Source organism: Primulina eburnea, chromosome 11 (genome assembly GCF_022965805.1).
Source record: "Primulina eburnea isolate SZY01 chromosome 11, ASM2296580v1, whole genome shotgun sequence".
Classification (NCBI taxonomy): Eukaryota; Viridiplantae; Streptophyta; class Magnoliopsida; order Lamiales; family Gesneriaceae; genus Primulina; species Primulina eburnea.
This window is the reverse complement of record NC_133111.1, coordinates 1,492,799-1,551,866: the sequence shown is the minus strand read 5'-3', so window position 1 is coordinate 1,551,866 and position 59,068 is coordinate 1,492,799. Positions and strand designations below refer to the sequence as shown.

At 34.8% G+C, this 59,068-nt stretch overlaps 7 protein-coding genes across 9 annotated transcripts; 2 read left to right on the top strand and 5 right to left on the bottom strand.

Moving 5' to 3' along the window:
• Positions 1–8,259: 8,259 nt before the first annotated feature.
• LOC140804886 (protein CNGC15a-like) lies at positions 8,260–10,351 on the bottom strand. Its single transcript, XM_073161043.1, has 5 exons — positions 10,147–10,351; positions 9,724–10,016; positions 9,523–9,634; positions 9,205–9,441; positions 8,260–9,094 (listed from the first exon to the last, which is right to left on the bottom strand). Exons 1-5 carry the CDS (start codon positions 10,315–10,317, stop codon positions 8,396–8,398), a joined length of 1,512 nt encoding a protein of 503 aa, XP_073017144.1. The 5' UTR covers positions 10,318–10,351; the 3' UTR covers positions 8,260–8,395.
• Positions 10,352–10,391: 40 nt separating this feature from the next.
• On the bottom strand, positions 10,392–11,119 carry LOC140804482 (putative cyclic nucleotide-gated ion channel 15). The gene is made up of 2 exons (XM_073160518.1): positions 11,091–11,119; positions 10,392–11,001 (listed from the first exon to the last, which is right to left on the bottom strand). Exons 1-2 carry the CDS (start codon positions 11,117–11,119, stop codon positions 10,392–10,394), a joined length of 639 nt encoding a protein of 212 aa, XP_073016619.1.
• A 2,547-nt stretch (positions 11,120–13,666) lies between these two features.
• LOC140804367 (30 kDa ribonucleoprotein, chloroplastic-like) lies at positions 13,667–16,415 on the bottom strand. Its single transcript, XM_073160343.1, has 5 exons — positions 15,955–16,415; positions 15,201–15,302; positions 14,715–15,095; positions 14,102–14,218; positions 13,667–13,959 (listed from the first exon to the last, which is right to left on the bottom strand). The coding sequence occupies exons 1-4, from the start codon at positions 16,321–16,323 to the stop codon at positions 14,147–14,149; spliced, it is 924 nt and encodes a 307-aa protein (XP_073016444.1). The 5' UTR covers positions 16,324–16,415; the 3' UTR covers positions 13,667–13,959; positions 14,102–14,146.
• Positions 16,416–21,958: 5,543 nt separating this feature from the next.
• On the top strand, positions 21,959–29,124 carry LOC140804547 (ethylene-insensitive protein 2.2-like). 2 transcript variants are annotated; one of them, XM_073160593.1, is made up of 8 exons: positions 21,959–22,108; positions 23,020–23,723; positions 24,249–24,335; positions 24,425–24,535; positions 24,619–24,831; positions 25,254–25,439; positions 25,531–28,140; positions 28,510–29,124. In XM_073160593.1, exons 2-8 carry the CDS (start codon positions 23,466–23,468, stop codon positions 28,864–28,866), a joined length of 3,822 nt encoding a protein of 1,273 aa, XP_073016694.1. In that variant the 5' UTR covers positions 21,959–22,108; positions 23,020–23,465; the 3' UTR covers positions 28,867–29,124. The 2 variants fall into 2 exon arrangements, with proteins under 2 accessions (XP_073016694.1, XP_073016693.1); XM_073160592.1 differs by having other exon boundaries at positions 23,010–23,723.
• A 5,818-nt stretch (positions 29,125–34,942) lies between these two features.
• On the top strand, positions 34,943–38,061 carry LOC140804257 (phenylalanine ammonia-lyase). The gene is made up of 2 exons (XM_073160151.1): positions 34,943–35,595; positions 36,123–38,061. The coding sequence occupies exons 1-2, from the start codon at positions 35,207–35,209 to the stop codon at positions 37,870–37,872; spliced, it is 2,139 nt and encodes a 712-aa protein (XP_073016252.1). The 5' UTR covers positions 34,943–35,206; the 3' UTR covers positions 37,873–38,061.
• Positions 38,062–42,841: 4,780 nt separating this feature from the next.
• On the bottom strand, positions 42,842–46,345 carry LOC140804481 (uncharacterized). The gene is made up of 2 exons (XM_073160517.1): positions 44,281–46,345; positions 42,842–44,112 (listed from the first exon to the last, which is right to left on the bottom strand). Exons 1-2 carry the CDS (start codon positions 46,343–46,345, stop codon positions 42,842–42,844), a joined length of 3,336 nt encoding a protein of 1,111 aa, XP_073016618.1.
• Positions 46,346–51,213: 4,868 nt separating this feature from the next.
• Positions 51,214–58,537, bottom strand: LOC140805750 (putative white-brown complex homolog protein 30). Of its 2 annotated transcripts, none has more exons than XM_073162042.1 (14): positions 57,653–58,537; positions 57,499–57,575; positions 57,123–57,395; positions 56,773–56,836; positions 56,537–56,683; positions 56,376–56,410; positions 55,931–56,004; positions 54,776–55,680; positions 53,118–53,414; positions 52,527–52,976; positions 52,179–52,327; positions 51,782–52,071; positions 51,540–51,689; positions 51,214–51,460 (listed from the first exon to the last, which is right to left on the bottom strand). In XM_073162042.1, exons 1-14 carry the CDS (start codon positions 57,886–57,888, stop codon positions 51,416–51,418), a joined length of 3,192 nt encoding a protein of 1,063 aa, XP_073018143.1. In that variant the 5' UTR covers positions 57,889–58,537; the 3' UTR covers positions 51,214–51,415. The 2 variants fall into 2 exon arrangements, with proteins under 2 accessions (XP_073018143.1, XP_073018142.1); XM_073162041.1 differs by having other exon boundaries at positions 51,556–51,689; positions 57,653–58,382.
• Between the last annotated feature and the right edge of the window lie 531 nt (positions 58,538–59,068).

Genomic DNA, 59,068 nt, shown 5'->3' with positions numbered 1-59,068 from the left:
ATTACTAAAAGATACATCAATCAAGTCACGTGTTGCAGAATACAAACATAGATTTGAGACAAAATAAAACATATCAGAACAACCTGATTTTAAAGATAAATCAAATAAGATTTTAAAACTAATTTTTTCGAACAACATAGAAGCGATGAAATAAAATTGTTCTCGTAATGACTTGAGTTCGAGCTCGAATTCGAATACTCCGCCCCCTTAATTGGGATAACAGAAAAAAGATTTTGAAAGTAGTTTGTCCATAAAATCAATGGGTGGCAATATTTTTGGTCTTTTTTTCTATATAGTTTTCTTCAAACCCAGGGAAAAAACAAATAAAATAGAGCAATTTATGTGCAGTCGACACGCATACCTAGGAAGTGACCATTGGGTAGGGAAGTATTCGATGCCTATCCGCAAGAATTGTCGTCTCGGGACACCTATTTAGGGAAAGGAAGCTAGCTTTCTAATCGGGTCGGGTGTGCCTCACCTCATCTTCAGACAACACTCCCAACAAATCCAATTAATAAATATTCATTCAAAATACACACAATTTATTCGGCGAGCATCGGGATTGTCCTAAACTTATTCATATATATATATATATGCACACTTCATTAACGACGACTTTAAACTTTAAAAGATTATGGGCTCGTCGTCTGCTGTAATATACTAAAAATCTTGTTGTTTTCTTTGGAAACATTTTGTGTGTTTCATTCCCCTTACAATCTGCTGTCCCCTTAACCCGGCCTAGCTTCTCTCATTTCTCCCCATCGCCATTGGAGGATCGTTAGCTTGATATATCCTGAAAATAATGCAGCAAATCCTGCTATTAAAGCAAAAAGTGGAGACCGTCTCGCAGATCTTAATATGTGAAACGGGTCAACCTTATTCATATTCATAACAGAAAGTAATACTTCTAGCATAAAAAGTAATATTTTTTCATAGATGACCCAAATAAAATATCTGTATCACAAATACGACTCGTGAGATCGTCTCACACAAATTTTTACATGAAGCAAAACAAGATTTTCAAATCTCATCCATAATTTTCACTAAATGTCTAAAATGAACCCCTTTTAAAAAGCTTGTGGATTTGCACATATTTAAATAATATATTGAATACGGATGAGATGATAGACAATTATTGGGTTAATTAGCTAGGTGACCTGGAATGTGGGAACTGAGTCATTTAAATTCCACATCCCAATGGAGTCTGTCTGCTTACGCCAACATTCAGTTCTTTTTTAGCACATAAATAATAATAAAACATGTACTTAAAACTATTGCTTAGTAAGGAGTGATCCAGCATTTTCTACTAATCTGTGTGCATTCCCGCACGCCTTTAGCGCATGGTTTCATGCGCTAGCATGGGCTATATATGTTAGTTTCAGAGGATCCCTTGGACTTAATTTCAGCTCATTATTATTTCTTTTTAAGATCGCTTTTCACAATATTTAGCTTATACATGTATGTTTTTTATTTTTATTTTTATTTTGAAACTATATATCGGTATAAAATTCGGGATTTTTCGGTGTGTCTGTATTATCTATGTAGATGTTAGAATAATGTAGTCACATACTGATGTGATCCGGGTAAATCGGGTAAGTTGGATTGTGACAATCCACCTGATCTGATAAGAGTTTTTTGTGTTTAAGAAAAATGAGCAAGGGAAGATATATCTATGTATAATAGGGTTGTTGCGACTGTAACCTGCAAGAAGATGAACTAGTGAATGGACGCTGAAGGGTGTCCGGCGTGACCATTCTGATGTTAAGTCAACAAGTTGACGATGAAGAACAAGGGCAATATTTGTGAGAATATATGTGAATACTCGAAGATACCAAAAATACCAGAATCCGTAAATGAGATGTATACCTATTATTTATAGGAGGAAATCATATGATTACCTAGTTTTCAGTGTCCACCTGTTAAATATGGTAAGGTGGCGGCATATACCATGTTCTTGATGACTTCCTTGACACATCAAACCCATGTAGTTCTGACTGTAATGATTGTCAAGCATGAGATAGCTCATACTGATACACTTGAGCGTGGTGCTCTTCTCGATGTAGCCTCGGTAAAAGTTCCCGGGAGCTTGCACGAGAGCCCGGGCTCCCGATTGCCCGGGGAAAACATAACCTGATTAATCTCATGCCCGACTGCTAAAAAAATAGTTTGCATATTGACTCTAATTTAAGCTATCCATTTAATTTCACGGTTCATCTATGACTCGAGCTGTTATGGTATATCACCGAATACCTTGGCCAAAGGGAAATTAATGTATAGTCGATGGGATTGGGAGTGATGACACACACTTAAGTACTACGAATATTGACAGTGGAAAACCTACGTATAGATCAGTAGGAGCTAAGAGTTTCGTGCAGCCGCAACTCTTCGAGAGCATAAACCAACATGGATTTGAATTTGAGTAATATATTTAATCCCCAAAAATGTATATAGATAAATATTTAATATATATTTATTTTATTTAAAACAATTCCACTCCTTGATCAGACAAGCCCCAAAATAAAGTAAACAATTTTCAAGAAGAAGTTACGAATAAAATACCAGAATTTATTTGGTGGAAACCCTACATAGTACCCTAAATGCTTGTTTTTTTCCAATTTTTTTTGGTCTTCCCTCCGATTGTTAGTAGGGGGCGGCCACGTCGTGTCACCCAATTAGATGCACTAGATAAAATATTAATTAATTTATACATAAAAAAGAAGATATTAGACTGTTGTAGAAGGTATCTTTATTATATTAATAAACTTTAAATTATTAGAATAACTTTAATTTCATAATTATCATTTATATCTTAATAAAAATCTCATCAATTCACTCTATATTTTATATAAAAAAATCTAAATACAACTTTCCTTTTAAATCGAATAACTCTTTTAAATTGAAAATAATTTTTTGTTAATTTTTTAGTGATCAAATTAAAAATAATTATAATAACACATACAACACGTGTACATCTTTTATTAATATAGAGAATATAACGTGTTTTCAAAAAAAAAATCTTTGTGATTGTACTCTTAAATTTTGTATGTTTATGCTGTAAATGGATTCCATTCATCAACGTAATAAAATAATAAAATAAGGAGTGAGTATCATGTGAGACCGTCTCACGGATACTAATCTGTGAGACGGGTCAACCCTACCATATTCACAATAAAAAGTAATACTTTTAGCATAAAAAATTATGACAAAAACTTGCGTGAGACGATTTCACGGATCGTATTTGTGAGACGGATATTTTATTTGGGTTATCCATGAAAAAATATTATTTTTTATGTTAAGAGTATTACTTTCTATTGTGAATAAGGTAAGGTTGATCCGTCTCACAGATTAGGATCCGTGAGACGGTCTCACATGAGACTCACTCAAAAATTATACTTTTTCATGGATGATTCAAATAAGAGATCCGTCTCACAAATTCGATCTCTGAGACTGTCTCACACATATTTTTTTTCTAAAAGAAGATGTTGATTTATTTTTCTTATTGACCGTTGAATAGGACAGGATATGGAAATCATATTATTTTGTCAAGAAATCAGCGCAAATCTGAGGCCATGAATACTTTGTGTCCTCAAATTTCAGTACCTGAGATTTTTCTCAAACATTGCCTATTCATTTCCATGGAAATTACGTAAAAGACAACGATTGAAATATGTGGTTTTAATATATATATATATATATATATATATATATATATATATATATATATATATATATATATTTATTTATTTGTTCACTAACCATGTCAATCCCTGTATCAACTAATAATGTGATATTCTTCTATTGGTAATAATGAAATATATAAAAAATTCTATTCAATAGATGGTTGTCGTCCCGAAATTGGAAACAGATATCAACATATTTGGTGAGCAGAATATGAACAAAATAAATGGCGATTTGAGAGGTTCTAATCTTATCCTTATTTTTATATGAAAAAAAAATACACAAATGAAAATGAAATGTAATTTTTATATTTGAGATGAAGACAGAAATAGTGTAAAATGTTTTTGCCGGAGTAAATTAATACTAATTATGTCTCCTTGAGAAGTACGAAAATGGTGAAAATCGAGAGGTCATTCATAATTGTTGCCTTTGTGATTATTAGTAATTATTTCGTTAAAGAAAATTTACATGGTGACAGCCAATCCTCGAGAGGTTTAAACTTTTTAGTATCCAAGTAGCTATTATTGTATATATATGGGGATATTAATTAAATATATTTATTTTATTTTATTTTATTTTACCGACCAAGCAGTAATGGAAAAGTGACGACGCTTTTTGACTTCAAAATTGGACAAATTCTGAGAATCATTCTCAGTGGAATTATCGAGAATGATTTAAATAATAGAATAAAATCCATAGTATAATAAATTTTGAAATGTTAAAACTATCTTAAACTAATCAAATACTAAATTAAAATTCTAAAAATTAAAATATGCGACTGTCTCTAAGTTTTTGTACTTAAATACTTAAAATTAGGACTATATAAGTTTTCTAGTGTGCACCCACAGACATCGTTAATAAATTTGATTTATTACTTTAGGTAAGGATTAATTAGTTTTGACTAATCAAAGTGTAAAATCAAATGATTTGTGGGGCTTCTCTTTTCAATTATTTAGATTAAATTTTCTTGCCTTGAGGTTAAAGACGATATTAATAATGTTGACGTTAAACAATGGCTTTTTTTTTTGTTTGCATTCTGTATTTAATGAATTTGATATTTAATTTTAGGCAAAAACTTGTGTGAGACGGTCTCACGGGTCGTATTTGTGATACGGAACTCTTATTTGGGTTATCCATGAAAAAGTATTACTTTTTATGCTAAAAGTATTATTTTTATTGTGAATATGAGTAGGGTTGACCCGTCTCACAGATTAAGATCCGTGAGACGGTCTCACATGAGACCCACTCTTAATTTTATTGAATGTTATAATTTTTACACTAAATAAGAAAAAGAACTGTCAAATACAAATATGCGAATACAAAAAACTTGTCAAAGCAACCTATAATAAATATATGTATCTACAAAACCATATAATATTTTTAATAGTAAATCTTTTAAAAAATATGGGACGGTCTCACATGTCGTATTTTATGAGACATATCTTTTATTTGGATTATCTATGAAAAAATATCACTTTTTATTGTTAATATCGGTAGGGTTGACATGTCTCATAGATAAAGATTCGAGAGATCTCTTAAGAATAAATTCAAATCATCATAAATCTCCATTGATGGAGATAATCAATTGATTGAAGATAATATCTCAAGGAGAGTTTCCTTACAGAAGAGAACAAAAATGAATGAGGAAGAATATGAACTTCCGTGTGTGGAACTTATTAAGTCTAACAAGAATTTTAACTGTTATTATACAGCTGTCATTTAGCTCAAGCTATATATCTAACAAGCTCGTCCAACAAAATATTACCAAATTCGAAAAAAAAAAAGAATACTTCCATTCATTCCTTTTCAGGATCAGTCGGGGTCTTCCAAACTTTACCAATGGTATGGACGAATTCTTCACTTCATCCGAATGTGTAAAAGATTCTAGCCACACTTAGAAGCCGAGTACTCTACCGTTGAATTAGTAACCCGAAGAAAATATATATTAAACATTCAATTCTAAAACATTTAACTAATGGGGAATCTTGTTGGTGGTTATTATCGTTACGCTAAAAAAAGTCAAAATACCATTTTTAATGTTCCAAATATTTATAGGTTGAGGAAAATCATCAATTCTTACAAGGAAAATGACATAAATGTCAGTCTGGAAATCGCAAAATATATTCAAATTAAATACTCTCAAATTTTAGAGGACCTTACAACGATAATTATACGTACTATGCAAGCAAAAAAAAAAAAAAACAAGACATAAAATTTTAATTCAAAAACACAAAGATTATCCAATGGTCCATCTTACGTATTCGAAATCATAAATATCGCCTTCAAATAGATATCCGATTGATAGTCAAAAGTTCGATTTCTCCAACCAACAACTTCTTGGTCAAGACTGTCACACAAAATTGACAAGTATTGTTTACCAGACTAATATTATATGCAAGCTATTGTGTTAGTCGTTGAATTTTATATTCCCAGTAAAATCATCAATATCCAGTCTTCCAACCCACTACAATGCTTTTGCATCTAAAAAGAAAAATGCATGAAATTAGTGTGATCATTAGGTTGTAATGAAGTCCAAAATGGAGGCCATCATGCATGCGTAACAAACTTTGGATATTTCATCTAATTTTAAATCATTATTTACATCCAACTTCTGTTTGACTTAAATAAAATATATGGCATGCCATATGATCTTTGAATTCTTTCCAGCGTCATATATATATATATATATATATATATATATATATATATATATATATATATATTATTTATTAAGATTGAGACACTTATAATAATTAATTTTGGTGTCATGGTCTATTTTAATAATTATATATATTAATAAAATGTTAAAATTTTAATGCAAGTTATACCTAGTTCAGCGGATATAATCATCGTTTCTTGGATTTAGATTATATTATAGGTTTAATTCACACTTAGGTAATTTATTTTATTCTTTTATTTTTCAATTTATTTTTAAATTTATATATCAAAATTACAGTGTAGTCTCTCACTATTTCTTATAATTATATTTTGATTCTCATTTAAATATAAATCAATTGAATTATAAAAAATATTATACAAGCACGCAACACGTATATCAGTGCACTAGTATATATATAATGAGTTAGTGTATAAAACATTGAAAATATTATTTTTTTTTTATTTTAATATCATTATATCACGGGAATTCTCATATTTTTATTCAAATTGACATATATATTAATGATTTAAAAATTAACATTGGACCACATCACAGAATAAGAGATACTCGATATGTAGCATATAATAATCAAATCATTAACATACTCACTTTTTATACTGATTTACAAGTCAGCAATTCAAAGAGTCAAAAAGTAAGCAAAAAGTTTGACTATTTGACACAGATTCATTCCCCACCGAAAGGGATTATAAAAAGAAACTTTATATATACTAATATTATACCTTTTGAAATATAATCGAATGGAACCAAAAAAAAAAAAAAAAAACCTCACCCTTTCGAATTACATATAAATATATATTTTTAAGTTAAAATAAAACAATAAACTATTAATTATATTTTTTTTGAGTCATGTAATAAAAAGTAAAAAATGGGGATATTTTGCTGTGCAGTTGGGTGTAAGATAATGCAGGGTGGGGCATCCTGGTTTTGGAGTCCGCTGATATTGTTTCTCTTTTTGAAGAAAATCATGTCCGTCTCATCCATAGTTTGTCTACCATTCCAATTTCTGTCATACGCACATTCTGTTATCGTTGGAATTGTTAAAGTCTATTGCTTTTTGAGTCAATATGGTTATAGAAAATAGAATCATTTGATTTTTTTTAAAAAAATATTAGATATAATATCAAAGTAATTTTTTAAAAATTTTATGAAACAAATTCGAGTATCATTCCGATTTTAAATTTTAAACAAAGTGAAATTGCATCTGATTAAATCCGGGTATTGTAGACATTGTCTGATTTCCATCTCCCTTCCCCTTCAGCAACTGAAGACTCGTTGTATCTGCGACAGATGTCTTATTTGCATTGCATTGAAGTAAAAGATGCGTTTCTTTGATACAATCAAAGTGTATGTTTCCTAGATGGGTTAAAATATTTGGGTCAAAAGTAGGGCTTGAGGTAAACTCATTAGTTTACCAAAAGTAAGGAACCAAATAGGAAATGGTTTATTTATTTTGTCAAAAAGACACGGAGGAATTGGTTTATGGCGAGACAAAGCATGTTACTTGGTTTTATTGGAGGGAAAGACACAAAATTGTGTTTGTGTGACGTGTTAGAATATATTATTGTTATCTCTCAAGGATAGATTAGTCATTTTACTCCTTGTTTGTTTACCCTAGCTATATCTATGTATTTTTTATACAGTTTGATAATATTGTGACTTGAGTTTTTCGCCCACTCTCTATTTCTTTATGACGAACTATGAATTACCCATTTATCTTTTTTTTTTCCTACAGCATTAATTTAATAACATAGAATGATGTAAATTCATATTTCACTTTTTTGAATAGACCAAATTTTTATTAATAAAATCATTATTATTTCGGATAAATAGAGTGTGAAAGACAATAATTGGAGACAAACTAATCCGACATCGAATCGGGTTACTTTTTCTGAGAATTATAAAGTGGAAAATGTTATCCTAATATTTATCTCTAGGGTCACAACTTGGGTTTCTAAAGGAATTATTGGAACGTAGGCCCATAAATAAGTACATAAGCCCATTACACAAAATGTGAAGCCCAAAACCGTCTATGATCCACTAATTTTGAACTGAGAAATCTGGTTCCACGGGCTTCTCCAACACATTGAGCATGTCCATTTGCAAGCTATTCCTCAGGTTTCTGCCCGTGCAACTACTACTACGAGCCACCTTTGCAGCACACATAGCAAACTCCGACGCTCTCGCCGGCAGAGAACTGCCACATCTCACAAGCCATTGCGGCGACGCTGCCACAGCCCTCTCCCGAGCCTTAAGCAATGCGGCCTCCCGCCTCCTCTTGAACCTAAACCAAGCTGCTTGTATAAAACAGGAGGCCCACATCCTCCACTGGTGTGAATGAAACCGGAACTTATGTTTCAGTTGCTTGCAGTGCAGTTTTCGAAACTGCGATGCGACGAACTTCACGTCCTCTGCCGCAAGGGCGAAAGCCTCGACTTCGGTTATGGCCTTTACAGTTCGAGTTGATGAAGGTAGGAGAATGCTCGGGCGAGGATATAGAGCCCAAGAGAGGAGTTCTTCCCCACAAAAGTCTCCGGATCCAAGGCGACACAAGTTGAAAAACCCGGTTCGACCTCCATTGGTCGTGTAGGATTCAAGATGGCCTCGTAAGATGAAGAGCATTTCTATCACGGGGTCACCCTCTCTCACTATGCAAGTACCCTGAGTGCATAGAACAGGCCTCAGTCTTTCACATATTGCATCAAGTGCGCAAGAATCCATCTCATCAAACAGAGGAACCTACAATGATACAGTTAACAAATTGTGAAAATTATAACTAAACTCCTTTTGTTCTCACAGACATAATCTCCTTTTCTTGCTATGGTAAAATGAATAAAGTTGAAACTTACTCTTCGAACAAGGTCTAGACAAATGTGGTGCTTGATGTCTCTTCGGAGATCCAAAGGAAGACTTCCGAGGATAGATTCCTCATCGACTCCTCTTGCTGCAACCCATCTAAACAGATCGTATTTTCGTACTCTCTCCTTTAACTCGTGGGGAAGTTGCCGATGATGCATCCATTGCTCAGTGTCATTTCTTCGGACCCTCCATTCCTCTAGTCTTGCAGTACAAGATTGTAGATACGCCTATTTAAGATGCTCACATGTTCAAACAAATCAACGTTGACTTGTATCGAGATGGAATGTATGATAATTTATGAGACTCACTTGCATGTTCCCTATCAGCAGCGCAAAAAGCACCAAGCCAAGAATTGCAATGGTCACAGAGAAATTAATTTCCCCAATATAGGTAGTTGTCATCAGATTCTGTCCGACAGAGCTGCAGATGAGCGTCATTGTTGCTGGTTACTAGTCGAAATCAAATCAGAATATTATCGACCTGATAATACAAATTAATATTCGACATACCTCAGATTTCTTAGTCCCCACCAGAAACAATACGAGTATTTGCTGAGGAAACTAGACGTCGTCACACTATAAGTCAGTGCATCACTGTAAATTCCAAAGTTATAGAAATCGCTATCAGGACCACAGAGCACTGAAATGTTGCTTGATTCAAACCAAGCCCTCCTACTATAATCGTCCTTCGTTCGACAGTCGAAGTATAAGTATTGACAGTTTGGTTGTTGAAGATCACAGATTTTTTTCCAGCACTCTTCTTGCCTCTGCACCGCCAGAAGGTACCAGCAAGAACCTATGACCTTCGCAAACAAATGTCCATAAGATATATAAGACAAGTCTACGAATCAGTATAATTTTCTAGGTACGATCACGCTACTTCTACCAAATATTTTGACACAGCAAGAATCATGTTACGAGTGAGAAACTTACATGACTTGCCAGCATGAAGAGCATAAGATTAAAAGCTGCACCAGCCCATGCAGCTTCCACCACCACACCGGCAGTCTTGATGATTTTAGATGAAAGAGGAAAAATAAGATACAGTCTCAAAATGAATTGAAATATTATTGTGATCCTAAAGCCATGTTTTGCGCTGATCATAGTCGAGCCCCGCAGTGATGGTAACACAGCCCAAATTAACACCTATATATGAATAATAATAATAATAATCATCATCACCAGCTGTTTGATTCACATAATAGTAAACAGTGGATGTCGTTTAACCGGTAAAACGTTACCTGCGGAAGCGGTAGAGCACCCAATAAGTCGATCCAGAAATCTCTACGAAGATATCTCGAAGCTATCTTTGAAGAACTGATAACAAGCTCACCTCGCCCAAATACGCGAGAAGAAGGTGCCGTGTAAGCTGTTCTAAACTGAACAAAAATCCGAATCATGTAAATTGCATCTACCAGTGACCGAACAACAGTTAGAACTATCTCAAAAGTGACACTTGCTTGCATACACGAGTGCTCCTTAACACTTGGAAGGTAAAAGAATAAAGGGTCAACAAAAAGAGAGATGAGACATGACAGGAGAAAAATTTTATTCCATCTGCTTAAAACGTGCCCTCTTGGATCTAATATGTTGTTGTTCACCGTCTCATAATCTTCCGAGAAAACTCTGGATAGCTTCTTGTCCTGAAACAGTCTGCTAGCCGCCTGAATATCGGGGTTCCTGAGGTGATATGTGGCTGTTTCTTTACCCTTCTCCATTGAGATGAAGGCCACCGAGTCATCACATTTTGGTGGAGAACACTTTGCACCTTCAGGATCATCTTGAAATCTAGCAACATGATAAATGTAGTGCCAATCATTATTGCAACTCGAACACAGCATATATGAAAAAAAAAAGATAAGGATTTTTCAGGCAACCTTACTGATTTTGAATTGGCAAAACCCATGTCGCTAATGTAGGTTGTTTATGCTTTCAATCCCACGTTAGCATGTTAAATTTTTTGGCCAGCTTAGTGCTACTTCATGGAGAAAAAGAAAATCACTTATAAACAAAAACTTGCACTATTCGTGTGTATTAAATGATAGAGAACAAGCATCTAGGGATATATAATATGTGTTTATGGGGTGAAACAGAGTTCTCAAATTCTTGTTTTTGTAATATTTTTCATGCTCTTTGGTTGGGATTCAGTTGTATGAACTTCCGAAATCTCGAGTTTGATTATTATTTTGGTAGTATATGCGATTGAAATCGATCAGCTGCAAATGAAAACAAAATATATCCTTTCCATGTACAAACTGAGACAGAACTTGGAATTCTTGACATAATTGTCTGTTTGGACAACCACACTTTTGCCCATATTTTGTCTGATTAGTTCATGATTTAGCCCAATTATTATTATTTTCAACTAAAATGGTAAAAAAAGTGTTAGGACCAATGGAATCCGGATATCTCCACACTGATATGATATTGTCCACTTTGGGTTTTAACCCTCATGGTTTTGCTTTTGGAACCACCCAAAAGGCCTCATACCAATGGAGATATCATTCCATCTTAAAAACTCATGATCTTTCTCTAGATCTTCCAATGTGGGACTTTGGTTGCATCCCAACAATCCTCCCCTCAAACGAAGTTCCACTATTATTCTCATAGTCCGAGCCTCCCCTCAAGCCTTATTCGCCCTCCAATCGAGGTTACTTCACTTCACTGCGTTGTAGCGCACGCCTTACATGAATATCGGGAGCATCAACCACCTCGAGAGTTTTAATCAAGGATTTTTACCGGGAGCTCTCATCATCTCTTCGTTTAGGTATCAAGGATTCCACCCACATGGCTCGATCTAGACCATGGCTCTGATACCACTTGTTAGGACCAATGGAATCCGGATATCTCCACACTGGTATGATATTGTCCACTTTGGGTTTTAACCCTCATGGTTTTGCTTTTGGAACCACCCAAAAGGCCTCATACCAATGGAGATAACATTCCATCTTATAAACCCATGATCTTTCTCTAGATCTTCCAATGTGGGACTTTGGTTGCATCTCAACAGAAACTTGAATGACAACATTGTTTGCCATCAACGGCGCTCGCTTGACAGATAAACTTGACGGACATCGTCATGTGCGGTACTCGATACTTTCTTTTTGTCAGTCGTATCTCTTGTAAAAATATGGCTTCTTCAGGATCAAGATTTAGTTTTAGTTGACTCAGTTACTTTTAACAGTTTCGGGAGTCGATACGCCTATTTCAGACACTAGCCATGTTCACATAAATCAACGCTACGCTTGCTTGTATCGAGATGGAATGCATGCTAATTTTTATGTGACTAACGTGAATGTTCATGGAATGCATGCTAATTTTTATGTGACTAACGTGAATGTTCCCTATCCGCAGCGCAAAAAGCACCGAGCCAAGAATTGTAACGGACACAGCGAAATTAATTTTCCCGATATAGGTGGTTGTCATCAGATTCTGTCTGATTGAGCCGTAGACGAGCTTTATTACATCTGGCAGGTAACTCGTCGATATCTAACCAGAATATTATTATTTTTCTTAATGAAATTACTTCCATTATGTGTAAAAAATGTTACAATACAAATACAACAAACATCCTCATCCCCAAAAATAAAGAAGTTTGAAACACATCAATACAAAATCAAATACAACACGAAATCAATAAATCTATGTCAATACACGAAACACTTCAGTCGAAGTCGGAATACTCCTGAAGACGTAAATCTGAATCTTCCTAATTACTGCAACAACATTATGCTTCTCATTTTCAAATATAAGATTGTTCCTTGCATTCCATATATAATATATTGTAGCTACAAGCGTTGTACAACGCATCTTAGCTAATGCTGAGTTGCTCCTATAAACACTTCGAAACGTCCCTAACACTGCTACCGATTGTGCCATATTTATCTTCATTCCTAGTCATTCTCTGATCGCATTTCATTTGATACTGGAGGTAGAACACCCGAAGAACAAGTGCTGGACAAATTCACCCCATCATTACATAGTACACCAGAATATTATTGAACAGACACAAGTTTGCCCTTATTTTGTCCCAGTGGTTCATGATTTAGCCCAATTATTATTAGCATTCTAGAGAAAACGAGCCGTACCTCAAATGCATGGCTTAATCAAACTTCCCTGGCGATTATAATTTTTAAATTTAAAAAAACAAATAATAATCAGTAGCTATTTTGAGGGATTATAAAAACTTCAAATATCATATTGCATAAAATCTAAAATTTTGTTTAAGCTCCCCCTACTCCAAGTCTCCAACCATACTGGCTCGACAAAAATTAAGGTTTATGTTCTCCACCTGAGAGCAAATCCAATCCTAGTCAAGACTCATATGAGTGTTGCTTTTTCAAGCAATGGGTCATCTTTCCGTTTGCTACCCATAGCAGATCCATCATATCCTTCCCTCCAAGGGCGAAGTTAGTCGACGGCGCCAAATGAGATTTGGATTTTTTAGCAATAATGGAAAAAAGCTTTACCTGCATATTGATTTCACAATCACAAAATCCTTGATAATGGTACACCATAAAGACAAAATCTTATCCAAAATTGCAATTCAGCATGAAATGGTACCCAGTAGACCAAATAGTCACACGCATACATTGGAAAAAACTTAATACACTTCAGGATCCTGTTAGACAGGAGACCCAAAATTTCAAGTTGCAACTTGAGTGCATACATAAAGTTCTTGGGATTTATCGGCCATCAGCTCCAACAGGAAAGTAGCTGCAACCCTTGAGATTCCTCTACTGAGACCTGTTATCCAATGAGAACTTATAGTTAGTTAAGATGGATTAATAAATTTTGCATAAGAGTACAGACTACAAGTGTGATGGAAAAATATGATAAAATGTGATGGTTATGCTGGAAGATAGTTAAAAATATCTTAGGTACATACCCAAATTTTACGTTTCCATAACAAGGACCATGAATGACTCCCTCCCTAAAATTGACGCCTTGGACGGGATTCACGGGATTCAGCGGCGCTAACTCGAATAGGCCTGCCATTAAGGTCCTGTGCCAATAATTTTCAAATAAGATAGTTAGTGTAGAAGAAATTGCTACACTTGCACCACATGATTAGCCCTAGCAAAAGGCCAAACCAGATTTCGAACCACTTTTGTGCACACACAAATATACCACAGGAAATTGAATGAAAAATTGATGAAAACCAGATATGGGAGAAAAATTGGGTAAATAATATATAATTTAATTATGTCAAGATGATAAAATATTAAAGGTATTCACCATGGACAATGTCTCAGTACTCGGATTTCTGTTGAATCAAATGTTTATCAAAATAATTGCTGGAAAAAGTTTGTTCCTGAAATAGAACCTAAGGTTGTTGAAAATGTTCAGTATCAAGCATGAGCGGATCAAATCTTGAAGTACATATAGTTAGCACATATAAAAAACACACAGGTGCAACCACCATGTGCTTTAGGTGACATGTGTTGAAGGAGCTTTACACCAATGGCTGAGCCTTATCATTCTCAGAACATAGTACTTACAGTTCCATCCAATGACTCGATGGCATTGTTGACCTCATCAGGAGAACTGAGAGTTACAAACCCAAAGCCCTTAGATCTACCACTATCTCTGTCGTACACCACCCTGGCTTCCTTGACCTTTCCTTGCTCGCTAAACAGCCTCTCAAGTGCAAGATCATCTACTCCCCATGAAAGGTTACCCACATAAACTCTGTTTGCATCACCAGAACTCGTCCTTCCCCTAGGTCCTCCAGCTCCTCTAAAAGAGGGATTTTCCCTAAAAGAGGAATTTTCACGAAACGAGGAATTTTCCCGAAAAGAGGAATTTTCACGAAACGAGGAATTTTCCCTTTTAGCTGGTGGCGGCCCAGAATTTACCCTCAATGGTCTTCCCTGCCATTCCTGTGATATTATTTACTATGTCGCATTAACTTCAATGGCTTGAAATATAATTTTAGTTCAAGACTGTCATAAAGATTAAGTACAGTGCACTTTACGGAAGCTTACATATCCATTAAATTGTTGAACAGCAGCTTCAGCTTCTTCGATCCTAGACATGGTCACAAAGCCAAAGCCCCTACTTCTTCCCGAGAGCCTGTCGTAGATAACCTGCAAATTTCACAGCTTAAATGAGTAAAATCTCAAGTATCGGTGTATTAAAAAATTCTTCAGTATCCAATTCGTCTAATGAACTAAGGCATAGTTTACAGTAGCAAAGGGAAATGCAGATGTGTGAATTCTTGAGCCTAATCCACGTGTTGTGCTTACATAGGCATGTCAAATTAAATAAACATAAATTACGAGTCACGAAAAAATAAGCTCGTCAAAGTAAAGCTGGCATACAAAAAATAGTTTATAAGCACAAACAGGAGAAGGGTCGGGATTCAGCAAAAGTAGGCAACTAATGCATTTTGAGTGTTTGTGAATAACTCACGTCTTTAGGAAAAAATGACGGCTTTAAGTTCGAGAACTTTTTCAATCAGTTGCCCCAATTACCCAAACGAAATTATGTGAAACAAATCTTGTACCACGATCCACACACAACTTCCAATCACCCAAATTCCAAGATTAAAGCCATACGATAAATCGATCCCAAAAATTTAACAAACACACGAAATTGAATGGGTTAGAAACAGGAATTCTCAATTTAAATAGATAAAAGAATAAATTTTTTAACTAGAAATAAACTATTTACAGCAAATAACGAGGTACAGTGCCACATCAATCAGTAATAACAGCGGCCAAGTAACAAAAATACTACCTCAACCTCCTCGACATTTCCGGCCTGTTGGAACAAGCCAGCAAGAGCTGCGCTGTCAGCATTAAAAGGCAAGTTCCCCACAAAGAGCTTCAAGTCGGGCGACAAACTCCCCTCCCCCGGCCCAGAAAAGTCATCTTCATCAATGTCCAAATCCGACGAAAACGCAACCTTCGTCGAGAATTTGGAAGTGGGAGTCGCATAATTAATGTTAACAACGCCACGGTTACTGGCGGAAAACGAACGATTTGACTTAGGCAGTGGTTTGAGAGTGAATATAGCGAAAGAAGATGGAGCGGCCGTGGCCGCGGCAGCGGAATGGTGAGAAAGGGTTTGTGGGTTGAGGGAAAGGAAGTGGAGGGAGGCAGCCATCGTAGCGTAAGAAGATAAGGTTTCTTGAGTTCCCTTGGATAGGGTTTTGGATTGCGCGGCGAGAAGACGAAATTGTGTGCGGTTGAATGAATATCTTTATGGAAGGATATAAAGCTTTTTGGGCTCACGATAAGCCAGCCTCAGCCAACTACTACGATCCTTTTTAATTTTGCTTTTTGGAAGGGAAAAAAAAGCCCTAATAATTGGATTTTTTTATTTGGGAAAAAAAAGAATAAAAAGCCTTGATGACACAGTCTTACATGTCATATTTGGCAAAAACTTGTGTTAAACGGTATTGTGAACATGGGTAGGGTTGATCCATCTCACAGATTATGATCCAAAAGAGAAGAATTTTTTATTTGAGTCATTCATGGAAAATTATTACTTTTTATGCTAAGAATATTATTTTTTATTGTAAAATATTGGTAGAGTTGACCCATCTCACAGATAAAAATTCGTGAAACCGTCTCACAAGAGATCTACTCCAATAATAATGATGATAAATCATTTACTTTCTACTAAATTATAATAAGAGAAACTTATGTTATTAAGTACCTTCCTTGTTATTTTTGCACTCATTACTTGTATATGTGTGATATTTTTTGCGTTAATTTTTTATTTAAAAATTAATATTTTATTATAATAATTATTATATTTAAATTAATGTAATAATTTAAAAAATATTGATACAAATCCAACAAGATCTTTTACTAGTTTTAAAAATTTTAGAAAGTAAACATGATAGTGATAAGTGAATACATCACTTTAATAAATGGATTTTTTATGACATTTTTTTATTTAATTAAGATATAGTACTTTTATAATTTCGAAGTAGCATTGTTGGTGAAAAATAATTACTTTTATAATTTTAAAGGATGATGTTGGTATTTTAAAAATTCACAATAATATATAACTTATAAGTTGTGTTTTGCTGAATTTATCAAAAACATCGTATAAGATCTAGGAACTTATAAACCGATTTTAAGAGTTTACAGGTTGTCGTGATTTATTTTAAAAATAAGTCGTTAAAATATTTAGATAACTTATTTTTAAACAAATTTAAAATGTTGTTGTGTTCGTCATTATAAGATTTTTTATTGTTAAAATTACTAAAAAGTATAGTATTTCTTTAAAATTGTTTTAGAATTTTACCATAAATGTTAAACATATGTTAAAAAATACAACTATTTCATATTTTAATTTTGAACATCGATATTCTTTGGAAATGTATTCTTTAAAAAATATTTAATATATATTCACACATCGCGTGTCAAGTGAAAATAATTATAAAAAAATATCAACGGATAATGATCAATTATTGCATCACATAAATTATCTTCTAAACTGGGAAATTAATTAAGGATGAAAATATATTTGTCTCAAGCTTCTATAATCTCTTCATTAAGATTGCTAAATATACTAAATTGGGGATTGGGATAATGTTTTATATTACTTGTTTTATTTGCCGTCAAGTAATAGAAATTGGGCTTTTAGCTGAGAGCTCACTTGGACCCAGTAAAGGTGAATGAGGCCCATTAACCCAGTTAATCGGAAGACCATAATCCGAAATTTTTATTAGGACTGGAAATTTCTGGAGTGGCTAGCTTAAAATTTAGATTTTTGTTATTGGCTTAAGATTCAATATTCAATTGATGCAAAAATTTGAATTTAACAAGACTCCTCGGACTCATTATTAATTCTAAAATACAGAAACTCATATCAAATCATTTCATGATTCAATTTTGTGAAACATATTTCCGACTGGACCCGACCGACCCATGAAAAAATATTATTTTTATATCAAAATATTATTTTCACTCTAATAACGAACTGGGTCAACATGTCTCATAGATATACGTGAGATCTTCTCATTAAAGAACTACTCATGTAGTAGTATCAAAAGATACGACCTCACATATCTTTATTCGTAAAACGAGTCAACATGATCTATACCTATAATATAAATTAATAATTTTTTACATAAAAAAAATATTTTTCATGAGTAAATAAAAAATTAGTCTAATAAAATTGTATTGTGTGAAGGATGTTACAGGTGAAATTTTTTTGAATGATTTATTTGCCCAATATACGGATCTCGTTTTGAGTAGTGATTAGGTGCTTGACAAGTGTATAAATTAAAGTTTTTATTTATCTACATAGATTATTGTTAAATTTGAATTATATAGAAGAAAATTATCAATTTTAAGTATAAAAAAAGTGAAATAAGATGCTTGTAAGCGGCGTGCTGTATGGATTAAGGATGATAATTATGCAAATAATCGGGAAAATTAATCATAATTCGTGAAATAAGGGTGTAAGATCACGTGCTTTGGAAGATTAGATACAGTGAACCGACTTTCCTGACAAAAATCAACGAGAAATATTATTTTAGAAACTTTTTTTTTTTGCGAAACCCCAAAAATCACAACCCCGTCTCCTAAGAATAACTAATAAATACTACATTATCACAGAAAAAAAAAAAAGAAAAAGAAGCAGTAACTAGAAAATGTACAAAAAAACAATAATCCATAGGTTTTAATTTAAGAGTGAGTCTCATGTGAGATCGATCTGTGAGACGGATCAACTCTACTTATATTCACAATAAAAAGTAATATTCTTAGCATAAAAAATTATACATTTTCATAGATGACCCAAATAAGATCTCCGTCTCACGAATTTGACTCGTGAGACCGTCTCACACAAATTTTTACTCTAATTTAATCGAATTGTGGTTGCACTGAGATCAGTTCAATGAATGTAGTGGGTTTTGCTTAGTCATCACCACATTGGCAGGTTAAATTGTGAGTATGCATGAAAATACGTGCCGTGATATGTTAAATTTACGGGTTGTGTTTTTTTTTCAAAAATTAGAATTATCTATTATAGATAAATTTGGTGAAGCAAAATTACCTTAATATTATTACATTTACAGGTAAAAAAATTACTCGATATAAATCTATAAATTATATTGAATTTTAATGTATCTAAGTGCATTGTCTGTGTGTATATATAATATGTTATTTATGTGCATTGTTATATAGTAAAACAATAAAAGAAAATTTGAAAGATTCGTTTAATCATATAATATATTGATTTTTTAAATCTCGTTTGATTCCATGCTTTCCAGGCTGTTCAAAGCCAACAAATTGATAAATTATTTTCAATCTTACATAAATCGAAGTAAACAATTATTAATACAAACGAATCAGTTTAAACTTCCAACTCGTTAAAATATAATAACAATTATTAAGCTTAAGTTTGGGCATGCTTAATCATAATGTGAATGGAAGTAGAGAGGCTCATTAACATTTCATTTCAAAAAGTTAAAATCTCTTCGATGGATTTTCGTTACCGATTTCTAAATCGAATCAACATTTATATCTGGTCGAAAAATGTTTATGTCACTATATTTCCAGGTTGATGTCGCTAATATGTTTTCGATATTTACAATATAATAAAAATGAGTATATAAGAATATGATTATATGAACATAGAAGCATTTTATTTTCTTTATTTCATAATGACGCCACGTATCTTCGATTCGTGATATTCTTCAATAATAACCACATATGAACGAACGAGAGCCCAGTATTTCTAGTAATTATATAATGACGTCGCATATCTTCGTTTCGTGATAATCTTCAATAATAATCACAAATTAACGGGAAACCAATTATTTCTAGTAATTATATAGAGTCATTCTCATGAAAAATATATGCCAACTAATTTGACGCTTACTTTAATTGATTATCGTCTTTATGAAGTTGATGTTTCCAATTTATGGAGAAGAGTACGTAACATTTGGTAGAAGTCAAACCATTTCCCACATCGACAATAATTTCTGAGTTAATTTTAATCCTTGTCCAATTCAAATAAATTTTTTTGAACGGTACACCCATTATCACATGTACTTTGGTCAACGTACGTCACCATGACCAACCTCGATTCACTACATACATAATGTGTACAAATACGCGATGTCAAATAATGTATAAATATTATGAAATTTATATTTGTAAATAAGTAATTGTTTTAAAATATTTAGTTTAGTTAAGTTATTTTACAAAATTATCGAGACATAATTGAAACTAATAGTGAAATGGAAGAATGTCAAATGATGTTTATAAGATTTTATTAAGTAACCAAAATATTTGAGAGTAAGTCTTTTGTGAGACGGTCTCACGAATCTTTATCTATGAGACCGGTCAACCCTACCGATATTCACAATAAAAAGTAGTATTCTTAGCATAAAAAAATAATATTTTTCATGGATAACCCAAATAAGAGATCTGTCTCACAAAATACGACCCGTAAGACCGTCTCACACAAGTTTTTGTCAATATTTAATTCCACAATGACCCTTTTTACCTTACTAAAAACTTCACCAAATCATACTATATTTTACATAGAAAAAAATATAAACAAAAATTATCTTTTAAATCAAACAATGCTTTTAAATTAAAAATAATTTTTTGTTAATTGTTTAGTATTATTTGATAAAATTAAAAATAATAACAATAATACATACAGTGTGCATCTTTAATTGTTATATATAAAGTTATCTTTTAAAGATAATAAATTTCTAGAAAATGTAAGAAAGTTGAGGATACTTTTGAGATTTTGAAAGAAACTTCACCGAGACGTTAAAATAGCTAGCACAGGAGAGATAGTAACATTATTCTATTTGGAATAATAAATAGCTAAAGTTATATAATTTTGTAACTCCACATGATTTGAAATTCGTACATTCTCATTTTTAATTGAATAATATTTTTCTAAATTGTACTGGTTATGTTTGTAATTATAAAGAAGTATTAATTTATAGTATTGACGAGACCATAAATTTATATAATCTTTTTTTTTTGAAAAATTACCAACTTATTAATTTATCGAAATTATTAAATTCACATATTTGTTCCATCGAGTAAAAATATTATTTTTAAAATATTATTAATTTATGAGATGTTTTACTAAATTTGTGTTAAAAATAATTAATGGTAGTTGGGATATGTAAATTTAGAATAAGAATATTTTTTAGCTAGTATTAAATTTTTAGCATTTTCTACTTACTATTTTTGACATATTTTAAGAATCAAACACCTTTATATCTTAAGAAGGGAGATATAACATTTCTATGGAAGATTTATTTTAATTAAAGATACTTTATTTTATTTTATTTTTGTTTTAACTTCCATAATTTTGTTGTTATCCTTCGAAATTTCTCATATTATGACAAATTCAAAATATAAAATAATCTATATTTGGGTGGTTTTGGAATTTTTATTAGAGTATGTATCTTGTGAGACGGTCTCATGAATCTTTATCTCTGAGACGAGTCAACCAAATCGATATTCACAATAAAAAGTAATACTCTTAGCATTAAAAATAATATTTTTTCATGAATAACTTAAATAAAAAATTCGTCTCACAAAATAAAATCCGTGAGATCGTTTAACGTGTATTTTTGTGTTTCTAATATAACAATAAAATCAGATTATTAAAAAAATAAAATAAACTCAGAAAGTGGGAAGTCGGACCAAAACATTATAATTCATCGTCACCGTTGATTTTCCCTTTCCCCACGGGTTTTATCTTCAACTTCTCTTTCACACACATATACGCACTAATATATACAATCAATACGTACACACCTCTCTCTCTCTCTCTATCTGTGTTAATATCTGTACGCTGAGTGTTCTTACTCTTTCGCTCAGTTCATTTTGCCAGTAAACGCGTGGATTCTAGAAAGTCTGATCCAACCCTGAATCAAAGAGAAACGCAAAAGGTGGGAGAGAAATCAAATTCTTTTACATGACGTACATGTTTAGCTTTGTGTATTTGGCGATTATATTCTCTGTTCTTTATTTACGGATTTACAGATCGGTGGTTTTTTTTTTACGGAATGTTTTTGTTTTCGGGCGGATGAATGGTATCAGCTGTGTTGGATTGGATTCTGTGTTTATCTTTCGGAGAAATTAGGGTTTCGAAGCTTCTGTTTTGTTTATGCCTTTTGGTGGTATAGTTGATGTTCTGTATTGTACGATTGTTATAAGTATGGTTTGAAGCATGGTATATTCATCATTATCTCTTGTTTTCAGTGTATGTGTCCGTGTCCGGTTGCTATAGAGTAAATTTCGTTTGTTTTTTGTTTTTTTAATGTTAGCTCCGACTTCGGATTTTCCATGGTTGGTCTTGGAGATATAAGCAGTTTAACTTTTGATATTAGTTTTGGACATTTCTTCATATCGCTTACAAACGGGAATTTACTGGCGATTGGTGGATATAATATTATTTTAAAATTTCTTATTCGTTTTGGTAACGTAATGAAACCTTCTCCGACAATGATTGGTTTTGAGTACTTTTGCTTGTTTCCATGATTATTTCTATTTTTTTTTATGGATGCCCTTGTGATCTTATGAAATTCCATGTTAAATTTTCGAAGGACAGCTTTTATTTCGAGTGACAAATTTGAGATCCTGATTTGTGCAACAACTTTGCCGAGATTCTGAAGTTCAGGAATTATATTGATCAATGCATTTTCTTGAATGGCACAAGTGCTAGTGACATGGATACTATTCTAATTTGTGTTGTTTGTGACATCTGATATGTTGTGAGTTGACGCCAGGGTTTAGAGATTATTTGCTGTCCGATGTCATATTTATCATTGAAGTTGTTTCTTGAATTAGGATTGACCAGACACAGTTATTACTGAGGAGAAGTTCAAGTTGTACGTTATTTGTTATCACAACTCAGCAATGGAGATTAATCTGATCAAATTGAGTCTGTTCTGGCAGGAATATAAAATCAATTATGCATTATGATTAAGGTGATTTGGAACGAGTATTTCCAGTGTCATGGTTCGGTTGTGTCAACAATTGTCATATAACAAGGATAGAATTCGCTGGGAATGAATTTTAAACAAACTTCTAGACTGGTCTCTTGACAAGGATGACATCTATTTCATTCTCCCTTGGTTGCCTCGAAAGAGTTGCTTATTAATTTCCTATCGGGCTATGTCTGTGGCATTCGTCATAAATCAGGCGGCTTGTCATTGTTAAGCTTAGTGATGCTTGTCACATCTTGCATCTGCTTGAAAGTGTCTACTTTCAGAGGATGACTCCGATGATCTAAAATTTTGACATATGAGAAAAATGGAAACTGAGAATTTGACCACTACTAGTCAGTCAACAATTCGTGAGCGGATGCTGGCTTCTGCTGGACCGTTACTTTGGATTGCTATCAGCTATGTAGACCCTGGAAAGTGGGCTGCTGCTGTAGAGGGAGGCGCTCGATTCGGACTTGATTTATCTTTACTCTTGCTTGTTATTAATTTAACTGCTATTTTGTATCAGTACCTATCTGCTTGTGTAGCAGTTGCCACTGGAAAAGATCTCGCCCAGGTTATTTTCCTTCAGCGGTTTAGTTTTCTTGAAATGCGATAAATTCTGGTTCGGCATAACTATATTAGAAATGTAGATTTGTAATTCTTGGTGCAATCGTTTGTAATCTTGGGTTAATTTGTTAAATGGTCGATGTTGACTGATAGTCATCTTACCGAATCATTTTGGATTCTAAACATGTAAAATTCCCGTGATTTGGCCGAGTGCATATTTTAATGTAGATTTTTATCCGACATATATTCATTAAGTCAAAGGATAATTTTTGTGGCTAATCTGTTTACGGAACCACGAGTAGGGTTGTTTTTTTTCCTAATGCGCTCTATCCAAGCTATCTACGCCCTGTGATAGTTTCTTGGCATTGAAAGAGTGTTGGTTTCACTTCTATGAAACTCCTTTCTATTGCTTCCTTTAAATTCATTATTCTATTCATTTTGGTCTTTTATTCTGTAAATGCGAAAGCACGTTCTTTTTTTTTATATTTATTTGGTTCTGAAAAATGTACGAACTCACATTGGTATTGAATAGGTTTTCAATGAGGAATATGATGATACGACATGCATACTCTTAGGAGTTCTAGCGGAGATCTCAATGGTAGCTTTGGATCTCACTATGGTAATTTCATCTTTCAAAAAGTGTTTGAAGTTCATTTTTTTTTTTAACTGGCTACCCATTGTCATTTTACGAATATTTTTTTCTAATAGGTCCTGGGCACTGCTTATGGCCTCAATGCCGTCTTTGGAATTGACATATTTAATTGTGTTTTTTTGACTGGCTTTGATGCTATTTTGTTTCCGCTTCTCTCCAGCCTCTTTGTAAGTAATACTTTTCCATTATGTTGCATTTCTATATTTTTAAGATGGATGAAATATAATTGTTTTTCATCTTATGTTACTAGGAGAATCCCAAGGCAAAGTTCTTATCCATATGCTTGGCAAGCTTTATATTAGTATCTTGTATTTTTGGATTGCTCATAAATCAGCCAGAAAGTTCATTTCCTATGTTTGGGATGCTTACAAAGCTGAATGGGGAAAGTGCATATGCATTGATGAGTCTCCTTGGGGCAAATGTCATGCCTTACAATTTTTACCTTCACTCTTCTGCTGTAAAGGTCTCTCTCTCTCTCTCTCTCTCTCTCTCTCTCTCTCTCTCTCTCTCTCATGTACACATGCGCACTGTAAGTGTGTGTGCCGTGTTCATTTATCATCATATTGTTTGTGCCTTCTTAGGTTGCATAGTTAATAAAAGGCTTGAATTTCAATGCTGTACTGTCAAGTGTGAGGCAACAAAATGTAGAAACCTTGGTTGTTAGCAGTTTCAGTTGTGCTGATCTGTCCTTGATATCAATTTGTCATTATTTTGGTTCTGCATTTCAGACCTTTTGATTTGAATATACATCGATCTCTGAGTAATCTTGCACTGTTTACCTGCCATACTCTTTTTGCACAGCATCATTTCTCATTTTCTCGGATATTACTTTATGTTATATTTGTCTTGAAAGACAATTAAACTTTCCGCACCATGTTTTTGCAGTTAACTCAAGGGAAACTGAATCTTTCTAAAGGGACCTTGTGTCATGACCATTTTTTTGCCATAATCTGTATCTTTAGTGGCATTTTCCTGCTGAACTATATGCTTATGAATTTGGCGGCTAACATGTTATACAGTACTGGGCCACTTTTGCTTACCTTACAGGATGCGTTGTCTTTGCTGGATCAGGTTAGTGTTGGATGTGCAGAATATTCAATTGGCTAAGATTTAGGTGCAAATTGCAATTCCTTTTGTTCACCAAAAGTTACATATGATGCAGGTGTCTAGAAACTCAGTGGCTTCAGTTGGTCTGATATTTATCTTGTTTTGCTCTAGTCAACTAATAGCATTAAGATGGTATCTTGGAAGACAAATGATTATCCAAGATTTGTTTAAAATCGATATTCCTGGCTGGCTTCATCGAGCTACTATCCGAATAATTGCTATGATTCCAGCCCTCTACTGTGTGTGGAATACAGGAGCCGAAGGGATATTTCAACTCCTGATCTTTACACAGGTTTTAGTTGGTCTTTTACTTCCTTCTTCTGCCATCCCCCTATTCCGTATTGCTTCATCAAAATCAATAATGGGTGCATACAAAATTTCTATGCTGGTGGAATTCTCCACATTAATCTCATTTGTTGGTATACTGGGGATTAAGATTGTCTTTGTCGTAGAGATGATATTCGGCAGTAGTGACTGGGTTAGTAGTTTGAAATGGAACATTGGAAATAGTGTGCCTATTCCTTATCTTATCCTTCTGGTTGGTGCCTTATTGTCCCTCTGCTTGATGCTTTGGCTGGGTACTACACCATTGAAATCTACAAACTCTGCGGTAGATGCTCAGGTATTGATCTGGGACATAAGAACTGCTGCGCCAGAGCCATGTGCAGATGGAGACCAAGCTGAAAGTCGTGCATCCCAGCATCATTTAGACAGTGCCACAGAACAGCAGGAGCCTGAATTGCCATTTGATAAATCCTTTAAAGACAATCAAAACGTCATGGTCTCAAGTGCTGATCTCAAATTGCCTGAAACACTTACAGATACAGCAAATGATCTTTGTTTGAATACCGTTCCGGAGATAAAATCTGAAGTGGCAACCCCTGCTTCAGGATTTTTTGAGGCATCTGAAACCATCGGAGATGGGCCGCATAATGAGGTTCTTGAAAGCAAACCACTAGTTGGTAGCTCATCTAGTGCTGAGCCAGACTATTTGGTGGTTAAGACATCGCCAGATGAGGAGTACTTGCCACAGGAAAAGACTGATGAGGTGGATCCTTTGGAGCCAGAAGAGTCGACTAAAGATGTTCCTGATGGTAGCCTGTCTTTGGTATCCGACGGTCCGGGATCACTCAGAAGTTTTAGTGGGAAAAGTGACGAGATAGGGAGTGGGGCTGGAAGTCTTTCAAGATTAGCAGGACTTGGCCGTGCTGCCAGATGTCAGTTTACTACAACTCTTAATGAATTCTGGTTACAGCTTTTTGATTTTCATGGGCAAACAACCCAGGAAGCTAAGTCTAAGAAACTGGATGTTTTACTGGGGACTGATACGAAGGTAGATATAAAATCGTCACTTGCGCCCGTTAAATCTGGTAGCACGTGTAAGGATTCTGCTGGATATACACCATCTGTTAGTGGAAGAGGATCTGATTCTCTTAGAACTTCTACTTTTTACAATTCTCCAAAACAGCAGCTTGCCCAGAGTGGTATTGGATCACCTCTTGGGGTTCACAAGGGTTCGTCAATGTGGTCTCCCTGTCAGCAGGTTTTAGATGCATACGTTCGAAATTCCAGTCACAATGCGCTCGACTCTGGTGAGAGGCGCTATCATAGTGTTCATGTTCCAGCAGCATCTGATGGCTACAACCAACAGCCAGCCACTGTTCATGGTTATGATTTAGCTTGGCAAATGGGTCGAACGGCTATGGATAAAGGTTCTGATTATCAAGTTGATCAATTGGAATCATTAAAGCAAAAGTCCACTCTGACAGTCAAGTCAAATTCAAAGGAGTTGTTTGCTCGGGCATTGGGGCAGAAGCCACAGAATGGGTTGCGCACTCTCACCCCTCCTGGTTTTCACAATGTTCATGTTTCTCGAAACAATTCGTTGAATATTGAAAGGCCATTTCATGACCTTTCTGCACCCGAACATGTGGATTTTGCAAACAACACAGCCGACTTGAAGAAATTTCACAGCTTACCGGACATATCGGGGCTTTATGTCCCTCACCGAGATTCTTCTCTGACTGGTAACCATGATAATTTCGCTGGGTATGGGCAGTCCATTAGCCGCTTAGCACGTGAACAAACCTATCAGAGTGCTTCTTCATGGGCTGGTGCTTCTTTAGGATTTAGTGAGCTCTCTCCTTCGAAAGTATGCAGAGATGCGTTTTCGCTGCAGTTCAGTTCTGGTTTGGGTGCTAATTCCCTATGGTCTAAGCAGCCCTATGAACGATTTGGTGTTGCTGATAAACCCCTGTCAAGTTCACAAGAAACCGCATCGATTGTGGAGTTTGAAGCCAAGCTTCTACAGTCTTTCAGAAGTTGCATCATGAAACTTCTGAAGCTGGAAGGATTTGACTGGTTGTTCAGACAAAATGATGGGACTGACGAGGACCTTATAGATCGGGTAGCTGCCCGGGAGAGAGTATTGTGTGAAGTTGAAGCAAGGGCCATAGACAGAAAGCTGGGTTCTGCTATGAAAAATGACGATGCAGACCATTCAAAATTAATGTCCGTTCCAAATTGCGGTGAGGGTTGTGTATGGAGAGCTGATATTGTTGTAAGCTTTGGTGTTTGGTGCATTCACAGGATTCTTGAACTTTCCCTCATGGAGAGACGGCCAGAACTCTGGGGTAAATACACTTATGTGCTTAACCGTCTTCAGGTAGACATCCTTTTCTTTTTGCGATGTTTGAACTCTTAAATATCATTATATAGGAAATTAGGAATTGAACTACTTTACCGTTTTATTGTTTTCTTCATTCTGGTTTTTGTACCAGGAATATTAAATTCTGCCGCCCCTGCCGTCTGTGGGCGAATACAAATTTCAACGTAAAGTGTTTTCAAATTTTAGGTTTTTTCGAAAATTATAATTTACCCAATACATCCGACCCATTTTCTCCCAACACTCCCGTGTGATTAAATTCATGGATCCACCCTCGTATCAGGCTATAATTTTTGGCTTGTGTTCTCACATGTTACTCAATCTTTGGTTCTTCGTGATATTTAATATCATGATCATATGTACATGCAGGGGATAATTGATCTGGCTTTTGCAAAGCCTCGTTCGCCACCAGTTCCGTGCTTCTGCCTCGAGATTCCACCTGGATATGAAAGAAAGTCCAGCTCTCCTATTTCAAATGGTAGCTTACCCCCACCTTCTAAAATGGCTCGTGGCAAATTCACAACCGCAGCTATGCTATTAGACATGATCAAGGATGTTGAAATGGCCATATCTTGTCGAAAGGGACGAACAGGCACTGCAGCGGGCGACGTAGCTTTTCCTAAAGGAAAAGAGAATCTAGCATCGGTACTGAAAAGGTATAAACGCCGTTTGTCGAATAAACCAGTTGGATCCCAGGAAACGGGGCTTGCATCCCGAAAGTTGTAGCATTAAATGCTTAAATTTGTTTCTTGATTTTGGACTCTACATACTCTCGTGTATCATATATCGACTCAGTCGTTCTTGTAGTTTCCTTGTATTTTATTACCTATGGATAGGATAAATTTCTACTAGATGCAACACATTAGCTAAAGGAAATGGATATAAGAACAGTTGAAATATGGTGGTTGCAAATGGATTCTTGCTCCTTGTAAATTTTTGCCAGGTCTGATGCCATTAGTGAACATTCAAGGTCTTCTCGTTTTATGGCCTTTTAGTCATTGGAACAGCTGATGAACCAACTGGAACTGTCAGCTTCTCGTTGCAGATCGTAACATGTAAATATGCTCGCAAAATTAAAATCGATCTCTGTTCCCAAGGTTTTAAATTATGGAGTGAATTAATTGTAACATAATGATGGTAAAACATGGAAGTTTTGGTATATGATATTCACGCTCAATTGAAAGAAACAATAACGGGAAGGGAGATAAAAGATGTGATCATGTTATTTGCAACTAATGTTCTTTCCAAAAAAGAAAAAAAAATACCCTTTATTTCTAAAAAATAATGTATGAAAACTCGTTTAAAAACATTATAAAACATGAATAAAAATCAAATAATTTAAAATACATGTCGTTTGATTAATCATATATTTCATTATGCAAAAATTTGTGAACGTTCTCACGGATCTATTTGTTGAAAGATCTCTATTGGGTCATCCATGAAAAATTTACTTTTTTGCAAATAACTTTTTAAAAATATTTGATGAATGTCCACATATAATCCGTGAGCGTTCACATAGACGCACGCTCATGATCATGAACAAAAATTTTACTCAATGATTGAATAATTTCAATAATAATATTATAACCAATTGTTAAAAAAACCACAATCTAACTTTTTAAAATACAACACCAAAAATAAGATTATTTATCATGATGATGAAGTACAACTCGTCATATGATCAAAATTCAATTACAAAATTGATAAATTAAAGCAAACATATTATTACTTGCATATTATTATTCCACATCTTATAAAATTATTTTAATATGATTTAACCTCGTAAAATCTAATCTCACCAAATGAACGCAACCTTAGATGATATAATCAATTTCCCTAAAGAATCCATCCCCACACAAAATAGCCACTGGGCACTGACATCATCGTTGGTCGATTCATATGACATTTACGATTGAAACCTAACTTATCGTTTGTCTCACCTATTCTCCAAACAACAATTTCTTTGAACATTTATTTGTTGAATAGATATTGATACTCACGAAAAATTTAAGGTCCGATTCCACCAAGTCTCACTAGTCCAGACGCATGTTTCGAAATTGCCCTGAGCTTGAAATCACGAATAAGACCGTTAGAAGGAGGCCAAGAGGGTGTCTCGGCGTAGCCTCTCCGACGCCCAAGTTAGAGACTAAAGATATAAGAGGAGCAACTAAGGGTGCCGCTGAAAACAATATATTGAATAACTGAACACTCAAATTTGATATTTTTTTGGAGATTATTTGGATTCGTGATGGGCCTTCCACCTGGTCTCAAATCTGATTTGGGCCTAACCTTTGTAGGCCCATGAATTTTTGTGTTATCTCCATTAGCAATCCAATAAATTGGGATACTTTTGTAAAAGTTTTATGATAGTTATCCCAGCTAAATATTATGATCAATTAACAAAGTATTATTCTCCAGATAAATTAAAAATATATACCCTATCAAATTAATTGTTCTGAACCTAATAATTTCTCCACTCGAGTCCTCCAGAATCACAACATGAGTTGATGAACGGCTCAGAAGCATCATCCACCAAACCTTACTTACATCCAACGGTCAAGATTTCCCTACATCACCATAGCGTCGATGTTCTAGATAAGTACCTTGTGAGTGGTGTATATTTAGAATATATTTTTTATATAATAATAATATTTATATATTTTTATTTTATTTAGCTTGATTGGATTGTTTCTCTACTCGGAAATATCATTATTTTTCGTTTGTTCATGTAAATTAATTTTTTTTGTTGTTTTATGAGGACTTGATTATCAACTTAGATGAGATTAAGTGAATGGGAAATAAATTGTATACAACAGTCATCAATAAAAGGAAGAGTAGGTTTCTTGTGAGATAGTCTCACGAATCTTTATATATAAGATGAGTCAACCCTATCGATATTTACAATAAAAAGTAATATTCTTAAGATAAAAAGTAATACTTTTTCATTATGACCAAATAAGAGATTCCTCTCACAAAATACGACTCGTGAGACCGTCTCACATAAGTTTTTGTCAAAAAAAATTTAGATTATGCGATGAAATAACATACCAAAAGACCAAAAGCTATACATATGTATGTTTGATGAAATTTTGTAAAAATGTGAGCGTATCAAGTGTCAAAACGACGTCAATTCAAGAACAACAAAAACAAAAATTAGAGTTCTACTTAAAACAATGTGAATCCATAAGTCGGCAGTTGGTTTTAGTCTCACCAGATTTAAATGTTAACAAAGATTCAATTCACAAATGGTATGAAAATTAATTATGCTATTTCGAACGACATTAACCATATTTACAACTGGAATTTGAGCTGAAACATAGTTGAAGGATCGCAGATAAGTGCACATATACAATAGTGAGTGCTTGAAAATCTGTAGCAAATGACTCGCGACAACGACTTTCTGGATGGTTTTAAAATTCGTCGCTAATGATTTTTTTTTTTTGTAATGTAAAAACTAAGACAAATTTACTGAACAAGCTTACTAGAAAATGAAAATTGTGAAATTGAAGCGTAAATATTATGAATAAACTAATAGATATCCTTGTTATATTATCGATAATTAGTATATTTAAATATTATATTTGATCCTTTCAAATGAATCGACACTTACATATTTGTTTGTTTAACAAGAATTGTCGTGGAAATCATATTTATCTCTGAGTGGTATTTTTGGAGACATCTGGTAAAATACAAACGATATTGCATCGAAGATTCATGTAATATAATTTCAAGATTCTTGTGATACAGTTTGCCAAAAAGGTTCCATTTCTACCAAACTTTAATTTGGACAAGAAAGGATAAGGTTTGGTGGCAAGTATCATTTCAGCCACCCTAGTGGACATATTTCACCAACGCATTTAATTGGAGCGGATATATGTATAATCTTAATGGTAAAAAATCAACATCATAATAACTTTTGTTATATTTAATATTATATTATTATGTGTGTAATAAATGTCTTTATTTAGTAGAACAATGAAATTCAATTGTAAGATCAATCACTTGTGTAATTTTATATTTAACTCAATGAAATATTTATAGATTTTGATTACTGATCATATCGATAGTCATTCTCCTATTATAATTTATAATCTTAATCTCATTAGAATTTATATTTTTATTCTCATGTGTATATATTATGCAAAGTCAACTCTTGATAACGAATATATACATTTGTACATACATATTCACATATGTACATGTATAGACATATACATTATTTAATTTATTAGTTAATTTTTAATCAATTAATTAAACAATTCTAGAACTCTCTAGAATATTATATGAGAATCATCTACACATAGTAGTCACAACAGCTAACATTATTATTTAATTAGTAGTTTCTAATGTACTAAATAAATAATTATGAAATCGTTATAAATCCGATCGATAATCAGACAACGTCGATGTACAGAGGGTATAAATCTTGTTCTTATAATGAAAATTGAAAATTTCGAAAATCAAAATTTCACTTATCTATTTTTGTCCGCTGTCAATTTTGTGAACTCCTTCATCAAAATATACAGTTCTACTCTCCTCATTTAATTAGCAATTACTCCAACTTCCACACATTCCAATTTCCATCATATGAAATTCACTTATAAACTTCTTTATAACCAATCTATTTGATCTCCGTCAAATTATAGACATCAAATTCAACTCCTTGAACTTAACTATCTCAATGGTAACATAGAATACGATACTTGTATGAATCTCAATAGTTCAAGGATACAATTAACCGTGAGTTCACGACTTAATGTGATTCAGAATAATATTTATTCTTATTCAAACTTACCTTAATTAGCCCAATTGTTCTCATCAACCCCTTGATAAAGAATGTCAAAACTCAAGTCTGATTGCATCCATCAGATCATGGTAAGAGTGTATAGTAATATCACCCCATGATCCCATAAGTATTACTGATAGTGTCTTTAAGAACTTTAAGTTAAGGTTAACATACAGTATGGTCCCTTCATCTCATATATCACAATCGAATATTTAACTATTGGTATATCAATAGTAGTATATGAATTTTATAACGATGTGATCTACCTTTGAATAATAACAATGATATGGTATGTGCAACTAAGGGAAAATCTTTCCAAAATGCACACGTTTTACTCATGCTAGAAATTCCTTGCGATATTAACTCATCAAATCCTATATGATATCTTTCTCCGCAAACAAATTGTGAGTCACCGACTACAATGTATTGGCTCCTACATATTTCAAAATTATACTCAACCTCGTCACCTATTTTACTCGACAAACGATAATTATTTGGACAGTCCTATGGATGTTTGTTCAGTGCATAATCAATTGATCACCCATATGTAATAATAGACATCTTTATACGTTACTAATGAAACATGTTATTTAAATCAAATATGCTAATATCATGCTCAGACAACCTTCATCCTTATTTTAGATGACTTACTCGACTTAAAACATGTTTAGAATATATGATACACTTTCTAATGAGTTTCACGATATTAAGTTGAGAGACATGCCTCATCGTACTATTTGCAAATACAAGCACTTTATCTATGCATGTTTCATGAATATACAGATAAAGTAAATGTCATAATTGGATAAAACCGTAAAAATATTATTAAAATAAAGATTGTTTCTACATAATAATTAATAAATTCTAAATCACAAGTTGACTCATTTAACACTTACTTTAACATAAGAAACATTTCTTATTTATTTAATTCAAAATGGTTAGATAATAGACATACTTATTAGATCATGTATAACTATATATTATAGAAATTATCGATACATGTAATTTTCTAGCAGCATAGTATCGAAAAGCCCGCATATTCCCCAAAAGTTCTTACTTTGACGTTACGTTGGTCTTTTAACAAATAGTGAATAGACAAAATGATCGAACCTAGGACAAACTTTCTATAAATGCTGTATTTCCCAGGGAAAAAAAATGGGTTTTAAATATATTTTTATCTATTTTTTTCATTAAAAATGGCTCCAATCAGACGGTCAAACAGATTAAAAGGAGAAAATACAATTTTTTTATATAAAAAAATTGAATCGACCGGGAGGGTTTGAAACAGAGTTTAGTGCGTGTGTTTCTTTTTTGAAAAGTCGACTGTCCCATGTATATTTCAATTTTCAACACCACACCAATTATTTTTAGAGAATTTAAAATATAATATTATGTGAAATAAAATTTTAAATATTCATAGTTTGATCATATTAAACAATTAATTAACCGATAATTTATTTATATATTATAATTTTTACATTTGATAAAAAAATAAGCTTAAAATGCACAGACCGGATGAAAGGAGCAATCCAACCCCAATCATTATTAGACAAAAACTTGTGTGCGATGATCTCACATGTCATATTTTATGAGACGAATATTTTATTTGGGCCATTCATGAAAAAATATTATTTTTATGAAAAAAATATTATTTTTTATTGTGAATATCGGTACGGTTGATCCGTGTCACAGATAAAGATTCGTGAGATCGTTTTACAAGAGACTTACTCTCGTTATTACAGTTATTGGTCGTTTTTTTTAATTTTAATTATTTGAAATGGACTAAAATGTGAAATATCAAGAATAACCCTCACCAATCCCATAAGCACCAGCTACCTGCACATAGCTAAATCCTTTTTTATACACAATATCATGTTCCCATGCAACGCCCGCATCTACACCGTCAATAGCATGCAATCAACGGCGAAGATGGAACCTCAACCAACTCCCCTCGCAAAATGGACCTGTCCGCCTGCAACTCCATCTTCTTCCTCCACAAAACCCACCTACCAAAATCAAACGTACACCGACTGCCTACATATTCATTCAAACTGTACCAACCCCCATTCCTCGCTATTTATATCACCCACATATCCTACTTTGTTTTCTAGGACTTTCCCCTCAAAATAACTTGCACATTACATACGCTTCCTTCCTTCCTTCCTTCCCTACCTAACATATTGATACACACACACACAAGCTTGTTTAGAGGAGAACTTGTGTTGGTGTTCGTGTCTTGAGGAGTTACGTACCTTGTCGCCTGTGGCTGTGATCATTGCGATGGAGAACGGGCACCAGTACTCAAACGGGAAGTTGTCGTCTGATCTTTGTGTGAACAAGGATCCTCTGAACTGGGGGGTGGCCGCGGAGGAGATGAAAGGGAGCCATCTCAATGAGGTCAAGAGGATGGTGGAGGAGTTCAGGAAGCCGGTGGTGAAACTTGGAGGGGAGACGCTGACCATATCGCAGGTGGCGGCGATCGCGGCCAGGGATAATGCGGTGGCGGTGGAGCTGGTGGAGGCGGCCAGGGCTGGGGTGAAGGCAAGCAGTGATTGGGTGATGGAGAGCATGAACAAAGGGACTGATAGCTATGGCGTCACCACTGGTTTCGGTTCCACCTCGCATCGAAGAACTAAGCAGGGCGGTGCTCTTCAGAAGGAGCTCATTAGGTACAACAATTAAATTACTCGAAACTTCGATCTTTATTTTTTTGCTAATTTACATCAATTCCCTACTTTTTCCCTTGAGTATGATAATTGTCATGTTATCATTCAAGAATATTTTACAATTGTAAAAAAAGAAATAATCAATTCAATTATTATAAAACTTAAATAAACTGAAACACGAAGGTATTTCAAAAATTATAATTTTTCCGTTAGTGCTAAAATAATTGAAGAAAATCAAATCGAGCACTATTTTGGCCCTGTTCTATTGGAGTAAGGAAGAAAATGTTAGCTATAAATAGTTATAGCAATGAGCATGTGTAACGTAAATGTGATACATATATAGGTGCGGATTGAGAGGTCTAAATGAAAATAAATTTCTTGATTTTTCGAAACTAAAATTCTATTGTATTACATGTGTTATAGAGTTGATCTTTGTATGTTACAAATGACAATTCAGAGGAAAAATTGAGATGAAATCACAAGAACATGACGAAATGTCCCCTAACAATTGTGGATCTGACTTGTTTCAGGTTCCTAAATGCCGGAATTTTCGGGATCGGGACGGAAACTTGTCATACTCTGCCGCACAGTGCAACTAGAGCAGCCATGCTAGTGAGAATCAACACACTTCTCCAAGGGTACTCCGGCATCAGGTTCGAAATCTTGGAAGCCATCACCAAATTCCTTAACCACAATATCACCCCTTGTCTCCCTCTCCGTGGCACGATCACAGCATCCGGCGACCTTGTCCCCTTGTCCTACATTGCTGGGCTACTAACCGGTCGCCCCAACTCTAGAGCGGTTGGCCCTAAAGGCGAATCCCTTAATGCCGAGGAAGCGTTTAAACTGGCGGGTGTGAATGGAGGATTTTTCGAGTTGCAGCCTAAAGAAGGGCTTGCACTTGTCAACGGCACAGCTGTTGGTTCAGGCTTGGCTTCGATCGTCCTTTTCGAGGCCAACGTTCTCACTGTGTTGTCTGAGGTTATGTCTGCTGTTTTCGCTGAAGTTATGAATGGGAAACCCGAGTTTACGGATCATTTGACGCATAAGTTGAAGCATCATCCGGGGCAGATTGAGGCTGCTGCGATAATGGAACATATTCTTGACGGCAGTGCATATGTGAAGGCTGCACAGAAACTACATGAAACAGATCCATTGCAGAAGCCGAAACAAGATAGATACGCACTTCGAACATCGCCCCAATGGCTCGGGCCTCAGATTGAAGTCATCCGAACAGCCACAAAAATGATCGAAAGAGAAATAAACTCTGTGAACGATAACCCCTTGATTGACGTTTCGAGGAACAAGGCCTTACATGGTGGGAATTTCCAGGGCACACCTATTGGAACTTCGATGGATAATTCAAGATTGGCTATTGCAGCAATTGGAAAGCTGATGTTCGCTCAATTCTCCGAGCTTGTGAATGACTTCTACAACAATGGGTTGCCGTCAAATCTCTCTGGTGGGAGGAATCCGAGCTTGGATTATGGTTTCAAGGGTGCCGAAATCGCCATGGCCGCTTACTGTTCTGAGCTCCAATTTTTGGCGAATCCTGTCACAAATCATGTCCAAAGCGCGGAACAACACAATCAAGATGTGAATTCTCTGGGGTTGATTTCTTCCAGAAAGACAGCCGAGGCTTTGGATATCTTGAAACTCATGTCATCCACCTACCTAATCGCCTTATGCCAAGCTATCGATTTGAGACACTTGGAGGAGAATCTGAGAGTTGCTGTCAAGAACACTGTGAGCCAAGTAGCTAAGAGAACTCTAACAATGGGTGCCAATGGAGAGCTTCATCCATCAAGATTCTGCGAGAAGGATTTGCTCCGGGTGGTTGACCGTGAATACGTATTTTCATACATTGACGACCCCTGCAGCGCGACCTACCCGTTGATGCAAAAACTCAGACAAGTGCTTGTGGAGCATGCCTTGAAGAATGGGGAAAATGAGAAGAACGTGAGTACGTCTATCTTCCAAAAGATCGAATCTTTCGAGGATGAACTGAAGGCCCTTCTACCTAAAGAAGTCGAGGGCGCAAGAGCCGCACTTGAAAATGGGAACCCTGGGATTTCTAACAAGATCAAGGAATGCAGATCATACCCTTTGTATCAATTCATCAGAGAGGAACTCGGCACAAAATTCTTGACAGGAGAAAACGTTACCTCTCCCGGGGAGGAATGTGACAAAGTATTCACTGCATTGAGCAAAGGATTGATTATTGATCCATTGTTAAAATGCCTGGAGGGCTGGAATGGTGCACCTCTTCCAATCTGCTAGCGTAAATCTCATGTTCAGAAAATCAAGTTGTTCGTTGTTTAAAAAATAAAGCACGTGTTTCAGATATCTGTTCTTTTTGTTTAATTTTGTTTCCATAAGTTGCAACAGCTTGTAAAAATCTCAGATACTGTAGCTGTAAAACTTAAAATCCTTTACTTGATTTGCAGTGTTATATGTGGACAACTTTTTAATTTTTTTGGATCAAACTGAAAAATATAATAAGAAAATTGTGTCATCATTATTTAATTGCGGATTACTACCACGTGATTTCGTAATTTGTTTCCAAATTTCTGGGGCTTTTTATGGTATCTTATTTATTCTTGGATCTGTCATTGATTATCGCCTTCATAATTGTTGTTTTATGCTGTAATCATTGGTGAATGTGACAAAGTTTTTTCCCTTTCGGTCAAACTCTTTCTGAAATTGTTGATCCAAGGAAGAAAACCCAAATAACGACATTTCAAAGTCGGTATTAACTGTAATGTAACATAATGTAAGATTAGTGCCAAATAGATTTTATGGACCTTAGAAAATGGAACCTCCTTAATAATAGGCCACTCTCTTTTTATTATCATAGTTTTTAAAACATAATAACATCATCTCTATTAAGATCATTTTTTACTAAAAAAGTCTAATATTTTTTTTTATCGGTTTCATCCCGATTCTCTGCATCATCAACATCCAAAGGGAATCTCTTTTTTTTTTTTTTCTCTCTTAATTTATATTTAATATTGAGTAGGTCTCTTGTGAGACGGTCTAACGAATCACAGATATTAACAATAAAAAGTAATACTCTTAACAAAAAAATTAATGTTTTTTTCATGGATGACCCAAATAAGAGACCCGTCTCACAAAATACGACCTATAAAATCGTCTCACATAATTTTTTGCTTTTATTATTAACATTATCATATTCATTCAATTTGTTCATAGGAGTTCATAATAATTTATTATTTCTATTATCATTCATAAATGGATCAAGTTCTTCAACATTATTATTGTTTAATTTTCACGCTTTATATCCATCAAATTACCATTTGCTTTGTCTCTAATTATTTTGTTGATGTCACTAAGAGTGCAAATGAGTCGAGCTATTCGTGAGTAGCTTATGAGAGGCTCAGTCAAAAATCGACTCGAGCTCAGTTTGACCGAGTTCATGTAGCTCGAATCTTTAATTGAGACGAGCTTGAGTTTTACATATGTCTATTAGAATAGCTTGCGAGTTACTCGATTACATATATATATTTATTTACTTATATATGTTTCTTATTTATTTAGAATTACAATAAAATCTAAATTGAGCATCAAGCAACTTGATACGTTCTCGAGTAGAGTAGATGTTAGGATTATTTCGTCCGACAGATATCAAAGGATAATGTAAATATCAGAATAAGATTAAAAACAGTAAATTTGTGTTTTATCAGAATTAGGTGTTGTGCCAGATGTTACGACATCTCGGACAACATCTACACGCAGCGGAAAATTAACTTTTATAACACAAATGCACTTTAAATAATTAGATGGACAAGATTAAATATGCACAAGTATAAATACTTGTGCGGTGCCTTATGGCAAAAATCAATCACTAGAAAACCACAATGTTTACACAAAAACCTATCACTAGTGATTGTACCAAAAATCAATTTTCTCAACAAGTTAAGAAAATAAAGCTTTCTAAAAACAACCAACAATATTAAAACATGAATAAGAAAGCAAAAACGAGATCCCTAAAAACACAAGCAGCTAAACACGATCTTCAGCCAACATCGTTACGGATGTTGTCTGTAGATGTTGGCAACATTCAGGGCAACACGTAAACCAGCACAGCAACGTCTCTTGAATAAAGTTTTCTCTGAAATTCTGAGCGTGCACATGTGAGTGAATATTTGACCGAGAGAAACGACCACCACGAAGAACTCCCACGAAAATCTTCTCACGTGAAAACTCTTCACGAAACTTTCCACGAAAAACTCCTCCACTAAAACTCTATGAATTTCTCTTAGTCTCTCTCTCTACAATCTTCTCTCTATTCACCCTCTTTCCTCTCACGTTGATCACCTCTTATTTATAACTTTCATCTCACAAGAAAATCTACAAAATAAATAAATCAAGAGTTAAACCAATAATATCATATCTTCAAGATATTTATCATAAATATAATATCTAGAAGATATTTATCACAAAGATAATATCTAGAAAGATAAAACCCAATATTCCACATAATCTTATCAATAATGAAATTAGATTAAAGAAAGATATTATATCACAATAAAATCTTAACTATCTAGAAAGGCAAAACCATAATTAAATATTATACTCAATCAAATCTACAAGGAAAAGATAATATTAGGGAAATCAATTTACTATGGAAATTATATTTTCCTTCAATCTCCCCCCTTTTGCCTTTCTAGACAAAATCAAATCAAACTCAATTTCTCAGTTAATCTTCAGTGAACTCCCCCTTAATATGAGAATTTTTCTCCCCCTGAATAAAATCAAGTTAGTACGGATGTTGTTCGTAGTGTTGGCAACACCTGAGACAACACCTGCAAAAATCATTAACAGTTCATTAAAACAGAAACACATCAGGGAAAGCAAAATAAAAAGAAATCGAGCAAGGGAATTCAGATAGATGTTATCATTTGATCATTTCAATTGACAGTCCATTGAGTTTGAGTCGCATCTTCTCCCCCTTTTTGTCTAGAATGGACCAATGTTTTCAAAACCGGACCGGACCGGCCGGTTGGACCGGTTCAACCGTGAACCGGCCTTCAGACCGGTCCGGACATAAATAAAAACCTGGAAAACAGGTTTAACCGAAAAAAACCGGTTAAAACCCGGTTCAACCGGAAAAACCGGAAACCGGCCGGTCTTCAGGAACCGACCGGGTCTGTGAAATTATAAAAAAATTGCCCAGAGATCAGCGACGGTTATTTCAAAAACCGTCGCTATATAGCGACGGTTAAAGAATAACCGTCGCTATTTAGCGACGGTTTTTTTAAAACCGTCGCTAAATAGCGACGGTTTTGCAACTAGAAATTTTTTTATAAGAAACTTGATGTTTGCTACTTTTTTTATAATTAATCTTGATGTTTACTTGGACACTTAAACTTGGTCATCACTATTTGGTCTTTGGATTTTTGAATTTGAAAAATGATTTTTATATAAGAAACTTGATGTTTGCTACTTTTTTTATAATTAATCTTGATGTTTACTTGGACACTTAAACTTGGTCATCACTATTTGGTTACATGTTATGTGTAATTTGGATTTTTGAATTTGAAAAATGATTTTTATTTTGATATTTATTGTAATTTTCATCTTAAAAATTAAATAAAAACTATAAAAACATAAATAATCAATATTTTACTATTTTATTTATTATATAAAATAAATAAAATATTAATTTTATTGATCCGGTTCGACCGTCCGGTCGAACCGGTTGAACCGGTTGAACCATTTTTTAAGACTTGACCGGTTCGATTAACGGTCCGGTTATAAAAACACTGGAATGGACATCTACCTCTATATCCAGACGATAGTCAGAAGCTAAGTTCTCATAGGAGACAATATCAACTTTAGCCCATAATCACTATCCAAATAGACTGAGATAATTGCGTCAAAAATCATTTCAAAAAAAATCCAGAATGGAAACCCACATCGAATTAACACCACTGAAACATCAAAGATCACAGATATTCAATTTTTCGTAAAATTTGGATTTTCATCGAATCTTCTTTGTTGAAATACTCATGTCCTCATGACACAACAATATTCACAATGACATGATTATGCATGACCTATTTATGCCTAAAACAGAATGTAACAGAATTAGAAACATGAAAACAAATATGAGATATGTTCACAAATGAAGTGTTGGCACAAATGTTGGCAACATCTTCTGACAACACGCACAATTTCAGAAAACAATTTTGATTTTTCTTCACACTTGGAAAGACTTATCAACTTTCTGATCATAGAAGTGGTAGCTCCCACACTAGAAGAACGGTCTTCTTTAGGACTCCTCTAGGTAGTTTTTTCCATTTTCTTCTATTTTTGCCCTTTGTATTAAATTCAGAAGAGGTAGCTCCCACACTAAAAGCACAGTCTTCATTGGACTCTTTTAGGTAGCTTTTTCCCATCTTTTCTTCTGATACAAAGCATATGCATAATTGATTTTTCTTTTTACTCAATCTTTTCAAGTCACTTTTCGTATGAGACAATGTCACGGAGTACATGATCATCCTTCAACTATTTTGTGATTTAATCAGATTGTTAAGCATATCCAAGTGTGTTAAGTTTAGATAGAACAAGAAATTGTAAGTGCACCAGAAGATTTATGCAACATAGTGATAACACATCATATAACAGTATGAATGAAAATGCATTATGTCTAAGTCCTAGAAATGCACATGCATGTTAGGTGTTGTCCGAGATGTTGTAACATCTGAGACAACATCTATGAATGATCAAGCAGAACATATGCTAAGAGATTTTCTAAGGTTGGAGAATCTCTCAAAGTCTAATGATTTTGTGAATATGTTAGTCAATTGGTTATTTGTATCAACAAATTTCATCCGAATCAATCCTTTCTCTACTAGATCTCGAATAAAGTGATGACCAATGTCAATGTGTTTGGTTCGAGAGTGTTGTACTGAGTTTTTTGAAATGTTTATTGTACTCGAATTATCACAGTATACAACTAAAGTTTCACTTGAAAGTCCATAGTATTCAATCATTTGATTCATTAACAAAAGATGAGTGCAACCACTTCCTGTTGCCACATATTCGGATTCAGCAGTTGAAAGTGACACAGAAAGAAACAAAATTATCAGCATGCTTTTGAGATGAGGAACCAAAGATTATATCATCAACATAGACTTGACAAATAAGAATCTTACCTTTAGATTTCTTAATAAAAAGAGTTTTGTCTACCTCACCTCGTTTGAATCCAATTACCAGTAGATATTCACTCAATCTGTGAGTATAAGGAGCTCATGCAAATAAATCCAGCCATCTTTCGGTAATCCACTTTTTCTTTATTTCGAGTTTGGACACCTTCATGCATACTTCCAATTATTTGAGATGATGGATGGTTTTTCTGAATTTTACTTGGAATATTCTGTCCATCATCATTATTCGTTTCGTCCTCAGCTTCAGTGACTTCAGTGTCAAGTGTTGTGTCAGATGTTGCAACATCTGGGGCAACATCTTGAGCAACATCTGCATTTTCCAGTATGATTGGAATTTCCAGTAGGTCTTCCACATTATCTTCGGCTGTTTTCTTTTTCAAATCTGCACAGTCATAAAAAACAACATTAATGGATTCCATAATAGTCCTAGTTCTAAGATTAAACATCCGATAAGCACGACTATTAGTGGCATATCCTAAAAACAAACACTTATCACTCTTTGAATCAAATTTTGCAAGTTTATCCCTGTCATTCAAAACATAGCACACACAACCAAAAACATGAAAATATTTAAGGTTAGGCTTCTTTCCCATAATTATCTCATACGATGTCATAGTCGAACCACTTCTCAAATACACCCTATTTGAAATGTGGCAAGCGGTGTTAAGGGCTTCTGCCCAAAAATGCTTTGAAATACACTTTGAATTCAACATCACTCTTGCCATTTCTTGAAGTGTTCTATTCTTACGTTCGGCTATCCTATTTTGTTGTGGTGTCTTTGGAGCATAAAATTCATGTGAAATACTTTTTTTGTCACAAAAAGATGAAAATGAGGAGTTTTCAAATTCCTTACCATGGCCAGTCCTTATCCTACTCACCTTCAAATTATGAATGTTTGTAATCCTTGTGACCAATTTTTTAAGCACATTGAAGGTGTCTGATTTCTCCCTAATAAAACTTATCCATGAAAACTGTGAGAAATCATCAACACAAACAAAGGAATACTTCTTACCTCCAAAACTTTCGACTTCCACAGGACCCATAAGATTCATGTGTAGCATTTCGAGGCAACGTGTTGTCCCAAAGTGGGACAACATGTGATGTGACACACGAGTTTGCTTACCCTTTTGACAGTCTCCACAAACATATGGTGTACTAGATGATAGGTTAGGCATACCTCGTACAGCATCGTACTTACTCAAATTCTTCAGGGTTTTGAAACTAGCATGTCCAAGTTTTTGATGCCATAGGTTGAGTTCACTAACTTCTGCATGTTTGCATGAAAGCTCTTCACCTATTTGGTAGAAATTGTCCGAAGACCTTGTACCTGTCATAATGCACAAGTTAGTTTCATCAAAAACTTCACAAGTATGTTTATCAAACTTGACATGCAAATTATCATCACACAATTCGCTTATGCTTATCAAATTTGAATTTAATCCTTCGACATGAAGCACATTGTGGAGCTTTGGCAGTCCTTCAACATTCAAAGTACCCTTTCCAACAATTTTTCCTTTAGCTCCCCCTCCATATGTTACTCTACCACATTTTTGCTCAACATAATCGGTGAGATATTCTCGTGATCCCGTCATGTGGCGTGAGCTTCCACTATCAAAGTACCAATGACCTGCAGTATTAGTTTTCAACGAAGTATAGACAATTTTACACTGAGTTTTTACCTTTGGGACCCAAATTTGTCTTACTGTAGGTCGATGGTGGGAGGTGTTGCGGAAAGTGTTGGACAACATTCGGGGCAACATCTGGCTCGACTTTTGATTCATGCGATCATCCCTGAGTTTAAAACAGTATGGCCTGATATGACCAGGCTTAAAGCAGTAATGACATACGTACCTTCGTTTTCTTTTCCTAGGGATGGGTGCCGCAGATTGTCTTTTTGGAGGAGAGCTTTTGATGGGGGACTTGGATTGAAGTTGTGGAGATGTATCATCTTTTCCTTTCACAAAGACTGTAGACTTGGAAGATTCACCTGTTTCGAACACACTGTCCTTGAACCCTAAGCCTTTCTTGTCATCTCTTCCCATCAAAAGTATGGATTCAAGCTTGGATGTGCTTGTATTAAATTTGGACAGGGTTTCAGTTGCTCTTTGAAGATCTTCTCTGGTCTTACCAAGTTCCAAATCCTTTTTGCTCAAAATTACCTCGAGTTTAGCAACCACTGCTTTTAGATCAGCATTTTCTTTCATCACCGATTTCAGTTCAGCATTTTCTTTCACCAGATTGGCATTAAGCTTGTTTCTTTTGGTCCAATCTTCAAACAGTTCTTCATAAAGCTCTTGGACACTCTCAAGAGTAAGTTCTTCACCTTCAGCCTCCAGATCATCTTCATTCAAGTTTTCAGAAACTGTAGAGTTGAAACAGACTGGTTTTTCACAAATTTTGTGGCCAGGTGTAGCAACACCTAGGGCAACACCCAAAGGATTCACTTGTAGCCAGCGGGTTTCTGTCAGTAGTGCAGTTAGAGAGGTTTGATTGTCTTCATCCGTGGACTTCTCCTCAAGATCAGATTCTTCATCGCTAAGGGATGCATTATACCCTTTGCTCTTGCGTAATCTGTTTGCACATTCGTTGGCGTAGTGACCAAATCCTTGGCATTTTCTACACTGCACAGAATCAGACTTCCTTGATTTGAATTGTCCCTTGCCTTCATTCCTAGTTTGAATTGGTAACTTCGCAGGTAACCTTTGTGACTTTTCAGGAAGACTAGAATGTTTAGAAGGTTGTGTATCCTTTTTCTTTTCCCGGATTCTTTTCAAGTAATCCCCAAATTTCTTTGTGTTAAAAGAGATAGAATCCTCACAGAGATCAGAATCGTTGACTTCTTGAGATATTTGTAGAAGTTCATTGTAGGAGTCATTAGAAGTTTGAAGTGCAATTGTCTTCCCTTTGTCCTTTCTTTGCATATCCAGATTCATCTCAAACGTGCGTAGTGAGCTGATAAGATCTTCCACTGACATCTTAGACGTGTCCTTAGCTTCATCTATTGCACAGATTTTTATATTGAATCTTTCAGGCAGAGAACGGAGGATTTTGCTTACTAGACGCTCACTGGAGATAGATTCTTCAGCACTGAATGCCTCATTAGCAATCTCCCGTAGACGTCGATCATACTCAAGTATGCTTTCAGATTCCTCCATCCTCATCATTTCGAATTTGGAGGTAAGCATCCTTAATCTGGTTCGTCTCACACTCTCAGACCCTTCGCAATGGCATTGAAGGATATCCCATGCACTTTTAGCCGAAGTACAGTTTGTGATTAAACTGAACATGTTCATATCAACCGATGTGAATATAGCATTCAAAGCCTTTGAGTTATGATTTGAATTTTGCACTTCGTCAGCAGTCCAGTCATTTTCAGGCTTTGGTCGATTGTCCTCCTCTTGATCTGTTGCGACTGGTGGAGTCCATCCGTTGATGACGCGCTGCCATGCCCGTTCATCTAGGGATTTTATGTAGTATCGTATCTTGACCTTCCATAAGCTGTAATTAGTACCATCAAGGACTGGTGGTCGAAGTGCTGCACTTGCAAATGTGATGTCCATTAAATATTTCTGTCAAACAAAACAAAAACCAGAATCAGCACTTAGTATATCAAGAGTTGGCTCTGATACCACTTGTTAGGATTATTTCGTCCGACAGATATCAAAGGATAATGTAAATATCAGAATAAGATAAAAAACAGTAAATTTGTGTTTTATCAGAATTAGGTGTTGTGTCAGATGTTACGACATCTCGGACAACATCTACACGCAGCGGAAAATTAACTTTTATAACACAAATGCACTTTAAATAATTAGATGGACAAGATTAAATATGCACAAGTATAAATACTTGTGCGGTGCCTTATGGCAAAAATCAATCACTAGAAAACCACAATGTTTACACAAAAACCTATCACTAGTGATTGTACCAAAAATCAATTTTCTCAACAAGTTAAGAAAATAAAGCTTTCTAAAAACAACCAACAATATTAAAACATGAATAAGAAAGCAAAAACGAGATCCCTAAAAACACAAGCAGCTAAACACGATCTTCAGCCAACATCGTTACGGATGTTGTCTGTAGATGTTGGCAACATTCAGGGCAACACGTAAACCAGCACAACAACATCTCTTGAATAAAGTTTTCTCTGAAATTCTGAGCGTGCACATGTGAGTGAATATTTGACCGAGAGAAACGACCACCACGAAGAACTCCCACGAAAATCTTCTCACGTGAAAACTCTTCACGAAACTTTCCACGAAAAACTCCTCCACTAAAACTCTATGAATTTCTCTTAGTCTCTCTCTCTACAATCTTCTCTCTATTCACCCTCTTTCCTCTCACGTTGATCACCTCTTATTTATAACTTTCATCTCACAAGAAAATCTACAAAATAAAGAAATCAAGAGTTAAACCAATAATATCATATCTTCAAGATATTTATCATAAATATAATATCTAGAAGATATTTATCACAAAGATAATATCTAGAAAGATAAAACCCAATATTCCACATAATCTTATCAATAATGAAATTAGATTAAAGAAAGATATTATATCACAATAAAATCTTAATTATCTAGAAAGGCAAAACCATAATTAAATATTATAGTCAATCAAATCTACAAGGAAAAGATAATATTAGGGAAATCAATTTACTATGGAAATTATATTTCCCTTCAGTAGAGTATACTAATTTTTTTCACTTACCCCTAGTTGTCGCTAAAGTGCATATCAATATCTCCAAATGACTGATTTAATGCTTTTTATTTCTTTTTTTTCGATACCTATACATATGTTTTGGAGTCACATTGACTATTTTTGTAAAAATGTATTTGTTCTCATTATAAATTATATAACTGAATTTTTTTGAAGGTGTGTTTAAATTAATTTGTAGATATGTATGTTCCATTTATATGATTTTAGTTCATTAACTCGATTTTTGTGTGTGTGTTGTGTGCATATATAGTCGACTTTTGACTTATTCTCTTGTTATAAAATATTAGAAATCAAATTTAAAAATTTAAATTAATTTTTTTTATGATTTTTATAAATTTGTTTACAATAATTAATCAAATTTAAATACGTTAATTAATGTGTGAAAAAATAAACTTTGAACTAAAACAAAATAAACACCATAAAATTTACAAAAAGTAAATTTTTGCAGTTGAGTTTTAAAAACGACATTTCTTTGTAAGAAAGAGATATCCCAGTATTACAATCAGACACAAGAAAAACATATAATTACTCATTTTTTTGCAATTAAAATATGTATTTCTTACTATATTATCAAGAATGTGACAAATAACTATATTCGGTAGGTTGGCTGATTCCTTCTATATTACATAAATAACCCTTATTTTAAATTAATTTATAAATTATTTTATTATATCTTAATCGCATAAAAAATAAAAAATCTCTATCTAATTTTTAATTAATAAAAGGAAATATTATTGACTAATTAATTTATTATTATTTTTTAACACGCGAAATGCGCCCCAAAGTTGAGCATTACTTGGGATTGTGAGCCACTCCTCGCCATGATTTCTTCTGTAATTATGCAATTAAATATTTTCTTTTAAAAATTACAGTAAATTATGGGTATGTCTCATTGTCACTGCAATCATAAAGTGACTGAAACAGTATATCCATATTCACTCTGAGTTGACTTTTTGATCATTAATCCCACTTACTAAGTGGAATTTTCCTATTTAGGCAACTTATTCACAGTCCAAATTATTCAATTATGACATATATAGATGAAATATAAATTTATATTAAACAATACATATGATTTAAAAATTTCTAATTATAAATAAAATTTCGATTAACATCATCATCTAGAAACAACAAATTCTCTTTCCATTCATAATTATGATTAGGTCTCATGTGATACGGTCTCATATATATATTTTCATGAGACGGACAGATCGAACCATACCTAGAGGAATAAATTAGGTCGGATAGAAGTTTCATCTCACAAAATTGATTCGTGAGATGGTCTCACGAGTTTTATGTATAATTGTTGCTTTTTTATTTTTTATTTTTTAAAAAAATAATAATTGGTGAATCTCATAATCACTAGAAAGGTAAAAATAGGTCACCCACTTAGTATTGTCTCATTACTGGGGATACCCCATGATTAATAAAATTTTAACACGACCAAACAAACAGTACAAAGCCTGCCTTCATAAATAAGTGTGCGAGTGAAATTAATATCAATCCACATTTCTTCTGCCTGATCCAGGTAAGTTTAATAGCAACAAAGAATTATTAGGCTAAACTCCTCTCAAGAAGATGATTTGAACATGATTCCATCAAATTTAAGTTTTTATATAACTGGATAGAGTTTTCTTCCAACCTCCTTTCGACCAAAATCATGTTCGGGTTGATGTTTTCTAACCCGATTTTCGACCTCCTTTTATATGCTCTCACTTGAGTACTATTCGTCTGTCACTATGCTAGTTATCTAATAGTTCATGCGAATTGTGTTGCTCCATAATATAATATAACCGTGGTTTTTTAAAATCTGTAGCGCATTCAGGAAAAGGGAAAAAATGAAAGTGGTGGCAATTCTCTTGATTCCTTTGGTGGCTAGCTTTTGCTTCACGGCTCCCAGGAGAGCTCTAGTTACTGGTGGAACCAACAACTTTGGTACAGAAACAGTTGCTGCACAAGTAGATGAAAATCATCACAACATACCGAGAGAGTACTTTAATCAGAGGGGTGGTGGTTCAAGTGGAGGCGATAATGGCAATGGAGGTGGCTGAGCATGCACATTCGAATACAATACTGATCTTCTGTTCCAATCGAGTTCGTCTCATGTTTCATATTTATCGATGGCGCTGATTCATAAATAATACGTGCCGATCATTATATAGTGTGTAATATATTACAGTGGTGACAGTTTTTTCCTGTTTTTCTGGAACTAGTGCTTTATATGGTAACATTTGAGATATGGTATCTTCATATTTCTGAGTATATGAAACATACCGATTTGTCATATAAAGAGCAGTTAAGGGTAATGTTGAAAAATAATATATTGAATCCATCAATTATACATTTGAACCTGATATTTATAGGAGAATACATAGGTCGTGTTGGGCCTTCCACCTTGATTAGAGATAAACCAAGGGTCTCATATATGTTTTGGGCCTAATGTCCATGGGGTATATGTGATACAATAATAGGAGCCATAATAAAACCAAAAAACTGCGGCACATATTTCTCTGTCTGTTTCTGAACTAATTGCTCTCCCATATTCGATCCAATATCACGGTCAACTTCTGCAGTTCCAATCATCTAATCCACTGAATTCACCGGCCCACTACATTATTTATATATTACCACTCGATGGGACAGGACACCGGAGCTCCGACGAATATGATAGATATCACTTTTTATTAGGAAAAATGAATGCTTCATACACGCACACGCTATAGTTTGAATATGATCACCCCTCGACGCACTAAACACGCACAATTAACAAACAAGCAAAAATATCAAAACGAATACTGACTAGGAATTTTGCAATAATACTTTTCGAATTTGGGTTCGAGTTCGATTCGAATATGGAAAATTTTAATTGTTTGGATCGAATTCGGCTCTAAAATGAAATTCGAGTTCGAGTTCGAGTTTGGTTCCATTCGAGTTCTATAAATTTGACAAGTAAAAAATTTATCGACAAACCAGCTCAATTCGTTTAGAGCAGCAATACTTTAATCCAACGGATTCGAAACGGGTTTTCGCAAAGTTGTAATGGAACCTACAACATGTGGCGTCCTATTACATTAACATCGCGACAAAACCAAAAGAAAGTTCAAATCAGTCTAACATCGTCAACATTATTTATCCGAATTTCATTAATTATTAGAGTAGGACTCTTGTGAGACGGTCTCACGAATATTTATCCGTGAGACGCGTCAAAACTACCGATATTCATAATAAAAAGTAATACTGTTAGTAAAAAAAATACTTTTTCATGGATGATCCAATAAGAGATCTGTCCCACAAAATACGATACGTGAGACCGTCTCACACAAGTTTTTGTCTAATTATTATTATTATTAATTATTTTATAATCAGAAGCAATCCAAACAAAGCTACAATACCTCAAATGAGCCAATCATATGTAATATATTGCCGTCCTGAGTATAAGGGACATGGTGTGTATCTTGAATATTGTCTATTAAACATTCTCACATAACAATGTGTGCATGTAAATTAAATTTTTTTTAATCTAAAAATAATATTAATCTTTTATATGAAAAATAATAACATTAGAGTGATTTTCATATTAAAATTAATATCTAAAATTTTAATTTATTATATTTTGTTTTACGTAAAAAAAAAAAGAAGGTACTATAATAATAATAAAAATAACAACTAACGGGTGGGGGATGGTTGGAACACGATTTTGAAATGATTGCAAGGCATAATAAATAGCAACTATGCTACAAAACTGCTAAGAGCGCTTTCATGTTTTTTGTTTAGATACAAAATGTGTGATGACACTGATTCATTTCTTTCCGAACTTGAGCAAACAGAAGAAAGCTATAAACCTGCATCCTATACCACTGAGTACCAATAAAACAAGACAATAACTCCAATGGTGAACACTATATCCCAGTTCATTTAACGCGTCGCAACGTGTTATCAACCACACTCCAGAGTATCTGTAAAACAGACAAAGCAAAGATCATGCAAATTCAGAACTTGGGAACTGTAAAAACACTCGAGAATTCAGGTACTAACATGTGAAGTTTCTGACCTTTGAGCATTGGCAATGAGAAACGCTTCCAAAGCCCATGTTGGATAACAATAGGGTCCTAATACCCTTCCAAATTTATCGTCCTTACCTTGATTCGAGATGAGGGTAAAAACGACAGGAAGCAGCACACACCACTGTATCACAAAGAAAAGAGGCTTAATCATTTTTACATGAATACACCTTGCGAATAATCAGTTTGTGGTTGATATGTCTATAGATGGCGTACCAGTTGTGCTGGACCAGGTGGAAGGAAGATGGCAAATATGTAGGCTATGCCTGTCACACAATACACTAGGCAGAGCAAAACCATGTAATTATCCACGAATGTTGATCTTGGATTGTTGAAAAAAAAGAACATGGAAAGAAAAACCACAGGCTTGATAAGGGTGTTGAAGTGATCTACTGTATCCTTGGAGAGGAAATATGCTAGACTGCTCATCCCACTTTCACTTTCTCTCCGGTAGTGTAATTTGTCCAATGAAAATGATCGTAAAGCCGAAATCTTGCAAAGGAGTGCTGCAAATACCATTTTATTTTCAGATACGAGTAATAAAGAGCAAAACAAATTTAAAAATGAAGTGAAAATGGACGTGTGACAAGGTTCTGTTAAAAAAGTTACTTACAGACAGCAATGATAGTATACATATAACCATGATAACCAAACGTGTCGCCCTTCACTTTAGAAAGCGTTCCTAAGCATGCTCCAGCTAGCAAAAGGATCATATAATCTGCTGCTTGTAGCTTGGCTTCTCGTAGTCGTTGCTTGCTATTTCTGAAAAAGATTACAACATATAAATGCCGACATAATTGCGGAAAAAACATAGGGGTAAAAATAATGTATCCTTTGAAAACAATATGTCATACTTGCAATATTTGAAGACCATCAGGTCTCTATCGCAATATGAAAAACATAATACAAAGTAAGAGTCCTAAACCCCATAGATGACACCAAAAAGACTCAGGTTATGTACCTTCCAACATAATATCTATACTGCCGCATCACGCCAGGTGTAATTCTATTGGATAAATCATGACTTTGAAAAAAGAGGAGTTGTTGATGTTCTTGATTGTCCTGCCATGAACCCCCAGCAAAAGCAGGTTCTAGAGTATCACTAGAACTATTACCAGCATCAGCAGACGAATTTCCAATTTGATCACAGTACTGAAGCATGTCTGGAGGCACTGGATATCCATTGTGAAGCATCCATCGAACCGGTAGCTGTTGAACAGTCACACCTGAGCTTGGTTTCACCAAACCTTCAAGAATGTCAATGTAGTGATCTGGAGGATTGACCCGATCTGGTACGGCCAGTCCAAAGCTAGAGAAGTATTCTTCAACTTTCTTCACCGGTCCATGGTACACAGTCAGGCCACCTTTCGCCAAAAGGATCAAGTCATCAAACATCTTGTATAAAGAATAGCTGAAATACCGGAAGACACAAACTTGTAAATACTGGAAGTATAGAAAGAAACGGACATGGATGCATAAAAGTCTGCTTGTTATATGACAGCATATTTCAAATATGTAAGAAGAACAGTAGGTGATCATTTTAATGACCCACCTTGGCTGATGAACAACCATGCAAATGTTTACTCCTTCAAGAGCCTCACGTCGAAGAGCTCTAAGAAGTAAGTTGGAAGATGAACTGTCCAATCCAGATGTAGGCTCATCCAAGATTAGTAATGAAGGTTCCAAGACTAATTCGAGCCCAACATTTACTCGTTTCCTCTGGCCTCCGGAGATACCTCGCTTCTCTACTGTCCCAACAAGTGAATCTCTGACTGCCTGTAGTCCGAGGGACTCAATAACTCTTTCAACAACAAGAACCTTATCGGGCTTCGGCATGTCTTCAGAAAGCCTTTATAGAGTAGGAGGAAATCATACAACATACACAGACCGCGAAATAAAGACATGACACATGACAAAACAAGGTGTCAGCAAATAAATTAAATGAAAGGAAAGTTGAAGTTTACTGCAACACCACAAAACAGAAACATATTTTTCCCAGTCAACTTAGCATTCAAAAATGAAATTTTCTAAGTTAATGGGAAAAGAAATTGCAAACTGTAGTCTTGAAATGGACATACTCTTTAATTAAAGAAATAAGGTTTGCATAACTGATGAAAAGGGCTTGTCTCAATAGATTACAGCATGTATTCAAGATTAACTCCTGGAATTTGACGTTATGAACTGATTAGAGCAACTGCACGACATAATTCATTTGCAGTCTGCGTTTACATATTCACAACGAAAGACAATCAAATATGTAAACATTGAATGCATCACGACTCCCTAACTTAATTTATGGTTGAAAGGTTTGTAATTGTTGAGATGAGCTATATTTTCATTCCTTGTGTGGCAAATTTAGTCATAAAGTTAGCCTATCTGCTAGCCTGAAGTTTTTAGTTTTTCCTTCTTCAGTTAGGCTATTTTGTGCATAATTACATTGTAATTTTTTTTTGTAAAAGGTACAAGTTAAATAGAACGAAAAAAGATTGCTCCAGAAACTCTCTGCCCAACTCTCCTTCCTTCATGGTAGCAGGAATTGATCGTAGGATTTTTAAATGGTGGAGAATTCGATGTTTCTCTAAAGTCTAAAGAACCGACAGAGGGAGTAAAATGCTCTCACTGCGGAAACCCAAAGCATACTACCGACACTTGCTTCAAGCTACACAGTTTCATGGAAAGTTCTCAAGGCATGAAAACAAGGTAAGGTGCTGGCAAACGCTGAGCACCAATTCTCTCTTCTACAACTCCTTCAATAAGTTGGGCATAGAGTGTTGATTTAAGCTGCTTTTTCATTCCTTGTATGGTAAAGATTTTCTTTTGTATAATTAGCCCTAAATTTATCCTATCTTTTGGGTTAAAGGTTCAATTTTTTCTTCTCTATTAGGCTTTGTTTATGTATAATTACAGGGTGACTTCTTGTGTAAGAAAACAAGTATTGCTCCGAACACTCTTGGCCAACTCTCTGTTCCTTCAGTAACTTTTATTATCTCCAGCATTGTCATATGCCCAAGTTGATATAATTTTAATTTTACACTATGCTGAAATGTGAAGCCAAGAACATAATTTTTAAATAGAACATATGAAATATATTAGAGATTTTCTATGCCTTATAAGTTACCAGTTCAATATATATTTTTCGTGTGATTTTTATCATGGAATGGGATGATTATAGTTGCTACAGGAACACAATGAGTAAACAAGTCCAGATACCTGCATCGTGCACTGAAGCGGAGGTTCTCCTCTACCGTCAAGTTTCCATGTACAATATCATCCTGGGGAACAAAACCTATGATCTTCTTGTAACACTGAATGGGATCGGGCTTTCCATTTATGAGAACTGAACCAGATATGGTGCATCCCTTTATCTTTCCTGCCACTGCAGAAAGAAATGTTGTTTTCCCTGCTCCTGATGGACCCATGACAGCAGATATTCGACCAGGCAGTATTTTCCCTGTAACACTCCTCATCAGATGCTTGAATTTGTGATTCAGAGTTATAGTAAGATCCTTGAAAGCAACTTCAATTGTAGGCCTAGTCTTGATGTCTGTATCAGTGGCCATTGAGATAACTCCTGAAAAGGTCATGTTCTGGTTTTTCTGCTCCATAGCTTTTTCTTTCTCGAGTTGACCATATGCATATTTGAATATTTGACTCTTAGAATGTAACTGTTTTGCCTTGGGAACTTGCTTCTTGATATTCTTGTCTCCAATCTCCATATGAAAACCACCTTGACCATCTGGATCATTTTCAAGAGATTGCAACATTTTGGTGAGACTGCTCGAATCCTTCTTCGCTTTTGGAGCACCAGAGGAAGGCGCACTTGCAGTACTTGGAAATTTAGGTGGAAGTTGTGTATCATTTGTGCTTGATTTATTCAAATTCTTCGATTGATCCCCTTGAGTTTTGCGTGAAAAAGTACGCGACAACTGTTGTTGCAAGCCCATAGCTCGCTTCTTGGTAACATCTTTTGCAACCTTCCACCTCTCTCTTGCTTGCGCAGTCTCTCGGGCACTTCTCGCAGCTCGTTCTCTAGACTTGGCCAATCTTGCATATCGAGTTGTGAGGACTTGATCAGAGCAATTATAAAAAACTATCAATATCAAGGTTAAAGCTCCCTGCACAACAAATAAAATCAGATTATGAATATTAGTTGTCTTCTAGTCTATGACCTATACGTTTTTGGGGAATTATAATCCACTGTTCCGCCATTTGCATCTACTTTTAACTTCTATTGGTCAAAAGAAATTTTCTGGCAAGAATGCGTGCACAGCATAGCATGTCAATAAGACAACAAGGTGTGCATGTATGAAAGAACTTCAGTGCCCTTGTAGGACAAGACGTGATTACATGTCTGCAAAAACTTACAATGAGCATGAATCCATAAGCATGCATGTTTTGCTTGTCTGAATTTGGAGTGCAAGTACTCAACTTGAAGCAAGCTGCAAGTATTAAGCATAAGGAGATGAGCAACAACAGGATACATCACGTGTGACAGTATGTACCTAACTCAACACCGCTTAATAGTATCAAAATGCAAACCTCGTTTATGTATAACCACTGTCATCTAATTATATTCGCCATGAAAGTTGAATCAAATTTTCTTTTCAAAAAGAGCCATTTACATTCAGCTAGTGGCATTTATCCCTTTTCATAAAAGGTGTAATGACAATATCAATGTTAATGAAAAGCTCTTGGCCCTTACGACCTTATTTCAAATGGCTGAAAAGATGGGGTTAACTTTGGGACACAGAATATGGAAACAATGCATTAGTATGTTTACGCATAAATTTAATATGTTTTTATATATTACCTCTTTGGTCTATTGAGCCCTGCCTGCAATAATGTCTGTATGTGGATAAACATTGATCATTAGCATATAAACAAGCAAAAACATACTCCAAATAAAAATGTGGTGACCAATTATGAATTATTCGAGTGCTCTTTGAAATGTTTTAGTGGTTTAATACACACCCCTTGGTGCAGGTAATCTTTTTGGTGGTTGTTGGACAATAAGAGCCAGCTGAACAAAATAACTCCTCACTACTGGATACACTGGCCCATCTATCTGCTCCACCACACGAGTGATTTGTCTTACCAGGAGGCAATTGATAAGCATACCTGAAATTTTCTTTACCAGCATGTATATCAACAGATCATATAAACGACAAGTAATACAAATTGATGTCCAGCAGGAAAAAAAGACTTACGGATCGCATATGCCAGTGGTTTTATTAAGCTTTGAACGTGGGCAAAATGAGCCTAAAGGACAAGCTACAATACCGTGGCAAAACATAATATATGAGTTAGATCTTTCAATTCTTCATTAACAAACAAGCGAGCATTTGTGCTCAATTATAGGTAAGAGTTTCTGATGTTTACGAAAGTCCTGAATCCTTTTTTTCCCATAACAGTTGAATATGCATCTTCCAAGGTAATTTTTTTTCAACCTTTAAATATTCCCATTTACTGATAGCAGCAAAACGATGCAATATTCCCATTTACTGATAGCAGCAAAACAATGCATAGCTTATGCACAAGAATCACCGAATGCACTTACGTATCATGCAAGTGAGGCCTCGAGGGCAGAAGAAACCTTCACAACAAGGTTGACTATCACGAGTCCGGTCAGGGATGTCCTTCGAGTTTTTCAGGTCAACTGTAACATTTGAAGCAACCCCACAAGCCCAACCAGGCTCACAACCAGGGACCCAAGAAGTTAAATTACAGTTTCTGTTTGGTTTTAAGAATTGAGCATGGGATGATTTTGTGTCCATAAAACTAGTGAAATAGAACTTCATTTCTGCTGCTGTACAGATCCTTTTTGTAACATCTGTTAAATTAAGCAATGACTGTCAGCAATAAGGTTATAAAGAGCACTGAAGCAAGATTTAGTTTAAAAAAATACTGAATTGTCATCTTTGTTATCATAATACCTTTCGTCTGTTTGACACAATTATTCAAAAAATCCAGATTGCTGGAAAAATTGAATGCTTCATTCATATCAGTGTCCCTGGGGAAGAAGTAACTCTTACGAATTCGAATAATATGAACAAAAATATCCAATATAAAGGAGTCCATGAAACTCACACATCCTTAATGCAATATCCCAAGCTGTTGGTGATTTCCTTGTTGAATATCTTTGTAAGATTGGAAATTTGGCTGTAGATAAAAGATGTAACCAATGGTATTGCTGTAGGATTACCAGTATTCGAGTAGTCGTCCCCATCCACACACCAAACCAGCCGTGAAGAACCCAGAATAAGAACCAAAATAAACAGCACCAGTGATTGAATACAAGAGGAATCAATCTTCATTCCTCTCATTTTAATAACAAAAATCTTTCCAAATCTCACACATAAGGAAATTCATCCAAGAACGTCACAAAAACAAACGCTTTACCAACAGTGTTTGCTCAAATGCTGGAAGCTAGCTCAAAGATTCCCAAGAATCTTTATCACCAATCCGATCAACGCTCTTTTACATAATCTGTTTGGGAAAAAAACAAGAATCATGGAGGTTGATCAAAGGGCTTGGAGGACGAAGATTTGAGGGGGGTGATTCTTGAGCCAAAAAGCCGAAAGTTTTTCTTTCTGTTGAGGTGTTTAGAGGTGAGATGTGAGAATGGTATCCAGTGTTGGGGAGAAGCTCCATTGTTTTTGGATGAAGAATTGGCGGGGAGAGATTGATGGCGCAATGTATGGACTCAAAAAATGTAACTCCTTTTTTACTTGATTTCTCTCGTCACATAGTACATGCATGCACATATCATTTACCACAAAAAGATCAAATAAATAAATACTTCTCCCCAAGGCCCAAGCCACATGCCAACAATATTCAGTGGATTGTAACAAACAAGATTCGAAATTTCGAATTCGAATTAGAAAATGGACGAGGAACATCTACGGGACATTAATTCACACTCTTTGACACACCCTTTTCTAAGATAAACTAGTCGCAAACATATTGCGGGACAGGATTTCCAAATTAAGCGCATAAATAGCAGTTTTGGTTCTCGGGAAATTTTATGTGGAAAATGGGAACAGGGTATGTGTGTACATAAAAATGCAGAACCGAGTCGTGTTCATTTTGCATCCACAGAATCCTATTATCAGACTTTGGCATCAAATGAACGGATAACAAGTCATCGACGAATATCATATATCATGAATAACTTTCAACTATTCGAACTAATGTTCGTTTATCTCATCTGATCTATTCCGCTTAGAGATGTCAATGGGGCGGATTTGGCTAAACCCAATACCCTCCCCATGAAAAAGCTTTGACCCATTATCCGTCTCATCCCGATTAAATATTCTTCGGACTAACCTCACCTCGAATACGAAACGGGACCGGGTAGATCCGTGAGACCCGAGTTTTTTTAAAATAAAAAAGTAATATTTCTTCTCACATGACTGAATTATGAAAAGACAATCCTCTAAATACAACATTGTGGAAAATTAATTCATGTCTTCGATCACACTTAATAATAACAAACAAATTATT

Bases quoted from the DNA above. Each gene is read 5' to 3' on its own strand.
- LOC140804367 (XM_073160343.1), bottom strand. From the start codon at position 16,323: ATGGCTGCCTCCCTCCACTTCCTTTCCCTCAACCCACAAACCCTTTCT. The intron at 15,303-15,954 runs GTAGTATTTTTG...TGAAATTTGCAG, and splicing joins GAAATGTCGAGGAGGTTGAG to GTTATCTACGACAGGCTCTC. The intron at 14,219-14,714 runs GTAAGTACTATG...TTATTGGCACAG, and splicing joins TCGAGTCATTGGATGGAACT to GACCTTAATGGCAGGCCTAT.
- LOC140804481 (XM_073160517.1), bottom strand. From the start codon at position 46,345: ATGGACATCACATTTGCAAGTGCAGCACTTCGACCACCAGTCCTTGAT. The intron at 44,113-44,280 runs GTACTTTGAATG...GCATTATGACAG, and splicing joins AGGAAAAATTGTTGGAAAGG to GTACAAGGTCTTCGGACAAT.
- LOC140804886 (XM_073161043.1), bottom strand. From the start codon at position 10,317: ATGATCAGCGCAAAACATGGCTTTAGGATCACAATAATATTTCAATTC. The intron at 10,017-10,146 runs GTAAGTTTCTCA...TTGTTTGCGAAG, and splicing joins TCTTCATGCTGGCAAGTCAT to GTCATAGGTTCTTGCTGGTA. The intron at 9,095-9,204 runs GTAAGTTTCAAC...GTATCATTGTAG, and splicing joins GTCTAGACCTTGTTCGAAGA to GTTCCTCTGTTTGATGAGAT.
- LOC140804257 (XM_073160151.1), top strand. From the start codon at position 35,207: ATGGAGAACGGGCACCAGTACTCAAACGGGAAGTTGTCGTCTGATCTT. The intron at 35,596-36,122 runs GTACAACAATTA...GACTTGTTTCAG, and splicing joins CTTCAGAAGGAGCTCATTAG to GTTCCTAAATGCCGGAATTT.
- LOC140805750 (XM_073162041.1), bottom strand. From the start codon at position 57,888: ATGAGAGGAATGAAGATTGATTCCTCTTGTATTCAATCACTGGTGCTG. The intron at 56,005-56,375 runs GTAATATATAAA...TAATACTTGCAG, and splicing joins GGGCTCAATAGACCAAAGAG to CTTGCTTCAAGTTGAGTACT. The intron at 51,690-51,781 runs GTACGCCATCTA...TTTGTGATACAG, and splicing joins CACCTGGTCCAGCACAACTG to TGGTGTGTGCTGCTTCCTGT.
- LOC140804482 (XM_073160518.1), bottom strand. From the start codon at position 11,119: ATGGGTTTTGCCAATTCAAAATCAGTAAG. The intron at 11,002-11,090 runs GTTGCCTGAAAA...TCATGTTGCTAG, and splicing joins GCCAATTCAAAATCAGTAAG to ATTTCAAGATGATCCTGAAG.
- LOC140804547 (XM_073160593.1), top strand. From the start codon at position 23,466: ATGAGAAAAATGGAAACTGAGAATTTGACCACTACTAGTCAGTCAACA. The intron at 24,832-25,253 runs GTCTCTCTCTCT...ATGTTTTTGCAG, and splicing joins TTCACTCTTCTGCTGTAAAG to TTAACTCAAGGGAAACTGAA. The intron at 25,440-25,530 runs GTTAGTGTTGGA...CATATGATGCAG, and splicing joins CGTTGTCTTTGCTGGATCAG to GTGTCTAGAAACTCAGTGGC.